Source organism: Athene noctua, chromosome 2 (genome assembly GCF_965140245.1).
Source record: "Athene noctua chromosome 2, bAthNoc1.hap1.1, whole genome shotgun sequence".
NCBI classification, from domain to species: domain Eukaryota; kingdom Metazoa; phylum Chordata; class Aves; order Strigiformes; family Strigidae; genus Athene; species Athene noctua.
This window is the reverse complement of record NC_134038.1, coordinates 162766652-162838740: the sequence shown is the minus strand read 5'-3', so window position 1 is coordinate 162838740 and position 72089 is coordinate 162766652. Positions and strand designations below refer to the sequence as shown.

General features: G+C 40.2%; 2 protein-coding genes across 2 annotated transcripts; one reads left to right on the top strand and one right to left on the bottom strand.

Moving 5' to 3' along the window:
* Positions 1-48048: 48048 nt before the first annotated feature.
* YAE1 (YAE1 maturation factor of ABCE1) lies at positions 48049-55363 on the top strand. The gene is made up of 4 exons (XM_074900919.1): positions 48049-48391; positions 49284-49601; positions 51185-51306; positions 51710-55363. Exons 2-4 carry the CDS (start codon positions 49485-49487, stop codon positions 52137-52139), a joined length of 669 nt encoding a protein of 222 aa, XP_074757020.1. The 5' UTR covers positions 48049-48391; positions 49284-49484; the 3' UTR covers positions 52140-55363.
* A 75-nt stretch (positions 55364-55438) lies between these two features.
* On the bottom strand, positions 55439-68124 carry LOC141957182 (mediator of RNA polymerase II transcription subunit 1-like). Its single transcript, XM_074898187.1, has 15 exons — positions 68053-68124; positions 66895-66979; positions 66500-66554; positions 65857-65989; positions 64757-64785; positions 62376-62447; positions 62206-62280; positions 60956-61026; positions 60076-60141; positions 59511-59619; positions 58667-58791; positions 58191-58303; positions 56341-56536; positions 55908-56003; positions 55439-55464 (listed from the first exon to the last, which is right to left on the bottom strand). Exons 1-15 carry the CDS (start codon positions 68122-68124, stop codon positions 55439-55441), a joined length of 1323 nt encoding a protein of 440 aa, XP_074754288.1.
* Positions 68125-72089: the final 3965 nt, after the last annotated feature.

Sequence of the window (72089 nt, the reverse complement as noted above, 5' to 3'; positions counted from 1 at the left end):
ATGACTTTCTAAGCCATTGATGGTATGGAGGACAAGGAATTATTATCAGTGTACCCTTGAGAATCAGGAAACTCTGATTGTGATATTGGCTCTTTCTGTAGTTGCAGCATCCCTTCTCTTTCAGGAGCACATAGTGCAGTAGCTTGCAGAAACTGGTAAAGCTCCTGAGCATATGCGAGGGAGATTTCATCCACGTGGAAGCGTCATACACCATTAAAGCTCTAGTATAGCCCTAGTCTGGAAGTTTTGTCAGGGGCTCGTGTACAACATGTTACTCTGTGGAGACTCCAAGCACTGTTGCCACCCTTGTCAGGCAAAGAAAGCCAGTAATTTGTGTATGCTGGTACCACATGGCTGGAGTCCTGACACAAGCCTCTAGGCAAATGGTAATACAAATATATTATAGTGGACAGGCAGCTTCTGAAAAAGGCTCTCCCTATAAGGGACAAGAAGCCTGTAGAAATCAGGGTGTCAAGTCCTGTACAATTATTTAAAATAGTATTTTGATGGTTGGGGATGTGATTGATTTTTGCTTTTATTTGTCCCCTTTCCATTATCTTTTTAATCCAAATGAAATCTAATCACAGTCAGTTACTAGAGCTCTGCTGACAGATGGTAACTTGTTAAGCCATGGTTGTGTGATTGTGTTCATCATTTGCCCATACTCTGTGCCAGAGCCAGTAGCCCTCATCTGGTCTCGAAAGCTTTATTAATGTAACTCGATTTGGCTCAGAAATAACTCCAGCCACTTCTTTACTTCTGCTGTGAGACATTATCTTATTTCAGGTTAAGTTAATAACTGACCAACTAAATATAAGACACTCCTTACACCATTTAAGTTTTGTCCTGAAGGCTGGAAGATAAATGAGTTTAGAAACAGTTTTGTTACACTGACACTAAGTAAATCACTACACATTTCTGTGTATATAAAGTTTAAGTACACTTGAAGAAATGTCAAGTTACAGTGGTTCAAAATCATATTGTCCTTCAATCAAGCAACAGGCAGAGTGCATGCTCCTGTAGAGTAAAAGACAACCGCTTAAATCTCCCTTTGCTAGTTAATCTACAGATTAACCTGTTTCATTAAAATGCAAGCCACTATGTGTTACCTTGAAGTCAGACTGACCTAAAATGGTGTCTGTGGTCAGTTGGCACATCTCAGCTGATGGGGATAATCGGTTCAACCACTCACTATTTCAAAGTGGCTTCACATGCTAAGTGCATTAACCATTTCCATATTTTAACCACTTGAAGGTTGAAAGGCATTTCAATTTGAAAATTTCTCATAGCTCTAATAAGCTTGATTCTTTTGCAGTCTGCCTAAAAGCAGTGGAATTCACCTTTTGGAACAGATGCACAAATGGATGTGTCTTTGATGTGTTTAGAGCTACAAAAGTTTGATGTTTTCAATTAAAACAAGTGCTATTTACTTCTATACTTACGGGTAATAGAACGCTTTTGACTTTTACAAAGTGCGTGTTATTAAAGCACTTTGCTAATGTACAAAGGCACTTTCATAAAACAAGGAAGAAAAGAAGCAGTCCTCTTTCAAACTGTCTCTGGAAAATGAGATGAAAGTAAAAAAAAAAGCTTCCGAGAAAAGAGTTCTTTAACAATAAGAGAGCTGTCTTCAACTGTTCCCATGTATGATTTCAGTCATCATCTTTATGCCTAGAAGCACTTTTATAAACATTTGTAACAATTTAAACATATTCTATCACTCAAAAACTTTTCACACAAGGACTCTTCACCCTAACCTTTTTGATGAGGCCAGAAAACACTTATCTTGTGGTTTCCAAGGTATTCCTAAAATAGTACAATGGAAAAATAATATTATATTGTTAGTGTTCTGGAGTAACTATTACTGATTTATTACTTATTATCATTATTGAAACTGTATGTGGACCTCTGTGTATCTGTTTGTTTATTTCCAGCAGATACTTTCTATATTATGCTCTGGAATTGCAGTTTTCAGGAATTTAGGTCCTGATTCAGCCAGGTACACAATGAGTTTAAATCTGTTCTGAAGCCATTTTCCTCTTCTACACTTCTTCTTGTCCTCTCTTGAATTTAGCACTGACAGTGACAGCATTCATCACTCAAAAATTTGCAGTCAGATCTACAACTTGTAACTATCTGGTATGATATGCCTAAAAAGGTCACTATTATGTTAGGTTTGTGGTGGCCAAGCTGAAGGAAGGACTGGCATGTTTTTCTCCAAACCTTTTCCTGTTAGGCCAAGAAAGGCTTTTCTATTTCTTCTGTTCCAAGTAAAGTTGAAAGGTTGTTTTATAGAGGGGAAACAAAATGATTTCCAACAAAATACCTCTCAAATTGTGAGTGTCTCTAAAATGGCAAAGGAAAAAAAGTATTATTCTTCAGGTCATATAGCAATGTTTCCAGTAATGTGGTGTTTCTAATGGAGAAATCATCAGCAGAGATGTTGTTATTTTTCTGCAGAGACCTTCGTGCAAGATGCTTAAAACCTCTTCCATTTCAGTTTCAGAATAAGGCATAAGGATGGGCACCTTACCCACTATCTCTTAAATATATGTATTGCTTCTTGTCTCTAAGGAAGGAGTTTTAACCTGGGGATGATGATCATACTGCTTTTTTTTTTTTTCTTCTGCAGTAGTACTTTCAGAAACAAAAATGCCCCATCTTAGCGTTCTATTACAAACCAGGTTCTGATGGCTTCTTCACATCTTGTCCCATGAATCTTCCTGTCCCTAAATGATTTCTAGCTTTTCTTTCTGTTGTGTTTTATTGTTTCTTAACAATAGATTTTTCGTCTCTTCTCATTGGCATAAGTAGTCAAATAGAACAAACAGCTAGAACAGATGTCTAATACAGAGCATGTAGAGAAGCAGATACAAAGGAGTTTGTCTTGCAGGAGAATGCAAAAGCAATGTATAGCTTTTGGTAGCTGGACTTCTGAGGCCAGAAGAAAAAAAATACCTTTTGGGGAAAGGATATGTTTTTATGCTTCTATGTGTGTAAGCATTTATTTATTTATTTATTGTGGAGTAAAATGTCATCTCATAAAAGCATCAGCCACAACCAGAGATGCTATTACAGGTTTTGTATTATTAGCATCCAAGAGTGCTGGAGGTGAGGAAAAGGTGCAGGAGCAGCAGGGGACTGTTGCCATAAACAGGATTACACACAGTCATGGGTCTTTCAGAGACATCTCCAGCTTACATTACTTCTAAAGTTAGCATTATTTCTCCTTTCCAAATAATCAGAAATAAAACATCAGACAGTAAACACTCCCCCAGTGGCTAACTGTGTTGTTTGGGTCTTTTCTTTCCCCCCACTCCCCACCCCCTACTACTTTGCAGAAAGAAAAGACACTAAAAGTTCCTTCTGTGAGTTGCCAAGGTGCTCCCAGCCCATTGTGCAGAATCATTGTCAGGTTAAATTAGGGAGTACAGACTCCATGAGTGTAAAAAAATCAATACTTGATGGAAGATTGCTCCCCGGAAAATCTGTTTTGATTCCAGGATTAATTCGCGACCAAAGGCTTCTGCAAAATGACATGCCATTAGTCAGAAAATGAACACATTCTACCCTTGAAATTGGATGGAAATATGTCAGGTGATTGACCTATTCATTCTCTTCGCTCTCTGGGCAGAGAGAGTAGGTGTGGTAGCTGTGAATTAGGCCCACGAACCAGGTCCATTTTCCAAGCAGTAAAAAAAAAAAAAGTCCAATGTGAATTGCAAGTATTCTCTAGGCCATTGTTGTAAAGCTATTGCAAATGCATTCCGTCAAGGTAAATGCATTTGTCTGGAAGGCCTGACTCTCTTGTGTTTTCTAAATCTCAGAATAAACCATACTAAAAATCTTAAAATAAAGCAGGGATTTTTTTTTTTTCTTAAAAAAAAAAAAAAAAGGCTTGCAATATTAATGACAATGTAATTTGTTTGCCATACATAAAGTAACATTCTGCCCCCCTTCCATTGCTCACCAGTTTCTTCTACGAAAACTTTCACAAGACAAACCCAGCGCTTGAGTTGCACTGCTGATCTGTGTTTAGGCCTCTCTGAACAGTCCTTGTGGCCATCACAGTGGCCAGCCACGAGCTGCGCAAGCGGCCTCTGGGCTGGCTTCCGAGTGCTGTGCAGCCAGCGTGCTTCCCTGCCTTGCAAGGTGCCAAACTCCAGGACAAAAGGGCATTTTAATCTTTGTGTTTATATATTCTGAGCCTGAACTATGTCTGCTTATACTGTCGAAACATGCTGAATATGTGGAACAGAAAGGTTGTGACATGAGATATTTGTATTTATTTATCTGATGTGGAATTGCCAAGGTGAAGCTAACCTCTTGGTAGATAAACTTTTCCAACAGAGAGAGAAGTTATGGGTGGCAGTGTTAGACCTTGTATCTGGAGAGTGGTGAGGCTCTCTGTCACTCATAGTGACCTGACTGGAGTGCACTGAGATAGGAGAGGTTGCTCCCAAATACGTTAATGAATGCAAAATTGCTATGTAGACTTAGCTCCTTCGGAAAGGAGTCACCACCAGAGTTTTCTTTGTGTAACTTCTCTGAAGAGCGTTGCCAGTGGTTACATCATTAAGATTCAGGTGGTCTGGAGCTTCACCTAAAAAACTCCTGGAAAACCATTTATTGAGAGAAAATGTGTGCACAGATAGAAGAGAAGCAATGAATGAAATCACCAAAAGGTATGTTGGCACTGACTGAATACTCAATAGCAGCCTAATCCATCAAACTATTAAGCACTGACATATCAGGGGATTCATTTTCCAAATATTGGACACTGTAATCCCCCTCCAAAAAAAGTTCTAAAGTATACCTGGAGAATTTTGGACTTGAAATTCTGCAGTTATTCCATTTTTATTGTGATACAGGATTTGTTGGCTTTCTTGTAAAGATCCCACAATACAAATTTTTGTAAAGTCAACATTTACCTTTTATGTCCAGTTCTGGTGATTCTTTCATTCAAAAATTTGAAAGTAATGTATTGTGTAAAGAGTAAGTCACTGAAGGTGATGATCCGTGTGTGATTACCCAGGTTGGACTGTTAGTGTGTTGGTGCATTAGTTCTCCTACTAATGGTCAAGCTAATCTTTTCAACATGGCCATCAATATCTATGGGGGAAAAAAGCTGTTTCCAAGCAGCAGCACAGGAGTGGCTTGTGGTGGTGATACTGGAATGCCCAACTAATCTTTGTTTCTCTAATGATTTCACAGACTAAGTGTCTTCCAAGAAAACCATTTAGAATTACAACACTGATCTTAAAATCAGCAGGAGACATTTCTCTCCCCAGATTACAGTGATCCTCACTGACAACTCACTGCAGCATTTCTATTACAAATGTGTGCCAGACTAATATTGTAACCTTCTGGTCAAGCATAGAGGATCCTGTCAGGCATGTTACACAGAATTAATAGTTATTTCTACTTGGTGGGTACCCTGGAGATGTAAAACCATCAAAACAGCAAAAGAGAGTAATGTCTTATGTTAATATTATAGAGTAAGACCCGTTGTTCCCCCAGAGTCTATATCCCGACCACACTAGCAGAGTCTTATCTTTAATCCAAAAGTCAGCGCAGTCACCTCTTCATTTGAAGAAATAATCCCTTTGAATAGAATTTGTCTCTTCTGCCCTTTTCTCATCTAAAAGCAGGATGTCAAGTTTCCTTGCCTTGGAGAGATGGTGACCCCACAGAGAGGGAGTCATCACACACTAAGATAGGAAGGGTGAACTTTCCTCCAAAGTTCCCTTCCTCTTCCTATTAACTTCAAGAGGGATCTTATAAGATTAATTTAGACTGGATGCCAAAGTGCTAACATTAGATAGAATTAATCCTATTCTTCATGCCCATATCCACACACCTGTGGAAGAAATATAAAAATGAGCATCCCTCAGAAGCACTGAGAGGTTGCCTAATTAAAACCAGTGTGCTGTTCTCAGTGGCAAAACTCTCACTGGTTTCAGTGGAAACAGGAGCAATTCATGACGTGTTTTTAGCGCAGTGGATGCTAAATGTGATGCAGGTTAAAAATGCCTTGGAGGCAATTTGGTCACAGCATTAACCTGCAGCAAAACAGGTTAGATTAGATGTTAGGGAAAAAAACTTTCTTAGGGCAAGGCAGGTGGACAGCTGGGCTTAAGAGTCTACCTAAGCAATCAGGAATGATTTAAATGCATATGATTCTGTTTCCAAACAAGAACATAATTTTTACAATTCCGTAGTAGTTTTGATACTCTGTCTCCTTTGTTTTGGGGGATTCATCTAGAAATTTATCACTGCAGAATATGTGCAGACATAGAAGGTGTGAGAGGTTTCCAAGTTTCAGTGGCACAAGCTGTCAGAAGTTATGAAGGTATAACTTCTGGGCTGCAACTACATTGTGGGTGCACATTTCCAGACATCTTCTTATCACTGATTTTATACTCCAGGCTCTTAATTACTCTGCTTTACTTTTCTCTGAAGCTATTTCTTCTTTCTCACTCATTTTCATCTCCCATTTCTCTCATCTATATTGCCTGAGCTTCTCTCCCATTTTGTATTTTGGACCCTTTAGGTATGTATCTAGGCTCAACTCAAAGGACCACTGCTACAGGCTGACAACAAACTAATCTTCATGAGCTATTAAGTGAATAAAATGTTTCAGGAATGAGGGGCTTTACCCAAACATTTTCAAGTGCTGTTGAAATATTTCTCAGTGGAAAAATCCTAATTTGATACTAATTAGCTGCTTTTTTCTTTTTTTTTTCTTCTTATGAGAAGGCCACAGTGACTAGGTTGTATATGACAAAAAGGGAAAAAAAGACTGGCATATGCAGTTCTGTGTGTGTATGCCTCTCCTGTGGTGATGTGTCAGTAGAGCAGCTCCTCCTATTTTCACTAGTTGTTAGCCAAGCTTCACTCTTAATGGATCTAGGACTCGAGATATGTTGGAAAATTATTTCAAGAGTGTTGATGGAGCTTGTCCTTCAAAGAAAAATAAAATTGCTCCTGAAAGCATGCAAAAATACTTTGAAATGAGAAGTCTAAAATGGCCTTGATTTGATTATTTAATTAATAAAGCAAATTCTGTAAATAAAGGTCTTGATTGTGGAGGTCTCCTACACCTAAAACATTGAAGTACATACTCTAAAGAACTCTGCACTCCCTCATCTTCCTGCACACCCTAAATATTGGTAATGGTTTCTGGCTAATCTTTCAGTCATTCTGTACATGGCCACAGCTATATACTCGTGTGGTCATCGACCCAAATTTTGTGATGTACAAATTCAAAGAAACACTCCAGTGCTTCCACTGTGAACACCTTTTCCTGGTCTCACTGGATCTCTCATCTCTTCCGTAACGCAGGAGTAACCTTCTGCTAGGACAATTCCTGTCCATATCACAAATACAGTCACCACTTACACTCAGCTCGAAATCCAAACTCATCTCCACCAGTCACTATAAGCAGGCCATCCCTCTTCCTCTGCCCATAATCACAGGCTATGTGTCTGCCTCATGCCTGACCGTGAACTTTTGGATGCACATTTCCAAACATCTACATTTGAATGTGACACACAATGATCTGCTGGATGCCTGAAATTTAGGGGGAAAAAAATTTAAACTTTCCTGATGAATATGTCTAAAAAAAAAAAAAAGGTAAAGTAGGAGCGAGCCTGAAGTCTAGGTATCATTTTATTAAAATGCTATTAAAGATGCAGACATTTCTTTCAAAAGACTGAAAATAGACCTTGAAGCCCATGATTAACAGAAGAGCAAAAACCCTGTTAAAGCCAGAATATTGACTGTACAGTACAATCAAGTTTCTTTGTGAAGTTCTAAATGCTTTCTTAGAAAAATCCCTATAAATTAGTGACTCTACAATAAAATCTAAAGTAAGGTGAACTCTTGGCATAGCTTCCAATCACAGTTTGCACATATAGTTCATAACAGTTAATGACATTTTTCTTCTCTTCAATTTCACATAAAAAGATAAAAAGGAAAACTGTGAGAATTTGTCTATAGCATGATGACTGTGGTCAATATCTTGCTATTTGCTCTGTCAATGCCATCAAAATATTGTTTAATAATTTAGAAGCAACCATGTAATTTTCTTCCCCAGTAGTAGCAAATTAGGCACTTACTAAATAATTGACAAAAATACTTAATTCTAGGGATGTCTTGAGGAACATACTATTAGCTGACAGTTTTTAAAACTTTTTGCATTAGTGATTATATTTTTAAATTATTTTCATGCCAGTTCATACCAGTGTAGGAAACTGCACAGCTTGATACTTCAACCTTCTCATTTTCAATAACTAACCACCTTCTCTCACAAAAATAGAGAGGGAATCATGCAGAGGATTCATGAAATAGTAGATATATGGGGGGAAGAATTCACATAGGCAGGGGTATACACTTTTAGACTCCATATCATAATGTATTAAGTTTACATACCTATTTCTGTGCAGCTATTGCAAAAATTAGAATTTCAAGGAGACATGTCAACAATTCAAAAGAACTATGAATACAATTTTACAAGCATCTTGAAAAAGATAGTTTTAAATAACGCAGCAAACTGTACTCTTTAAATCTTTATAAGAAAAGCAGGCCTATAGTTTTATGCAGTTGCCATCTTCAGAGAGAGAAACTGAAATACTGCTATCAATATGCATTAAAAACACCTGTAACCTGGAAATGCAAGTTCCACATTCTCACGAAATCAAAGAAGGAATTCCATAGTGAAGCGATGTCTGATGATGAAGTGACAGTTGCACATGTGAGATTCTTCTTTCAGAAAGGAAAACTGTAATGTTTAGCTGAATTCAGCTGTGTCCCACCCGCAATACTGAGTGATAACTTCCTCCTTTGTTTGAGGATTATTTTGGGTGGCTGTGCATTCTGAGCAAACAGAGACGGGGAAATTGTATGCCATTGTCTGCTTACACCAAAGGTGTTTCTAGGCATTTCAGAGAAAAGGCTTGTATAGGTGAGCTAGGCAGAGTTTCTCAGCAGTTATGTTGGAAGAATGTCTGATATTTTGCCTTCACTTATGTTTGAAAAAACCTCTATGAATAGAACTGGAGTAGATCCTACTAGCGCTTTAATCAAGATGTCTCTGATTTAACTGATGATTTCCAGTAAGTCTACATTTTTTTCTCCAGGGAAAAAGATGTTGCTGAAGTATTTATTATATGGGCTCCAAGAACTGCCAAGGTGAGCAGCTCCAGCGCTGGCATGACCCACAGCAGTAGTGCTTCAGCATGGCACACAGGGGCTTTCCCAAACCAGGGGAACCTCAGGGGAGCCAAGATTGCCACCGGGAGCCTGCAGCTCATGCCACAGCAGCTGATGATGGGACCTGGGCAGGGCCAGCAGCAATAGCGGTCAAGCCCCCCACATATGTAAGAGAAGCCCTTAGAGAGCACAAGTAACCAGGGCATGGCATGGCAATTCGTGCTGCAGTTCACAGGGCAGGGTGTGCAGGAAGGGCACTGAGGCTCTGCCAGCTCGATCAGGGAGCAATGGTACCCGCGGGGCAGAAAGCCACCGCCTCTCTAAGCTAACATGGCGACTTAAGGGACAGGGGTCAATGGCAACAAGTTCCCGCCCCGCGCAGCAGACACCTCGTCTCTGTGACCACTCCACCTCGCCGGCTGCCCCTGCACCATGGGTACCAGGCTCTGCAAGTGGAAACAAGCCATGACAAGGACGATGGTTTCTCTGGCTTGCAGGTGCCACCCAGGTTAAGTTGTCCTGCGTCCTTCACCAAAACTGCTTCCATAAAGAAAAAAAAACGGGTCATTGTCACAGGTGACTCCCTTCTGAAGCAAATAGAACACCCAATATGCGGACCTGACCCACTTTTTAGGGAAGTCTGCTGCCTCCCTGGGGCCCCGGTTAAAGATGTGAAGAGAAAGCTTCCTACCCTGGTACGGCCCTCAGATTATTACCCATTATTGATTTTTCAGGTAGGCAGCAACGATGTCACAACAAGCAGTCCAAGGGCAATCAGGAGAGACTTCAGGGCCTTGGGAAGACTGGTTAAGGGATCAGGAGCACAAGTAGTGTTCTCCTCTATCTTCCAGTTACAGGGGAAAATGAGGGAAGAAACAGGAAGAGTCAGCAGATCAACACCTGGCTCCAAGCCCCGTCACAATTTTGGACTTTTTGATCATGGGTCGGTTTGCACACCACCAGGCCTGCTGGCAACACACGGGGTAATCCTGTCACAAAGCGGGAAAAGGATCTTTGCACAGGCATTAGCAGGGCTCACTGAAAGAGCTTTAACTAGATTTGAAGGGGGAAAGGGATAAAACCAGGCTCGCTAGAGATAAGCCTGGGGCGGCACGCCAATGATTTGGCGACGGGGTGCTAGTGAGGTCCTTTGGTGTGCCATCTCAGTGGAGGTAGGGGATGGACATCCACACAGCAGCAAAGACAGAAAGTTATTGATGTGTTAGAAACCACAGAAGCACATGAGAACGGTCAAGTAGGAATGAGGGCTTCTCCCCCCAAAAAGGTTGCAGGATCAATAGCCCAACTGAAGAGCATCTACAGCACGGGCAACAAACAGGAGCAGCTGGAAGCCATTGTGCAGCAGGAAAACTGTGACATAGACACAGCTGCCATCATGGAAACACGGTGGGATGATTCGCCCCACTGGAGTGCTGCAGTGGGTGGCTATAAACTCTTCGGAAGGGATGGGCACGGAAGGAGAGGCGCTGGGTTAGCCCTGTATGTTAGGGAGTGTTTTGGCTGTCTAGAGCTTAATGATGGTGATGAAGGGGTTGAGTATTTATGGGTGAGAATCAGGGGGAAGGCCAACAAGACAGATACCATGGTGGGAGTCTGATATAGACCACCCAACCAGGATGAAGAGACAGATGAGATATTCTGTAAGCAGCTGGGAGAGGTCTGAGAATGGCTAGCCCTTGTTCTCATGGGCGACTTCAACTTACCAGATGTCTGCTGAAAATACAATACAGCAGAGACGAAACAGTCTAGGAGGTTCCTGGAGTGTGTGGAAGATAACTTCCTGACACCACTGCTGAGGGAGCCAACTACGGGAAGGCGCCCTGCTGGACCTGCCTGTGAACAGAGAAGGAATTGTGGGTGATGTGATGGCTGGAGGCTGTCTTGGGCACAGCGGTCACAAAATGATAGATTTTTTGATTCTTGGAGAAGTAAGGAGTAGGGTCAGCAGAACTGCTACCATGGACTTCCTGAGGGTGGACTTTGGCCTGATTAGGAGACCGACCGACAGAGTCCCTTGGGAGGCAGTCCGGGAAGGCTGGACATTCTTCAAGGAGGAAATCTTAAAGGCACAGGAGCAGGCTGTCCCCATGTGCCAAAAGACAGGCTGGTGGGGAAGAAGACCGGCCCAGCTGAACAGAGAGTTTTGGCCGGAACTCGGGGAAAAAAAGAGAGTTTATGACCCTTGGAAGAAGGGGCAGGCAACTCAGGAGGATTACAAAGATGTTGTGAGGTTATACAGGCAGAAAATCAGATGGGCCAAAGCCCAGCTAGAATTAATCTGGCTACTGCTGTAAAAGACGATAAAAAATATTTCTGAAAATGCATTAGCAACAAAAGGAAGGCTAAGGAGAATCTCCATCTTTTATTGGATGTAGGAAGAATCATAGTGACAAAGGATGAGGAAAAGGCTGAGGTACTTAATGCCTTCTTCACCTCAGGCTTTAATAGTAAGGCCAGTTTTCTCGGGGTACCCGGCCCCCTGAGCTGGAAGACAGGGACAGGGAGCAGAATGAAGCCCCCGTAATCCAAGGGGAAATGGTTAGTGACCTGCTACACCACTTAGACACACACAGGTCTATGGGGATGGATGGGATCCACCTAAGAGTACTGAGGGAGCTGGTGGAAGTGCTCACCAAGCCACATCCAATCATTTATCAGCAGTCCTGGCTAACTGGGGAGGTCCCAGTTGACTGGAAGTTAGTAAATGTGACACCCATCTACAAGAAGGGCTGGAAGGAGGATCTGGGGAACTGCAGGCCTGTCAATCTGATCTCAGTGCCAGGGAAGGTTATGGAGCAGATCGTCTTGAGTGTCATCACATGGCAAGTACAGGGCAACCAGATGATCAGGCCTGGTCAGCATGGGTTCATGAAAGGCAGGTCCTGCTTGACTAACCTGATGTCGACCCACACCTCGATTACTGTCACGTCCCGCTCCGATGAGGGGGGCAAGTGACTCAGATTCGCAAATCCCCAATTGGAGCGGACAACAAGTCTCCAAGTTCAAGCATTTATTAACTACTTACAATGCACTAATTGAACACATGATAATTGGCCAAGTACAGAGCAAGTTGTGGTGAGCAATATAATATGCTTTGCATTTCTTAATAGAAAAAGGAAAAGAGGGAGATAGAGGGAATGGGGGGATACAGATCACCGGTCTGGGTTCCTGCGCTGATCCTGCCGGCAAGGGTTCCAGGAGGCGGCCGTCTTCTTCGCTGGCATTCGTCTTCTTCCCTTCACTGCTTTCTCCAGACGGTCGGGGGGGGGGCAGGGAGAGGGGCAGAGAGAGAGAGAGAGCCCTTTCTTCCCCCCTTTGATTTATACCCATTTTCCTTGGGTCCGTCCCCTAGGTCGACCCACATAGCTACGTATCCCATGTACAGGGAGGGGTAAGGTGTTTCATGGGATGATGTCATTAGCATGATCATGACAGCCCTCGTTAGCATATTGAGGGGTGTCAACTTTAATATGCATTTTGTGGATAATGAAGCAAAGTTCATTCACCGGACACATGGCCCTTGAAATTTGCCCAGGTGCCCCAGGGCAGAGCCGTCCTGTCTCCACAGGGCTCTCTCCCCCAGCTACATCGGGCAGCGTTATCAGCTTGGGCCTCCACAGAATGCACCCTGTGACTCATAGTTTTGTCTTGCGAGTGTTTGAGGCATTTCTTCAATCAGCCTCAACTTTTGCTTTCCCAGGTTGTTTGTCTTAGTTTCTCACAGGCCTGGTTTCTCGTCTCTCACAATTACTGTGTTCAGTTTTGTGCCCCTCACTCCAAAAAGGCCATTGAATGACTCGAGTGTGTCCAGAGCAGGGCAACGGAGCTGGTGCAGGGTCTGGAGCACAGGTCTGCTGGGGAGCGGCTGAGGGAACTGGGGGCTTTAGTCTGGAGAAGAGGAGGCTGAGGGGAGACCTTATCACCCTCTACAACTACCTGAGAGGAGGGTGCAGAGAGCTGGGGATGAGTCTCTTGAACCAAGTAATGAGCAATAGAACAAGAGGTAATGGCCTCAAGTTGTGCCAGGGAAGGTTTAGACCGCATATTAGGAAGTGTTTCTTTGCAGAAGGGGCTGTTGGGCGTTGGAATGGGCTGCCCAGGGCAGGGGTGGAGTCCTCATCCCTGGAGGGGTTTAAGAGTCGGGTTGACCCAGCGCTGAGGGATCTGGTGGAGTTGGGAACTGTCAGTGCTAGGTTAACAGTTGGACTAGATGATCTTCAAGGTCCTTTCCAACCTAGTTGATTCTGTGATTCTGTGATCTCCTTCTATGACAAGGTGGACCTGCTCAGTGGATGAGGGAGAGGCTGTGGATGTTGCTTTCCTGGACTTTAGGAAAGCCTTTGACACCATTTCCCACAGCATCCTCCTGGAGAAACTGGCTGCTCATGACTTGGACAGGGCATGGTGTGTTCCCCAGGTCTCAGTATTTGTGCTGGTTCTGTTTGATATCTTTATCGATGATCTGGATGAGGGGATCAAATGCACCCTCATTAGATTTGCAGATGTCACCAAGTTGGGCAGGAGTGTTGATCTGCTTGAGGGTAGGAAGGCGCCACAGAGGGATCTGCACAGGCTGGATCAATGGGCCAAGGCCAATTGTATGAGCTTCAGCAAGGCTCAGTGATGGGCCCTGCACCGTGGTCACAACAACCCCACACAGCACTACAGGCTGGGGGCAGAGTGGCTGGAGAGCTGCCTGGCAGAAAAGGATCTGGGGGTGTTGATTGAGAGCTGGCTAAATATGAGCCAGCAGTGTGCCCAGGTGGCCAAGAAGGCCAATAACAGCCTGGCTTGTGTCAGAAATAGGGTGGTCAGTGGGACTAGGGAAGTGACTGTCCCCTTGTACTCGGCACTGGTGAGGCTGCACATTGATTACTGTGTTCAGTTTCGGCCCCCTCACTGCAAGAAAGACATTGAGGTGCTGGAGCATAACCAAAGAGCAGTGAAACTGGCGAAGGGTCTAGAGCACTAATTATTTGTCCTAGTGATTATTTCTAAGCAATCTCTGAAAACGACTGGTTATCTACTCTGCAGACACTAACAGGGAATTCAAAGAATTAGTACTTGCTCAGAGGGTGGCAGAGAAAGGAATAGCGCAAGAAGTCAATTCCTTCCTGCTCTCAGTTTCACCAGACTTTTCTTCCAGTGTAACTCAGTTGATTTTAATTCCACGGTAATGAAATTACTTTTCTACCCGTGTCACAGAGCTCAAAGTCCTGCTCCACATACTGTATGAAACCCATGTAACCTATGAGGCTGGCCCTGTTGTTGAAAGCTCAGAGATTTGTATTTCTTCTGTTCATAGCTTTAGCTGTTCTGACCAGCTGTCACAAAAGTGAAGGTGTGTATTAGCTGTTACTTCATTTTTTTAAAATAAAGAAATTCCCTATGCTTAAAAACGTTAGTATCTAAGTGGTACAAATTACAAGCCTTGCCATTCACACCTTAGCGAGGTAATGAAGTGGAACAGGGGTAAGTTGCCATCTGCTGCTGTTTGGCTGTAGACAGTTTTCTGCAACACTAAGTTAACTGGTCAGCAGCACATCTGTTTTTCCTGTGATCTGTGATGCCTGTAATTGCCCACTGCAAAAATATAAAAGCATTATTTTAAGATGAAAATTGAGAATTTGCAGCAAATTGTTGGAGGCAGCGAAAGCCGGCAGGGCGTCTCTGAGATGGTAGTTTCCAGAGCTTTCTACTTCTGGCTGGTATCTTGGAGGATCTGAGTGTCCACGTTTCAATAAAACATTGTGGTCTCTGCCTGGAGAAAGAAAATTTATAGTGATTCTACAGGTTCACAAGGAATAGGACAGAGTCAATATGGCTTATGTTTGTATTTGTCAAACTGGCTAATTGAAGTGCTAACATTTGTCACAGCAGAGTTCAGCTTTAGTAGATCACTAATAGCAGTTCATTATCATAAAACAATTTCAGAAATCAGTCAGAAGTATTACTGATTTATAAATCTACTGATTTAGAATCTAAACAGCCAGAAGTAATTTTTCACCTGCTTTTAAGACTTTTTTTAAGAAAAGCCTCTACCTTATCAATAAGGTATGTTTTCATGCAAAGGTTCAAAAGCTATCCTTGCTGCAGATCTGTCAAAAATCCCGTGGTTATAACAGGGAATCCAATTTGATTTGGGATTGGGTTTGGGGGGTGTTTGCTTTTGCTTCTTTTGCCAGTATGGGTCCTGGGGTATTAAAAAAAAAGGTATAAAAATGAGAGCTTTAAAGTAGTGGATTCACAGGTTTTTATGAGATTCCCCTGGAGGGGAGGTATTACCTTTCATACTTATGGAGTTTTTGTTCTAAAGATAAAAAGTGAGCTTTCTTTTTAAAGACAAAATATATTTCCAAGAATCTCAGGCAATGCCCTGATTTGAGCAGCTAAAGCTGAATCCATCCAGAAAATTCATCCACATTAACAGTACAAGTTTGCCTTTGTCATCTACATATGTTATGCATCCACCTTTAGCAACAAAAAAGCTGGACAAAAGCTGAGAATGAATGATTCCAGTATGACTGTGTTCTTACAGAAAATTTCATACGATTAATAAAATACTTGGTCTTAGCCACTGCAAAAAGTCTCTGTTATATTATACAGTTGTCTGTGACTAACCTACCTCTCTCAGACAAAGATATAGGCAATATTTGTCTTACTCACCGTAACAACTGAGAACCAAGTAAGTTTAAAACCAGAAATAACTATAACCATTCCCTTAGATGTGTTTCTTGTAGGAAAGAAACATGGGTAGCATATAGATTTGACTTTTATGTGTATGCATGAGAATTGCTAAGGGAAGTTAAACTGAAGAGATTAAACCATAGTCATTTTTATGTCTGGTTTAGAGCAGATTTCACAGGATAGGTCCAGCTAAAGTGTAAATTTTGTGTCTCATAACTGGTGGAAATCACAAGTGACAAATCATTGTCAGTCTGGGAAGCAGTGGATCTGCAAGGAGGCCTTGCTCGGGACACTGGGTTGAATAAGGAGACAAAGCTAAATAACAATTGTCTCAGTCAAATAAATCATTTAAGAAGCTAGTAAAACCCTTTAAAAGGCTTTAAATGAAAATGCCAGTGAAAAGACATTTTTTTTAAAAAATAGGTTTCTTTTGGCTTTTTAGAACAATAGCATAACTTTGGAAGGAGGTCATCTAATTCAGCCACCCTGCACACCCCCAAAGCAGGGACGGCTTCAAACTTTAAGAAGTGAATTATAGAGCTAGTTGGTGAAATTTTTAAAAGTACATACATTTTAGGCAATCATTTTTGTCTGCAATTCATTATTACACTGTCTTGTAATGACTCTTTTTGTCTCCATCCTCCTGACTTCAGTAGTAAAAAGAAGAATAAAGTGGAAAAGGAAAATCTAAGGCTGTTCTCATTATGGTAACTGTGAGATGTCACTTTTATGATTCTAGCACATATTTTCTATATCGTAACCATGCCTAGGTTTTTTTTGTTTCCTCTGACTTTCTCTGTCCTGAGGTTTCCTGGATAACTGAGCTAGTGGTGGTTTCAGCTGTTACAATGCATGGGATGTGGGTCCAATTATATTGACTATATTGTCACTCCTGGTTTCCCCCACCACATTCATTCTTTCACCTCCAAAAATGAAAATAAATGAGGTAGAAAAATTAAGTCTCTAACCTTTCAGAAATATTAGCATGCAGCTTGCTAACTGGAGTTATTCCAGAACAGAAGGCTGGACTGGAAGCTCTCAGAAGGTCTTCTTGTGAATAGATTCAGGGAGAGATGAGACCAGTGGCAAAGACTTCAGGGACACCCGTGAGAGAGAAGAGAGGGATGTAGCAGACAGTGAGGAGACCTTACAAATATGGTGGCAATAGCTACAGGAAATCAGGAGAGGCCAGAAAGAAAACAGATTATGAGAGGGTGCGGCGGGCGGAGGAAGCGAGCAGCCGATTCAATGTGAATGATAGAGCAAGCTTCAACTTTATTGAAAGAAATCACACCTTATATAAGCACTATACAATAATCATGCATACTACTCACAAATCTATTGGATACATGTAAAAAGCTACATTATAATATCCCAGCCCCTTGTGGCATTTCAGATATGTCACAACATCTTCCCTCCTCTGGCCTGCCTTTTCTTTCCCAAGGTTTTTTTTACCATCAAGGCCATTGTGTACCTCAGTTTCTCTCTTTGTTAACATAACAGTCCTTTGTTAGCATAACTGTACCCTGGGTTTTTTCCTTTGTTTACCTCAGATGGCTGTGACCAGCTCCTGCAGAGACCCATGGCCTTGCTCTCTGCAAGCCGTTCTCCAACAATAGGGGAGAGATCAGTAGGGCCAAAAGCAGCCAGAAGATTAAAGAGGAAAAAATAGAGAAGTTCTGGGATTTGCTCACGAGGAACACTTGGGTGACTTTTAGCAAGAGCAAACTCCTATCAAGTGTTGGGTTCACAATTAAGAAGACATAGATCTGGGAAGCAGGAAACCTATCAGGAAGTTACATGAGCAGCTAAAGAGGAAGGGTTGTCTGAACAAGGCTTGTAAAAGCATTGTATATACTTAGGAAGGTAAAACCATGCATTTGTGAGATAGTTGATAGCCCAGAGTTGCTAGCTGTCTTATTTTCTAGCTCTAGTCTCTATGGCTCAGTGAAAGAATACCTACCAGGACAGGAATTGGATAGGAAACACTAGTTATGGCAGATGCTAAATGACAAGGCAACAAAAAACTTCTGAGGATCATTTAAAACATGTATGTAGAACATATACTGTATCATATATTTTGCAAATGAGCTTGCATGAATACCACAGCTGAATTTGTGTTTGGCCATGAAAAGGAGAAACAGCACACCTGATTTCCAAGCAGACAATGGTAGTGTTAGAAGCCATACGGAGTACATCATCTCATTACAATATAAATCTTTGCCCCCCACCCACTGATGCGCCTCGTTCCAGTAATCATTTCTAGTGAAATTCCAAGGAGAACAACTAATAGAGTCACAGCAGTACACCTGCATTATAACAGGAGGGGACTGTGATTACCAGAGGAGAATTTAAACAACTCGGGATTAAGTGATGCCCTAGCTGTTCTAGTCCACACAAAGACCTCAATGAACTCAGGCAATTCTGGTTTCAAAATCACCCACTGCCCACAGAATTTTTGCAGTTCTCTGTGTAGAATAATGCACTGCTGGCTCATGAAAAAAAAAAAAAAAAAAAAGGAAAATGACTGGTACTGTCCCAATTAGAGGGTCTCACTGTCAGTTTTGCCATCCACCGATACCCAGTATGACAGGGATATCAACATGACCTCCACTGAACTATCATACTGTGTATCTGGGCAGATTAAGTAGTAATAAGCAACACACTGGTAGCATCAGGTAGGGTTTGTTCTGCCTGTGCTTTGGAGTATTGGAAAATTGCATTCGTTCAATCAATACTTGTTTTTTGCAGAATACATTGATGGGGGAAGTTGCAAGGATCATTTTTATAGATGTAATACGTAGGGGTAGAAGGGTCTATGCTTGCTACTCTCAGTGCCCTGTTACCTATAGTTAAAGTTGGACTACTATCACTGCATATAAATGGATGTTTCCACTACTTCTCATTAATGTAAACACTGTCTATCTCAGCAGGCTACAACTAAAAATTCCCCTTTTCACCTCTCACAAAAGCAGACCTTATTGGAATAGATGATGAGTAGACTAGCGTACCTGACATGAACTTAGATTTTAATAAGGAACATTCTTAGTACAGTTCCCACAAGATGTGGTGAAAAGTTTGTGAAAAACAGAAAAATAAAACTATATTGCAGATATTCTTTTGAACTAAAACACTATTGCTTCTAATGTGAGGTAAAATAGTCATATTTATACTCTTGGCTGATTCTATACTTCAGCTTTATCCTTGTGTTCTTGAGTGTATATTCATAGAAAGACCATGACCTAATGGTGATCAATATGTATAAAATTGATTCATGTCTAATGTAACTCTAGTGCAGTTGATGGCCTAACTCCATTTGTGGTGTAACTACAGTGACATAAGTACAGATATTTCCAGGATCAGTCTCGCCTTGTTTCAATACAAAGCCTGTGGAAATGTAGAAGAGTTATTAGAGGAATTCATCACTTAGCAATGTTTCCTGGCCACACCACAGAAGTTAGCACTTTCAGTTTTTAATTTCTTTAGACAATCAGGAACTTCATGTACCATGTAAATGTTCTAAAACTCAAAGCTGGAGGGCAAAGAGGTTTGTTTTAGGGGCAGTATGCAGAACCGTAAATTTGTTGTAGATAGAGCAGAGTTGTTTGAAAATGCATCAATAATGCAATGTGAGCAAACATGGCAATGAGAAGTAGAATTCAGAACAGTAAGACAATACAAGTATACCTTTATTTTCCTTTTAAATTTGATATTGAAATGAATGTACAGCATAATATGTAAATTCTCATCATGTCTAACAAGATATACAGCTGTGTCATGTAAATTTTCCCACCAAGTTCTTATGAGTAAGGCAGAACTGGATTTCTGATTGCTCATTTGGTAACCATGAAAGGTCTTGACAGATTCCACTTCCTTCTGATGCAGTTTTCTGTCACTACAAAGAAAACTGACAAAGAAAACAAAAGGCAGCTGATCCTTGGCCATGCCTGATAATTTCTCCATACATGTAAGACTTTCCAACTCAACAGCTTTACAGTTTCTACCATGTCAAGAGAAAAGACTTATCAGAATGCTGTCTATACCCTGGCAATTTCTCCCTCCCCAGTAGCCTATCAAGAGCTACTGAAAGACCATGAAGCATTTCTGTACTGAGCTAGGAACAACACATGTATATAGAGGTGCCATAGCTTTCCAAATTCTCCGATCTTTCTGTCAGGCTGTCAGATGAAAGGGGATTTGAAAGCATGCACATTTAAACCCTTTTCAAAACATATTTACTATTATTACTGAACTCTGAGATTTCCTGCCATTCCCACAATTGAACATTGTAATTCCTTAAGCAAAACTGACTGCCTTCAGCAGAGATTTGGACACAAAGACAATCAGAAACTAAAATAATACCAGTGGTTTCTCCAGATCAGCCTCCTCCCAGATGATCAGAGGAAATTATTATGTGGTAAACATAGCAGGCAAGCCACCATGCAAGCAGAGACTATTTGGCAGCTCAGGACTGAACTGTATGTTTATGGATTAAAACGGAGGTTGACAAAAACCATCTTGGAACTGGTCCCTATCCATTTTTCTACCCTTTCTTCCTCTACTGTTTCTGTTTATAAAGTTACATGATAGCCATACACAGCTTAAATTTAGTCTGCCTCCAACACGATGACAACTGAGAGCTCTTCTCTGATGAGCAAACTGGGTTGGGAGTGCACTCACGTGGCTGGTCTGTGCTGAAAGTCATAATTTCCTTTTGCAGGACCTATTTCTGAGCTGCTGGTGACTTCATTTTTCCAACCCCTTATTAGGGCTTTATGTGCATCTTGCAGATTAGAGGCAATTCTCTCTCATTACTGAGCATTTTGAGGAATCTTTGTATCTTCTTATTTATCTGTCATAACTGCATTAGTGATACCTTCAGCTTTATTGTCATCTACATGTATATCTCTTCCAGGTATGTTACTTCCATCATACAGGATTTAAGTTTTCTTTAGTTTAGTTCTGGTTCTCTGCATAGTTGCTCTGTGCCCCCAGCCATGCTCAGCTAGCAGTTTTTCCCAGATCAAAATATCATTCCATTAAACCTTCATGCCTTCCATCCCATCAAAATATTGATGAATTTTCCCATAAAACACCCTGGGAGCTGAATACATGCCTGTTCCACTTGCTGTTTTTGTCGGACTGAAACTTTGAGCTCTGCATGACTCTCTGCCTCAGGTGGCTCATAGTGGTTTGGATTTTCTTGTCTGGAAGTTCAGAGCACCGACCATCCTCCATAGTATTACTGTGGACTGGTTGATTTTCTTTGCTTGGTGAACTCAAAATGTTTCATGAGGGTTTAATTCTGATTTTTTTCTGTAGTAGCCCCCAGAATTTTTTGATTCTGCTCACAGACTCACCTCCTGCTGGGAACACACCTAGCTCTTAAAAATTGCTCTTCAGCCTCAGTTCTGTCACAGACTGTTCTCTGGTTTCACCTTCAGTTTGCATTTTTCACTGTTGGTAGTTGTGTGGTGCCATACTCTTCAAATTCCCTTATAACAGTCCTAGCATTACTTTCCTTTTGTCTGAGTTACATGGAAATTATGAGGCACATATAGCACTTTAAAGACAGCTATTCTAGAAATAGGACAACCTTCTAACTGATTTCCTCCATTGCTGGTATCCTGATACAGATGCTTGCAAGCACTGCGTGACATGCTATTTAAAACTTCCTGTGAGTTTTCAAAATCTCCAGAGAGTTTTGGCTCCAATGGAGCTTTTAGCTGCTCCATTCTTTCACTCCAGCTCTTTTCTTGTTCCATTTTACAGAGACCAGGAGGTGATCAGCAATCATTCAGAGCTTAGCATTCCCACCGGACTTCTGCTTTATTTGATTGTTTTTGCCAGCTGCTTTGTGTGCAGTCAGAGGGAGCAAAGTAGCAAAGATTCTTGCCATATGCCAGGAAGGAACATACAACTGCTGGCATGAAGGACGAGGTGACTAAAGTGACCGGGAGCTCTGAAACGAAGCAAGTAGAGAATGGCAGCTCCCAGTGGGTGATGGAGCTTGCAGGTGATCCACTCCTGGCTCTGACACATGCCCTCAAATCAGTAAAGTATGCAACCCTTGGTGCCTGTTGTTTCATGTACATCAGCTCATTTCTTAGATGAAGAACACATGCTTTGCAGCTCATGTTGTTGTTAATCACAAATGAGCCAGGCATCCAGCTGCTATCATTAGGGCTCTAGGGGGCTCTGATAACTCTGACTGGCCTCACCTGGAGCCTCCCCAACACCCTCTGGTCATTGGCCAAGGAGCCCTGTTTCAGCCTCGCCCAGCACACCCACTTCTTGCGTAGGATGGTTCACAGGAGTGCCTGTCTCTACTCTTGAGTCTGACCTTGTTTCTTGGATGGAGCTGGGGCATGTGTTGGAGGTAGTGAGTCTCTAGCCCTGCCTCCTGGATGGACCTGGGACCCACAATGTAGCCTTGTTTCCAGCCCTGTCTCTGGCCTGACCCTGGACATGGCCTGTTTCCTCACTATGTCAGAGGTCAGATGAACCCTATTTCAAACCTCCAGCTCTGCTCACCCAGCTTGGGCCCTGTGTGTTGGTACCTCATCAGTGAGGGACTGGTCTGTTCTGGGGTCACCTGTCCATCCTAGTTTGGTCCCTGTCATGGTTTAGCTTTGCTCACGCTGCTTCTTAACAGATACAACCTCTTCTTTCTCCACAAAGAAGAGCAACCTTACACCATGGCAGCTCCTGGTAAAAGACAGGCGTAAGTTGTACAGGTAAGTTAATGCAAGGAGTTTGATCTCCTGTTATGTGACCTTTACTTATCCTGGATCTATGCAGGGGCTGTAAAATACAAATTTTCATCTGCCCTTTTTCAACAAAAAGATTTATGCTTGCCATGTTAGACGACCCAGAGTCAGACTGGCTGGTCTGTACTTTCCCACCTTTATATCAGATGGGGAATATGGACAGAACACATAGCAGCTCAAGCACTTCCCAGCTGACATGTGTTGAGCTGAGACAGAACAAGATTAAAACTAGCAGAGGGTATAGCCAAGGGAATCAGGAAAGCAGGAGAAGTTCTGTGACAACTTTCTCAAATGCAAAACTTCAGTCTGACGTCCCCAGGGAAGACTGTCAAATCTCACTCCACAAGCACAGAAAGGAAGGGAAGAAAGCAAGCTGCTGCCCTTAATGTAACAGCATCTGGAGAAGCCATACAACAACTGAGAATAGTTGAGAGGAAAGGCACGTAATATGCAACAGGTTTTTATAAATGTAGTTGGGAATGATGTTGCAGTATACAGACTTCACATATAATAGAGTTCTAAATGAGGCTCCTGCTGGGATGGGTGTTTGCCCAGCAGGGAGAACTCACAAGCAGTTAAACAGCCATGCGAGAAAGGAAGAAAATCACACTTTTCATTTCAAATATTACATCTGAACATTCAGTTACAGAGCTAACAGAAATAACAGCACAGATAGTAGCAATAGAATCCTGCATTTAAACACATAATTTTCTGCTAATAGGGGTCTACAAGTAAGTTTCCTCTGACATGTAATTAAAGGCAGTCAGCCAGATAGGCAGCTATTCCAGTTAAGAAATTTTACGTGAGGTTTACTCCAAAGGCATGTCAATTCATTTCAATGAGTGCCAAAGGAATTCATAAAGATTTTCCAGTTTGTTTCTGATGTAGGAATGTATTTGACTGATTACCTCTAATATTGGACACGGGAAATTTTGTCTCATGACAAAACCTGTTAATAATTCTCTAAAGCATTTGTTGATTCAGACCTTCATCATGAGCAACAAAACTTGTGAGGAAAAGTGATATTGGTAGTTTTTATCTGTGGGCTTTCTGGCTGTGTTTGTTCTCAAATTGAAAAGTATGTGATATTCAAACTTTTGTTTCCTCTCTAAATTAATTCTCATCTGGAAGCAATTTTTAATTCTGAGTTTTTAAAAGACACATTTACATTTCTATGAGTGATTTTGTTTAAAAACAGAATTATAAACAGTTCTGTCCTTGAGCAAAAACAGTGAAAATGTTTCTGTACTTCTATCTGTGTTAAAAAAGCAAAAAAACCCCCACAAAACCAAAAACCAAACAAAACACAAAACTAACAAACAAACAAAAGCCAACAACAAAAAAAAAAAAACTAAAACACCCTGTGAATTACTTTTCCTGATGTCTACAGATATTAAAATAACTGTCATCTATTAATACTGAGTTTGTGTTTTATAGTTCTGCCCCTACAGGGAAATAACTGGAAGATAAAACAGTGTAACTGCTGTACTAACTGAATGCATCAGTTCTGATACTTAAACCCGAGTTTTCATGCCTTTCCTTGCCATTTCCTATGTCAAGTTTGCTATAGGATCTACTGGGTCCTCACACCGGGAAAACTAAACTGACTTTTATTCATTAAAAGTTACTGTGAAATGGCATTAGCATATTGGATGGTTTCTCCCCCTCCTTCTTGTTTTTGTAAAGATTCTCACCCTAATATTTTGGATGTAGATACAACAATTGTGGTATATAAAGCTATTTTCATACATGTTGACATGGCATTAGATCTTTGATAGCAGTTACTGAAATCCGCATTTCTTCTTACTGAGGTTTTTCTACATTGTAGTCCACAGAAGCAATCTGTGCAAAAGGCACAAGTCTCTTAAAATGTAACATGACATTATTCCACCCCATGTGGGCTAGTTTCATTCCATGGGAACTTGGTAAGGAGTTTGACACAGGCTCCTCTGAGGAGCTAGTTAAAACTTTATTTTTTATGTGGTGGCAAAAATTAAAAATCAAACTTTTTTGTTGTTTTGTGAAACTGAGTGAAGTGTAAAAATACATTTTGTATTACACTGGGTGCCTGAAGAGAAAGCAGATAAGCACTGAGCTAATAGTGGTGAAACTGAAAAATTTTTTATGATGGCTTTGTTATTCTCCTATCTGCCATGGATATAAACAGAAAAAGAATGCAAGAGTTGGGGCAGGGGATGTGGAAACAAAAATTCCCATTTATTCTTCATTGGAGTTCAAGACAAGAATCCTCTACTACTTGTCCACTTCTTGAACTTTAAATTTCCTAAGTAGAGTTCAGTGATTTTTTTGGTTTTTTGCAGGCAAAATTCACCTTGAGATTGAGGTTCCTACCAGCTCTAGAATATCTTCCAGATGAAGCTCTAACAGAAGCCCAAAAGCAGGGAACAAAGGGGCCTTCTCTGAATTGGGCTGACCTTGTTTCGATGTTTTTCTCAGATATTAAATAGCCACATAAATTACTGGTAAAAAGAAGCTTAATATTTATTTTTTTTCTGCGTGCAACCATCTTAGTCATGGTATCTGCATAATCTTTAATTATAGACCTCTCTTACACAGATAAGAGGAAAAACTCAGCATGTTCTCCTCACTCTTCAGGGACAATTGTGTTGGGCTGGAGTCAGGAGAGTGCTTAATCCCAAGTCTTATAGCACCACCTGCTGCTCACTGCTGTGGTTTTCCTCCATTTTTTAAAAATCTGTACAGTAACTAGTTAAAAATATATAAATAAACAAAAAAACCTCTGCTTGAGGAGGATGGCAAAAGTCCATACCCAACTTCATACCTGTATGAACAGGAGCCTGCATTATTGAGAGGCTGGAGCACAGAAAGTATTACACTTGCAATAACTCGGGGTTTTATTCCCTTGGCCGGCTGGCCAGCCATGGCTTTGGGAAGCATAAAGCACTGTGTAAAAAGAAATTCTCTCTGAGCTGAAGGAACAGTAGCACCTGCTCAGCTCTCTGCCTCTGTGCTATTGCGAGGTAAATTCAGTCTGGGGTCTTTCTGTCCATAAAGAAGAAGCATTCAGTGGGATAAGTGTGCGCCTACACAAAAATCTTGAGATGGGTTCTACTTGCTGTGGCTGGCTGTCCTGATGACCTCGACAAAAATCTTTATTTGTCTTAATTCCCTCCTCTGTAAAAAGTAAACTGGGCAGTGCCAAATCAATGTTTCACTGGGTTAGGACTTGGAAGATCTGCAGTTCCTTGTTCTGTCATTCACCAGCTGGTTAATTCTGGGCACTATCTTGTTCCCCAGTTTCCCTTCCTGTAAGACATGACCAACAGTTCCTAGTTTGCTAAGAATAATGTAGCTATGTATTAGTCCTTTGCTAACTCTCTGGAAGACATGAGAGTATATGTCAAAAAGACTGAGATGCTCAGGTAGCCAGGTTCTGGAGAAATCTACCTGCTTTTGATAGAAAAATCTATAGAGTTGGACACATTGCAGCTTTGTCACTGCAGAGCCCTCCCTATAAGCAGGATACATGAAAGGCCTCAGACTCTGTTATGCTCAGTGGCAGTCAAGGACAGTAGACCCACAAGATGGGTGAAGAAGATCAGACCTAATGAACGCAGTTATCTGTCTCTACAGAGATTATGTGAAAAATGTTAAATGCAAAAGTTCTTATAATGAATGAATTCATGTATGTACTTCAGTGAATTTTCTGTTTTTAAAAGATAAATGTAGGCTAGACTTAGAGAAATAAATGTTATTTTTCTGCTTATACATGTTTTCTTTGCACCGTGTTACATGAATAGTTCTATTCCATTAGCTTTCATTTCTTCATGGCATATCATCAGTGAGACCTTCCCATTAGTATCCCCTGCTCAGTGTTTTATATAAAGAAATTTTATATTCTCTGCTGCTGGTATGCCACTAACTAGTGGTTAAACTAGAAATTGAAATATTCTTGCTGGATCCTGCAAGTTAGTATCAAAAAGCCTTAATGTTTTCATTAGATTTCACTATTAGGTTTCACTAATGTTTTCATTAGATGTCAGCACTCTATAGTCAATGCCCTTGAACACTAAATATTTTACACAGAACCAAAGTGATTGTGATCCATTTCCTTATGATGTCAGCTGTCTCACTATTAACTGCAGAAGAAGCTGCCTGAAGGGTCTTTAAGTAACAAAGAAACTGTGAGGTCATTGACAACGTACCGTATACTTTCATGCTATGACCACGATGAAGGTCAAGTAAATTGTGGCAGAGTAATATGCTGCATTACCAATTTGAGGAGGTGAGACCAAGACACGGTTGACCTAAGCAACCAAACATCAGGTCTCTGTGGGGTATTAGTATAAAGAAAAGCAAACAATGATGGAATCAAGCATCTTAGTTATCTTGGCAATCTTCTGTATTTCTGAAGCAGTGTTCTGCTTCCCTAAACACTGAGGGAATCAAACAAGACTATTTCTTTAGTCAAAGGGAATTCACCTGAAAATCTTCCTCACATTGTTTTTTCTTAGGGCCAGTTTACCACATCCTACTACTGGGTTGTTTTGTTGGGGTTTTTTCTGACCCTTTAAATACTCACATTAATACTGCAGTCACAACCGCCCAAATACAGTTATGCATATCTTTTCTTGAGTCTCTAAGTCTTGTACAGCACCCTTGCGTTGTCAAAGCTTAGTTCTCTGTCATTGTCCCGAGTCCTCATTTCCTGATTATCGTTAGTGCACTTGCATTATGTTGTTACAACACAGTGTTGTCATTGCTTCAGGTATGTTGAAGAGGCAGGAAAAAAGGAAAACTTTTTTTTTTTTTTTTAATTATCTTATGGCCACTATATTGGGTCTCAGCTCAGACACTATGTATTGTGTCAGTTCTGCTGTAAAATGGACTAGCCCCTTGAGCAATGTGGGTGCATGGCTGATGGCCAGGGGTAGCCTCTTGAGGCCTGTGACCTCAGCAGTGTACACCTGCAGAGTTGGAGGTCCCTCTAGGCTACACAGATGAGCCCCATTTAGATCCTGTGGGGTGGTAGAACTCCTGCCATTTTGGTGACCTGCAACCAGAGGGCAGCCATTGCCTCATTATTAATCCAAGTTTATTTTGGCGAGATTTAACCCTTCATTTCTTGCAGCTTTAGAGGCTCCTGTGTCCATGGCCCTATTACTATTTTGTCAGTCATTAAGATGATCTTTGTTTCCTAAATGACAGTAAAAGATTTTTGATTCTCTCCTTCCATCTGTGCACATAAGAGGACACAAAAGAGGCCTGATTCTCCTCCTCCACAAAATCATTCTCTGCAGAGAATCACTCTTCAGTCATTTCCCCACTCTTAATACAGCACTTGTCTTTATACAGTTCGGCACCTGATCCCCAGCAGTACAGGATGCAATTTCATATTCCACACAGCTCTCTTCTGCTCTGCATGCCCATATGCAGTGCACACACACGGCTCACTGATGTTTTCATATCAGGAGTCTTCTCTCCTTTCAGCAGTAATGAGTCCAACCAAATTCCCAGATACAAATAATACAAGGTATTCCTTTCCCCTTCATGAATTTCACCTAGTGCATTGTTGCTTTGAACTTGAATAAACCAGTAGGAAAAACCGAGCCCTACACCACCATACTTAAAACAGGCGTGTCCTTTTGCACCTAAAGCAACCGAACTTTATTAGGAAGCTGTCAGATATAGACAGACAGATTCAGGAGATTACAGCCGCATAGGTCAGCGGGAGAGAGCAGCAGTAATAAAGAAGACAGATGATCCACAGTACTCCCGATTGTTGCAACTGTGGTGCAAGTGCTTCTACCACATCTGGAGAATGTCTTTGTCCTGGAGGTATTGACTGAATATGGAGTTATACCACCCTAGACAATGCACTATGGGGCATAAGCGGGGACAAATGTGCTCCCTAAAATCTCGCTAACATACAGTGCTTCCGCATCCTTTGTGGTGCAGCAAGAATCTTTTTGCTGCTATAACCCTACATGTAAAAAAAAGTGTTACAGCAAACATTATGCAGTCACTTACTGCTAAGATTGACCTCTTTCATGCTCAGTTAGAACATTTTTGCTATCCCAAGAGTTCTGAGACACACAGTGTAATCAAAGACTATTGCAGGAAACTTCGCCTTTAATAATGATCTTCCTTCCTTTTTTTTTGCTCTAACATGAGAGAAGTGACATTTTTCCTTAATAAGAAGGATTGGAAGGGCTGAACCAAACCAGTCCCCAGCACCATAGCATGCTGCTGCTGCTGTTTCAGTGGAAGCTTTGTCTCATTGACAGTTGCTGTCACTAGCATCAATAATTTAAAGTCACAGACACTGTGAAGTTGTAAATAATTTAAAAAATATAATTCATGTCCATTGTTATTGCTGCAGCTCAGTCAGGATTCAAACTTTTTCATACTTGTATTTATACTAAGGAGCATACACAGTAGCCAGCCTGCAGCAATTCCTTCAAAACAACTGTTATTATTTTTATTGAGTTAACATTTCAATATTATGTTCTTGAGACCTCTGGCATACTGTAGCACATTGGAACAGCAGGTTCTGAAATTCTTTCTGTTAAAAGGTTCCCTAGAAGAATGGGAGCATCATTAAGTCATAGAAAACCCTTAAATAAATAATAATTTGACAAAAAAAAAAACAGATTTCTCGCTGCTTGCCAGAATGTTGTACAAAGATATATGGAGTCAAAGCATGATTGAGATGTCCTGCACCTAAAAACTGTTCCTCTAAGAAACATTACAACAAACCAAAACTAAAAAAAAAAAAAAAAGCAACCCTTATTCTAAAGTTACCTGGGACTTAAAAGAGCTCTACAGGATTTTTTCCCTCTTCCTAGATTAAAAAATAATGCTGGTTGCAAAGAAACCTTGTAAAGTTTTCCATAAGGAAAACTTTCTGACAAGGACCCTTTCCAATAACTTCAGGTATCTTTCCTGATATGAAGCATTCACAAATCAGATGTTAATTAGTTATCTGAGTTTAAAAGCTATGGGTCTAGGTAAGTCTCCCAAGTGACAGGTGCCTCTGAGCCACAGACATTCTAGTATTATTGAGATATATTGAGGGACTACTTCTTCTTTTGTAAAAGGAAACATCAAGAATCAGTGCAGTTGTTGCTTATGAGAATATTCCTGTCACCAATGTAATTACATGTATTCATATATTTGGGTATCCGGGTAAGGTTGCTTTACTGAGTAAGGCTGTTGAACTCAGTTACTGATGGGTTGTTTTTTCTGATGAAGTGCATGGAAGTCTTCTGATATGGGACTCATAGGATTCAGGAAAGGGTTTTCTTGTTTACGTTTTTTGTTTATTGTTTTCCTTTTATAAAAGGAAGAAAAAGTTGTGAATTTTTCTAAACATTGATGCTCTTGCTTTAATAGGCTATCGGGGGGGGGGGGGGGGGGGGGGAAGGGGGGAACCCTGTCTTTGGCAGAAAGTCTTTGTTGCCTCTCTTTTCAGTTGCAACAGTAAGTCTCAGAGCCTGCAAAAGAAAAAGTGGCTTGTGTGCTGACTAACTTTAAAAAAGGTAAACTAAAATAGCTGCATAGGGACAAGAAATCCCTAGATACAGAAGAAAAAAAAAATAGGTTTCTAAAGATTCAGTCTTTATTTTCTATAAACTTTTTCCAAACTCTCTTCGTTTCACTTGTTTTCCCAGCCACCTATGTAGAAAGCTTTCCCTTTTCACCAGTAACATCTCAATCCTAAAGAAGGTTTGCCGTAGAGTCTACCTAGTGGGATCAGATTAGATGATGGGGGATGGTTTTATTCATCTTGATATAATTTATTGGGTTTGTTATTTTTTAAAAAACAATCCATGTTCTTGGATGCTCTTACTGCAATTTAATCCATTGCATGGCCTACTCTAACTAGGCTGTCGTAACTCATGCAAAATTCAGCTATACTTTTAAGTACAGAAACACCCAGTAAGATTCACATCATCCAAACTTTCAGCTTATTTTTTTTTATGCCTTTAGACTTCCCTGAAGTAAATAGAAATCTTCCTAGTTATTTCATTGTATGGGAGGAGGCTTTTTTGTTTGGTTTATGTGAGCAAATGCAGGTTTATCTCTGAGCTAATAGTCTTGACCACTTTTAGAGTCAATGGAGGAAAAATGGATACTTCTAGGTAACAATTAGCTGTGTTAAAAATCCTGCATTTAAATTGTCTGTTTCTACCCAATAGCTATAAGGGAACCCAATTATTCAGTTGTGTAAATATCTATACAGAAGAAACATAAGGTTGTGTGAAGTGAGTCATACTGTGTCCCTGTCATTCTGAAAGACATAGAGATCTTCCAAGGGACGGACCAAAAAATGTGCTTTAGACGCAGCCTTCAAACATAGGCAGAGCACAGTATGATTCCTAGTGTCACTCAGACTTCTAGTTTAGCTGGAGTGAAACTTTGCATAACAAAGTCAAACACATGTCTACAGCAGATGGACAGGCAGAACCCTTTCATTCAGCCAGTACTAGTCTGATTAGTATGAAAAATAAAACTCTCTACAAATCTCAGACTTCTGTATATCAGAATAATAAGACAACTTTGTGGGTACAGCCAGAACTGACCCAAGATCTTCAAAACTTATGCTAGTATGCTTTCCATTGGGAACTGTGGGTAGTGTCCTCATGTCTTGCACTTTTATAATTAAAGAGCTGATTCTGAGCACCTCTTACTTCCTTTGTCTTCAACAGCAATTCAAGCATAGTGCCAGCTGCAAGATACAAAATAATTTTCAGCCACCACTTTCTTACCAGATTACCCACCAACAGGCTGAAATAAGAGACCACAAGGCAATACCTCCCCCCGTCTTCTTCTAATAGCACATAATGTCTGGCAGACATACACTAGTATCTGAGAGTGGGGTGTCTTAGAAAACGGACAAAACTATCCTCATCTAGCACATGTCACTCTGTGTGTTACAGCTGACTAAGAGTTAACAGTCTGGAGTAAATGCAGGGTGAAGTATTTCACTGTGTAATGTGATCAGCAATGAGATTGTTACAGACCATGAACTTCAACGCTTCATTTAGAAGCTTTTTAAATATTTGGATCAGAACGGAAATATCCAGGTATTGAAACTGGATTTGAATATCTACTGGAAACATCCATTAGTGCTTCCAAATGCAGCCTTTAGCTCCTTATAGCTACAGAAATGCTAAATCCTTTATTCCAGGTAGTAAGAGTAAATAATAATGTTGAGCTGAAGGAGCTATACAGCTCCAAGAACAACTGAGTGTGATCTCCAGTTGCATCCTAAAATTCTTGCAAAAGATTGTATCATTATCTGGAAATACATGACTAAATGAATACATAGATCCACATGTCACAGAAATGTCAAGGTCTAGGGTCCTCAATACATATTTGATGGGTCATTCTTATTCAGAATTACTAAAGCCTGGTTTCATGCTGCAATAATTAGAAAATCCTTAGGTTAGATCTTTCTATAAATGAATCTCCACAACAATAAGAATGGAAATCTTCTCCTGAGTTATCTAGTAAACTGGAAGAGGGGTTCATGGTTCTAACCAAGGATTCTATTTTTACTGCCTTGGGTCCTACATCATAAATCAGATATTTTTTTCAATGACACCAAAGAATTCCTCCTCACCTTTGAGAAGAAAAGAAGGCTCAAGACAGAAAGTTACCAATTCTAATTCATCAGATGGCTAAACCATCTTTAAATTGTAGTCCTTCTTGCACTGCACATTTATGCAGAGGATATAGAACTTTCTTTTTCTAGTCCCATTTTTCAGGTAGTTATTAAAGGGAAAGCTTTAAACTGACATTCCCAAAACTGTTCCTAAATGTTCAGTCTTTTACATGTTTTATAAATGTCCAAGGCTCTAACACCTCTATCCTTGAACTGGAATTCCCAGTGAAACTTCCACTGGAGAAAATTATGCTCTTTCTACTAATTGTAGTAGCTGAGTGCTGGCCAAGCAGAATAGTTGTTGTACTCTGTTTACATAGTTGTTTGTATAGTGGTGTTAGATTAAATAACATTTATGTAAGCAGTCCATTAACATGAGATCTTACTATATCTTATTGTAAACGTGAAAGTGGCCTAGCTGTACCCCATGTGACTTTGTATATTTATCTGGGATGTCATGTTAGGAGTTCATTGTTACCTTCCACTGCAGCTGGAGAGAACTTGACAGCTTGGGTAGACCAGTGTTCTCCTGGCAATGCTTGAACATTCCATTGATTATACTGTGTGACAAGGTTTTTAATTTAGGTGTTCAGGAAAGGGCTTGTAGTTAGCCTGGGTAAATCTAAGCTTTGGTATCCTTAACTGCTTAGTAGACAACAAAGCATGAAAATTGGTATTTGATACTACTAGGTTCCTTAGATGTTTCCCTAGTGGTCACTGCAGCTTCATCCTGTGGTCTTACTACATTTACAGCCCACCACTCTACTCCCTCAACGGCAGAGGAACATCTTGCTCTTTCAACCTTTTCCATCACTTCTCTGAGTCTTATCTGAGTTAGAGTGATGTTAAGAAGAAACAAGAATGAGAGGGAGAATGGACAAAGAGTGGGATCAAGACAGGCAAGTTCAGATTTAGAGGCCTCAGGATAAGACATTTGAGAAAAATGTTTTTTAGCTGAGAAAGCTGAGAACTTCACCTTTGGAGGTAGAGAATATGCGATGAAATCCTTTATATATTAGAGTAGTTGCTACACTTCCAAAGCTTCAATAACAGTGCTTACTTACCAAGAGCATTGCTTTTCAAAAAGTTATTTCATGTAAGTAGACTAATATTCATCTATTTCATCCATATTCTGACTATGACACCTACAGGCCAGAGAAGACCTGTGCAAAAGAGTGAAGATTATTTTTAGGGGGAAAAAAAAATTCTTGCCCAATCCATCACAAGGATATTTGTGATACCGCATATATGACTTGTGTTACTGAGCTAACAACAGTACTGAATTCACATGCTTTTTTTTCTTTTAATTGAAAGTGGAGCAAACAACTGCTTTCCTAAATCTCTCCAAGGATATCTTTAACAGCGTAGCTGTAGATTAGTGAGAAAGAACTTTACAAGAGGATTCCTGAAAAGTCTATTCACTCTGAATAGCTGCATTATTCCATATAAGTACGCATAGATATTAAAATATAGTGCTTTTCACCAATGGTTATTGAAAAATTACTGCCTGAAGAGAATTGTGACAGTTTTTATCTTCCTCACATTGAAAGAGGTCAGGAAAAAAGGAGTGCTTGCAACAGGGCAAAGGATGGTATAATTTCTGTTTGTCACTGGGTCCCACGAAAACAATGAATTTAAGTAGCCTTGGGCTGGTGAGACATAGTGCCCAACCCAGCTGTGATTACAGCTTCTGTAGTGACTCTACGAAATGAAAACTTGTTCAGGAGAACTTGAACACATGGGGAGGAAGGAAAGGTATCAATACAGAATCAAGAAATAGAAAAGGCATGGTAAAATTTTTATCTGCTGAAGCCAGATATATCTTTTCAGAAATGTTGCCAGTCTTTTCCTGTGAGCTCCTTAAACATGTCATATTACTGGGGTGTACTTTGATAATACAGTACATGTAAAAGCTAGAATAGAAAAGATCAACTTGAATTAATACCAACCACTATCTGCTTTTCAGCTCTTAATAATGTACAGTATAGACATACAGAATTACAGAATCATCTTGGTTGAAAAAGACCTTGAAGATTCTCCAGTCCAACCATTAACCTCACACTGACCGTTCCCAACTCCACCAGATCCCTCAGCGCTGGGTCAACTCGACTCTTAAACCCCTCCAGGGATGGGGACTGCCCCCCTGCCCTAGGCAGCCCATTCCAAAGCCCAACAACCCCTGCTGCAAAGAAATATACCACAGTCTTAATCAGCCGTCAGAACTGCTGTCCATACTTCAGATACACCAACACTGTTGCTCTTCTTGTGTAATATACAAATATCTGGTGTCTGGTTTCAGGGTTTCCAAATCTTCCAATCTTTGCTTGCTTTGCCCTCCACTTCTTCCTTTCATAGAATGGTTTCTGATTCTTCCTAAGTACCCCTGAGTACTTCCCAATGGGAAGAATCATATCCTGGGTGAGAAAATAGGAAGTTTACTTTAACTCACTCTGTGAAAGAAGTGGAGAGTCCAGCCAAAGCTCTATTTTAGCGAAAGACTTCTAACCATGATTGTCATTAATATTGCCGTTACCAACATTCTTGAATATCTTTCACTACCAACTCCATCTACCATCTCCTATGGTCACTCTGCATTTAATTCAGTTTACCAGAAAACAGTTTTCCTCTCATAGTCTATACCAAGCACTCCTATTCTTCAGTGTTAAAGTTTAATGAAGTACTGTGATGTAACCAGTTCTTATTTGCATTGTCTGGTTTTGGTTCCAAACTCAATTTATTTTAGTTCTCTTTCAGCATCATGTCTCAAGAGTTACTGATTCACAGTTGAAGGAAAATAGTTCAGTTAGCTTCATAAAAGACACAGAAGGATTTCTGAAGTTAGTATTTTTGCCTCCTGGGTTTATCTAAGGCTATTCTTTGTTTTTATTTTCAATATATATATATTTATGGATGTGTATTAGTTATAATTTCATTTGACATTGCATGAAGTGCATATCTAATTATCAGTTGAATTTTGCAAGATTAACAGACGTTTTTCATGCCAGTTTCTACATCTGTACATAGAAGGATTATCAGGGTATCTCATAGCAAGATGTTCTTTTGATGGAAATTTGTCCATCAAAAAAGAAAGAAAGTCTTTCTGGTATCTACTGTGGGAAAAATCTTCCTTGAGGATGTGTGACCTAACTCCTGTTCATAAAGCTTCAGCTGTTAAAGACTGAAAAGACTATTCCATTATCTGAAATGATGAAAGATTTTTTATGGGTTCCAAAATCTTTGTGTGCCTTTCCTATTCCAGGAAGGGATGGGGGGGTGCAAGATCAATATTGCCCAGACAAACAATACCATAGATGTCAGTGTCCCTCCCTGGAAATCAGGGGCCAAGATTTGTTTCTCATACAAGAAGCCAACTTGTAACATCGATCTCTGCAACACTCAACAGTGACGACTGAACCTCAGCTCAGTGGATCTAACCCAAACCAGTCTCCTATTCTGACGAGAAGGGACTCAAAGGGTTAGGCAGATATTGCTTCTTATACTGCTCCTATATTACACTTATAATACAATGTTAGGCACTCTGGGATCTCTGCATAAATGTCTCGAGCAATGAGATTTTAATGGTTTGTTTAGAAGAAATCCTGCTACTAAAAAAGTTCTTTAGAAACTGACCTACTTTAGCTTTTATCCTAACTCTAAATCCTCAAATTCAATACTAGGAACACAGCAAGATACACATCTTGGTTGAAGATGTTATCCCTAGAAGCAAAATCCAGACTACTTCAGGCTTTTATCAAACTATTATTTGTAATCATAATCTGCTTTTTTTACCCTTAGCAATCACTTGTCTCCTGTGATGTTTAATATTGCTCAATTTCTTCTTTCACTTATAGAGCATCTTCATCATACAGACACTCAAATCTGAGATTAAAAAAAAAAATTCCTAAGAAATACTATGACAAATAAAGACCATCTGGTAGGCATAAACATAAATGAGATGCAAACCAAAAACCTCAATAAACACTGAATCACCATCAATCTAGTATACATGCAAAGTCCCAAAACAACAGAATTATTTTGCAGTGAGTAATGTCTTGCCAGTTGGGTACTATGCACAGTCTGATTAATTTTCACAGTCTAATGAGTTCCCCCCACCAAAAAAAAGCCAGTCCAAATTTATTTTGCAGTATCAGTCTTAAATTTCATTCATTCATTTACTCTAAAGTATATCTGTTGTGATTTTTATCTATGGCTCTGTACTGGGAAACATGTTTCATATACATACACAAATTCTCATTATTTTAGCTTCAGAATCTGTAAAGTTCCTTGCTTTCTGCTACAGAGGGGGAAAATGTATACAGCAGGAAGACAGTGACATGGTTAAGGCCAGGCCACTACTTCTGATACAGCAAAGAAGAAGTAACACATCAATTACCCACAAAGATTTGGCTGAAGGTTCTTTTTGTCACAGATATAAAATGTTGGTGAACAACCCACACTTTATATATAAAACTTTGAGGGCTAGTCTGTGCCATGCACTTGGCTGGGGCACATGGGTTGAAATCCTGCCTACCGAGTCAGTGAATTGTTGAATCAACGTCAGCAAAGCCAAAGTTTCACCCAAGGCCCACGCCTCGCTATCACACACTGCTGCCCAAAAACTGGGTATGAGAGCTACTGAAGGGATGACATAGGCTTCTTGAAAATCTGCTAATAGCTAGTTGAAGGGAAAGACATAATATCCTGTTACATCCTGTGTACTCTCAGGAGGAAGATTTAGAAGATAGCAGCTAATCTGCAAAGAAAGGATTTATTCTCACTTCAAGGAACCTTTCTTTTTTCCATTCCTGATAATAATCTCAAATAAATAATGATTTAGCCACTGTTCTCTTAATGCTAATGACTGCAAAGAAGAATTTCAAAATCAAGAGTTTAAACCAAAGAAAGTCCATGGAATTCCCCTTACAAGTGAATACAGAACAAACAAGGGAATGGGTATCATTTCAGGAGCATTTCAGATTACAGATAATTTTAAATTATTTATTGATGTTTAATGAATGAGTGATACATGCTGTTACATTATTTAGTAGCAGAGGGCTGTTTTGAAAGGCTTTAGATTCTGTAGATATTTTTACACAGTACCTCTACTTAAAAAAAAAAAAAAAAAAAAAAGAAGGACTAAATGCTTAGGAAACGTCCACTGAATGGAGTAGAAACTGAGCATCACCTACCTCACTTATTTTGATTGGGTTCAGCTACTTTGAATCTACTGACTCTTAACCAGATACCAACGTGGAATCTAAGGCCACAGTAGAAGTGAGACTGTCCTTCCACTTAGCCAGATGTAATGTGAAGTGTTAGGACCTTTTCTAAGTTCTTAACTACAGAAGCCACAATAAACTTGCTCCACCTTACGAATGTCTCTGTTCTCACCAGAAGTAAGTTCCCGTGCCAGTATGCTATATAGCATCGATGCGACTGTGAAAGCCCACTGGCAGGTGGCCCTAACACTTACCATGCTTTTGACACATTTTGGAAATATGGTGAGCAGTAAGTACAGGATAAATTAATAGTTTCTTAGTAGTTAACCTAGAGTTCATAATGATCTTACGCCACAATAGCATCCCTACCACAGCTGAGCTCTAAGGCTATGTGGTCCCCACAGGTAACAAGTAGTGTCATACAGATGTCAGAGAGAGCTCTGAGGCTGAACAGGAGAGAGCTACCAGAAAGCCAGGTTTTGGGGGATCTTTTTCCCACACAGTCTGCAATATGCTAACAAGAGCATTAGGATCGCTGTGTATTCAGTATTAAAAAACCTATTCTTTAGCACAGTACTCTCTAATATGTTACCACATCCTTCCCCTAACACTTTTCCCCAAGAAATTGCATTAACACAGAGGCTGTGCACCATGTACTGGGCTCCCCTCTATCATCCTTCTTATTATCTACAGGTAATATTTGGGTTTATTTCCCCAAGCAAGGCAAGATTTTACCAAATCTGCCTCCTTGCTCTCTTTATTTTGCAGCATGCCAGTTTTTCTACTCTAATTTCAAACGCCTTTTGGGCCTCATTCTGGTGGAAGGACTGGTAGACACCAGTGACCCTTCACCATTCTGAGCAATGTATTTTTCCTTTTATTATTGCCTCCAAATTCTCACACTGCATGCTACTCATGCACACGCTCCCCAGTCTCTGATTAGAGCTGGTTGGGTCATTCTTACAAATCACGCATTACAGGAATTCTCATCCTTTAGTATTAAAATAAATTATTCATGTTCTTTACAAAATGAGCAGTTTTATTGCTGCTGATTAAATAATATGCCTAAAATACATTGTTTGCAATATTTTTTGCCCATCAATCATTCCATAAATTATTCAGAAATATTTGTAGTACACTGTCTCTGGCAGTGGTTGTTTAGAGTCAGGGAGATAGATAAATATACTCTTAACATATTCTTCCTCAACAGAGACCTGGACTGGGAGATGGAGGAGGTGGTGTGGGTTGCTTGCTGTGGGAAATACCTAAAAGGTTTTTTTTTAAAAAAAATGTAGATAAAAGAAAAATACTAAGATTAGATGCTTGTGATTTTCACTACAGTGTGAGTTCTTTCTGTCCCCTTCCTTTCAGAGAAGGAAGATGCTGCAGTTCAGTAATGAATTTGCTGTACGGACTCCAGACTGAATCTCCAGGAGAGGGAGACAATGAATAGACCAGTAGGAAGGATTGAACGCTGATGTCAATTAAACTGAAACCATGAAATAAATGAGGGGTTTCGGTGGTTGTTCTTCATAGCCACTTCAGTTTGGTATGCAAGGGAATGCTTCTGGTTTATTGCAATAGTAAATTTCGGAGCACAGAGAGAGAGAGAATATTGGCATTTCAATCAGGGCGGCTTCACACACACGTGCGCAGCCCACTCAACTCTGTGTTGAAAGCTTTATGAAAGAAAGCCTGTAGGATATCCAAGAGATTACTTACAAGATTCTAAGGGATGGATTTTTACGAAATCCTTATAACACAGCCTGGTGCCCTTGTTGAAGTGAATTTGAAATATGCCCCTGAGCTTCTCAGAGTCTACAGACAATGCTCATAGGTATCAGGCTATACATGCATACCTACATTTATTACAACAGACAGACATGTGCTTGTTTCAGATACAAAGATAAGGTGTCAATCTTTGAGATTTTAAAAAATCAATGGCGTTTGTAGGGGCTACTATTAATTTTCATTACCCTATCAGTCATTCAGGAAACAAGGGTTGTCTGTGTTGCTTTAGCTTCTGAAAAGAGAAAACAGCCATGACACAGGAATACGGGGGTAGGAGTGACAGACAAAACAGGGTTTTACATTTTCAGGTAATCATAGACTACACTCTCTTATGTCTTAACATATTCTGAGAATTTTCTTGAGAAGCTAATATTGAATGAGGATAAAATGTTTCCTTCAGCACATTATTAAAACATTTATACATTATTTTCTTTCTTGCTACAAAAAAAAAGGACCTATTCCACATGTGGTAAGACGATTCTCAGAGGACCTGTAGATTTTCTTTGGCCAAATTATTAAATCACAGTCTCTAATAAACTGGAAATGCCTTTGCCAAATACTGAGATAAAGAATGTTCCTCAATTAAATATGATAGTTCACAAAAAGAAAAAAAATTAATTAGTTACATTATTCAGAAAAATACTCTAAAATGTGATTATGTTTTTCTATAAAGTTCTGGGAACAGAACTGATAGTTAATTTCAGTTTATACTGTGTTCATAAATAACAGGAATAGACCTTGATACTAATATTTCACAGATGGGTGATACTCTAAAACCTTACAATATGCAATATGATCAGTTTGCAATTGCTACATAATTAAAATTATAACACAGTTCCATTTTGAGATGTATTTTTCACCTCAGTTGAACTATCCAAACAAAGCTGTTGCAGTGAGATAGGTTTCCCAGAGGAACTGATATCTGTGTGGGAGTTAGATGGAATCTGGGTTTAGGAAGAAATAAAATTAAGTAGCCCGTTTCTATAGAGAGCTTTTTGCCATCTCTGTGCACAAATTGTCTCAAATCAGCTTCCCTTACATTTCATCTTCTATAACTTTGAGTGCCTGTCACATTGCCATGGAATTTGATTCCCAGCCTTCGGGTGGTGCTGAATTCATTCTGATTTTGCTATGTAATTGCTGCATTACCTGTAAAATTGTTTAGTCATAATTAGTCAGATGATACATTTGAGTCAGTGGCAAAATACAATATGCAGTTTTGCTGAAGGTGTGACCTCATTTATTTCACAAAATGGAAGGACTGTTTGTAGTTCTTTTTTTCTTGTTCTTTGAAGAAATTTGAAGCTCTTTATTGCTATTTAAAATATGATCCAAGCCTACCTGACATATCTCACCGAGCTACTCTACTCATTGCAGCTTTTGGACGAGCAAAAAAAAGGCATCTTCATACTTGGAATGTATCATATGATTACTCTAAAATCAGGGCCTGATCCTGGGGCCTGAGCTTGTAACATGACCACTGTTGTTTCATTTTTCTTAAAGAGCTAGCAAGTCTTTTGCTGCTGAAAATTTGATGAGGAAGTTCACCTCCTCTGTGATCCCGCATGCTGAGAACTGCCTTACCCTCAGTGCAAACCCACAGAAATCAATAACTACCTGAATAACAATATGCTTCTCAGCATAAGTCAGGGTGACAGACACTGACCACAATAATTCAGTGAAAAAAATGTTCCCAGTGTTACTTGTTTAGATAGATGATGGTTTATTGTTGGGTCAGATGAACTTCGTTTGTTTGTTCCTGAGCAAAATACATGGCAAAGTATAGGCAGGTAACTACGTGTAAATGTATATAGTTAAGTCCTGTGAAATAAATTTGGAGTAACTATGAGTAACCATGCTCAGTCTTTTCCAGACTAGTGAGTAATATTCAAGTCATGCCACATGCAATGGTTCGTCTTGTTTAAATGTCAAATTCCCTGTTCTGTTAGCCACATGGCACCTACAGCTGCTATCGAAGATAGCACCTGCCACTGACACCGATGATAATTGTGAAAGATGAGCATGTCTGTACTTGCAGGTCTGAGAAAGTAACCAGGGAAAGTGGTAAGATCCCATTCAAGGGAAGGCAAGAGAATAAAATTCCTGAGCATTTAGCTACACACCGTCACCTCCAGGTGGCTGAGCATAACTCAGAGCCAGAGCAGTAAGCAAAGCAGTACTTGCTCTTCCGGCGTTGGTTAAGAGGATAGGACTAAGGATGGGAGAAAGAGGAGCTAGGAGCAAGGAAAGTCACTGCCCAACTGCCCTGCCAGGGGTGGTGCAGTAACATTAACACCCCACCTGGTTGCAGCAGCAGTCGTAAGGTAAAAATGGGCAAAAGGGGCATAAACATTTCGCCATGCCCAACAATATGCTGTCCTGGGCAATAGCTTTGTCTCACCTAGCAGGACCCTCCTCAGAGAGCTCTGGTTTAGGGGTGACAATGGCTCTGCAGGAGGCTGTAGCTCCCAGACTACAGCTGGGTCCTGAGAGAGAGGCCCAGTGATGCCAGCTCACTTTCTTCCACAGCCGAAGATATGAATTGCCCAGCAGCCTTCGTGCTAGCACAGCCAAACAACCAATTATATGCTGCAGATATGGCATACAAGCTGTACTGGAATTGTTCACAACCCACATGCAATTCAAAAGCCACCATTTAACCACCCTTGTCATAACCTCAACCTTTCAAAAACTCTGCATTGTCACTGAAACAATTGTTTTCTCATGGTTTCAGGTGCCAAAGAAATCAGTGCACTCCACAAGTTTTATGCCTTCTAGCAGTTCTATTCACTTCAGACAATTGGATCAGCATTGTACAGCTGGTATTCCTGCAGTTTTTCATCATTTGCCTGAGTTTATACAAGGGATAAAACAGAGAGGGCAATTCGTCTCTTAGCTGAAGGAAAAGAGCTGGTATTTCTCTCCCATTGAAGCAATGCAAGTGTGATAAAGTGTGTGATCTGAATAAAGATGCAATTCACTGGGGAAATTCATGAGTAGAATACAGTGTTTTGCTTGCACCAATTACATTTACAGTAATTATTTGCATATTATGATCAATTACTATACAAACAGAAAAGGTAGCTCTGCATCAAAAAATATAACCAATAAGGTAGAAAAACCTTATTGAAGGATATCGGAGTCACAGAGCTACAAGGTCCTGATTTATTGATGATACAAAACCAGTCAGACTCATCACTGATATTACAATTTCAGTAGACAAGTGATTCAGCTACACAACTAAAATGTAGAATTTATTACATTTTCTTGTCCTTACTGACATAACCTTTTTCTGTTCATGTGGAATTTCACACTGTAAAAAGCTCACTGTCAACAGATTGAAGACAATTAGGGATTTTTCTTCCTTGCTTCTCTGTTGTATATTCTAAAAACGATAGTGTAGTCCTATATTACCCTCTGTTCTGTCAGCACTAATCCTGAGCTGAAATGTGTATATATAGCTGATTTTGATCTCAGCCATGCCAGCTTTTTTGAGATGTTAGAATTGTTATTGAAGTTCCAGAATGAAAATATGAACTACATCTGGGGACAACAGATTTCACTCATTTGAGAAGCAAAATAAGGAAAATGACAGACAGAGGGGAACTGCGTTGGTGTTAATAAACTGTACCTGCTGCTCTGTTTAGTGCACAACAGTTCAGAGTACAGTTTTTTCAGACTGCAAGCCCGGCTTCCCTGGGGATGTTCAAAACAAGCCTGGGGAAAGCAGGAGAAAAAAAAATGTTTCCATTGCTTAACCACCTCCACTTATAATTCAGTACAAGCCAAACTTCTGGCAGCCCATGGAATATTCAGGGAAGGTTTACTTTTTTTGCCAGGATCTGAAATGGTAATGACAGTAGGAAAGTAGGAAAAAAATGCCCTGTTGTAACATTTAACTATCAAAGCTCTGTGCTTTGGTAATACGGGGGAAGGAAGAGGTAGAAAACTATCCTCTCCCTTGAAAACTTTTGTGTGAGAAGCAAAGGCAAAATGCTTATTAAGATCCCTGTGGTGCTTTGAAGTGAATGTTAGACATTTACCCTTGATGTATTCATAAATTTCTAGCTCTTTTCCATAGTCTTCCATTTTCTTCTGATATCAAATGAGACATTTTGACCCAAAGTGTTGTGTAATATTATCATATGTTATTAAAGAAGAGAGAAGTGATTTCACAAAAGCAGGGAAGTGATTCCTATGTATTACTTACCTTCATCACAAGAGGGTGATAGGGCTTTACTAGTAAATTGCCTTAATATCCTTAATGAGAGATGTTATAGGAAAACACAGAAATGTATGTTTATTACTGTGCCCTGGTAATAATCATTGATCCTAGAGGTTTGTTTTAACCCTCTTGTTTAATTTAAGGTCATTATAGTCTCCTGTGCTGTGAGCTGCAATATTTAAAACCTCATTAAGCCTATGACCTTGCAGTTAACCTGTTAGCTCACTGTTTCCTTCTCAGTGGCAGGCCTGGAAGCAAAGGATTTAAGCTCTAGAGGTCACTGGTATTATTATTGTAACATTCAGCCAGCAGTACACAACCCCACCATCCCTCACATGAAGGAAAAAGGCACAGAGAGCCAAAATCAGGACAGAGATATAGGCTGCATGTGAGCATGAGTACGGCTGTCTTGTTGTAGGCAGTCGTACCAATGCCCTGTTATTCACCACACTCAAGGAAAACAACTGAGAATCTGACCAGGCAGTAGAGCCACATACCTGGAAAAGATTACCAACCTGACCATGCATTTCAGGACAGACTTACGGTTTACAGCTCTTCAGAAACTTTGTGCAATGTTTGGTGACAATGCATATACCATCTTTATTAAACATTGATGGCTTTCATTCTCCTCCCATTTTAATAGCTTACTATTTCCCATTATGTTTTAGTCTTCTTTATTACAGAGAGCAAGTGAACAGTGATGTAAGTGTTCTTGAAATTCATCCAAATACCATTTAAGAGCTGTGATTTCTTAAAAGGATTATATTACTCCCAAGATTAGAGCCAAGGAAACATGGTTCTGTCAATCCATAATAGAATCACAGAATCATCTAGACTGGAAATGACCCTGAAGATCATCCAGTCCAACCATTAACATAACAATGACAGTTCCCAACTCCACCAGATCCCTCAGGCTATGTCGACCCTCCTCTTAAACCCCTCCATCGATGGGGACTCCACCACCGCCCTGGACAGCCCATTCCAACAACCCCTTCTGCAAAGAAATGCTTCCTAATATCCAGTCTAAACCTTCTCTGGCACAACTTGAGGCCATTCCCTCTTGTCCTATCGCTTGTTCCTTGGTTCAAGAGGCTCATCCCCAGCTCTCTGCACCCTCCTCTCAGGGAGCTGTAGAGGGCGATGAGGTCTCCCCTCAGCCTCCTCTTCTCCAGAATAAACAATCCCAGTTCCCTCAGCTGCCCCTCATAAGACCTGTGCTCCAGACCCTGCACCAGCTCTGTTGCCCTTCTCTGGACACGCTCGAGTCATTCAATGGCCTTTTTGTAGTGGGGGGCCCAAAACTGAACCCAGTCATCGAGGGGCGGCCTCACCAGTGACGAGTACAGGGGTAAGATCCCTTCCCTGTCCCTGCTGGCCACTCTAATTGCTGACACAAGCCAGGATGCCATTGGCCGCCTTGGCCACCTGGGCACACTGCTGGCTCCTGTTCAGCCGGCTGTAACTCAACATCCCCAGGTCCCTCTCTGACTGGCAGCTCTCCAGCCACTCCTCCCCAAGCCTGTAGCGCTGCTGGGGGTAAAGCATTGTATGATTGTAGAATAACTCACAGAGTAAATAGTCCTCTGTGCTGAGCCCTTCACAAGCCTTAGCTCAACTCTGCCAGAGACAGCAGTACACAGCAACAGAAACTGCCCTAGTGAGTATGTGATCACTCTGCCCGACAGAGTAGCCCGTATACAGCACAATTCCTGGCTTTGGTAGTCAACCACCCTTCAAAAAAGGTTGAAATCTTGAGGCATCTTTATGCGTTATGATGAAATACACTGACAAGTTTGGGTTTGAGGCACTGATGACTGAAATATAAGAGCGTTTAATAATGATCTGAATGGGAGCAATGATTTATCTGAAGCATTATGTACAGTAAAAAGGTGTAAAGGAGCAGCCATGCCACTGTGTTCATATATTTTACTTTTGGTGATCACTCGTGGCTGATTGTTAATAATGGCAAACCTCACCGATAAATGAAGCTGACAGAAATCCTTTGTAATGATCTCCCACAACCCCTTGGTAGTCCTAAACTCTGCATGACTGTGTACTGGCCTCTCTGGAACCTCTCACAGTAATTCTGGTGTGTCAAGCATGTTCATGGCTCCGATGTACCTTTGGTATAATAGATACCATAAGCCTAATATTAGCCAGTTTTTAATCTTAGATATCACAGTGACAGACTTTACAATGGGTCACAAATCAGCTACTTTGTTTTTCACACTTTCAGGTAATTTTTCTTTATTCTGCAAAAATGCCAGAACCGCTTTGTGGCCTGTGAAATATTGTTCTTGTGTTTTGATCCTTTGGCAAGTGTCATTACAAAGTGTCACCATAATATGCAGACACTGCTTTATTTAGAACACACACAGGTGTGGAAAACATCCACACCTTGAGGCACTAAACCTCACCCTCAAGCCCTTCCAGCAGCCCTGTCAAGGCCATACAATCAACTTGTCATCAAGTTGCAACTGTAATTCAAAACCTTACAATGCTGCTCTATGTATACAATATGCTTCACCAAATTATCCACCCACAAAGGATGGGAATACAAGCTTTCTTCATTGTTTCTCATGGTTATAAGGACTTACCTTAAACAAACATCCGTGTGGAATGATCAACTTTGGGAAATGTAAGACATTTAAACTGAGATAATGTGAATTTAGGAAAACCACAGTGACCTGTATATCTTTTCCAGAAGAGCAAGAGGCTGAGGGGACAGACTGCAAGATGATAAACAAAGGGTTAAACCAGGTTTAGTAGTGCCATTATGACTGGTCATGAGGGGTCATGAGTTTCTGTTGCTAGAAGGCTTTTCTGTGACTGTGCATTTGTGCATGCAGGCTACATTCAGCATTGTTGCCTGTTTTTAAAGAATGGCAGAGCTAGCTAAAAAAGCCTCTATCAAACAGGAGTTGGAAGTGATAGAACTGGGCTAGGAAATCAGGAGTCATGGGTATGTATATTAACACTAAGGAACAGATATGCACTGTTCTGGCCATCCAGAGGCACCAGTGTCATTTCATCCCCTGACACACCAGTTTCTAGACAGATTTGGGTTACTTGGTCACTCATACCTCAGCATGCAACGAGCAGAAAGCATCCGAGAAGGGCCACAAGCAGGAGGACAGGCTGTGTCTGCAAAATCAAAGGGGCAAGGGGCACGAGAGTGCTGTGGCTGTGTGAGTCACAGCATGTGATCTTTCATCCCTCAGTACCTGCAGTGTGAGGACAGGCTCTGCTGTCATCCGTGGTGGTGTCCCTAGCCCTGCTGTAATGAATCTCTCCAGCCATCCGTGGGACAGGAGCTGGGATACCTGGTGGTCGCAGCAGAATCAGTGTGGTACCATGGCTGGCCTGGTAAATGGGGAATCAGCTTCTCCAGATGAGGAGCAAATGTGGTCCCTCTCAGGGACCCACAGAAGCGCTCAGTACATGAAAGCACTTACTGTAACGGAAGTTGGCAATTTGGAGAAACATACAACTTGAAGGTTGGTGTATAGTATGAGGATCAACCAACTTTAAACTTATGCTCATAAGCCAAATGCTGCGTGGACCAAGGAAAACATATTATTCTGTTGTATTTATGCTGAAACGAAGAAATTAACAGTCAGAATCCAATATAACTGTTAAGCAGGTATTCTTTCTTGGCAGTGCTGGGGTCACTCTGGGGATTCTCCACAAGGGCTCCAAAGAATTAGTAAGGGACATCAGTTTACATCCACACAAATTACACATATTCATTAGATTTCCTGGAAAGGGCTGTCTTATGATAATGAGTTCCCAGAATTCATTTGCATAGAACAAGCATGCATAGTGAAAATGGGATGAGGGTCTTTGGTGGTCAAGGGAAGAAGTAAGTGGTCTTCTTCACGGTGTCCTCTCTTTCCAGAGTATGTGCTGTGAGGTAAAGTCCAGGTGTCTTCTTCCTAAATCAGCGAGATCATCCTCCCTAGATGTTATCTCCGTGTCCTTTTGTTCAAGTTTCCCTTATCTTAGTTTGCCCAGGTGCCCACTGAAGGTTACTATCAGTGAGTTATATAGGAAGCATTTTACTTTTGTCTAGACAAAGAGGCCTAAGGAAAACAGTTGAGGAGTCCTTGGGAAACAAACACAAGCAAAACTTTCATGCATCACAGTTTAGTCTTAATCAGAAATTCATTGGTTTGAGCCCTTTCAATGCCAAAAGGATGTTACTGTTTTTCTGTAACAGAAGCAAGCAATGAAACATTTGACTCCTGCTGGCACCCTTTATATTAAAAAGGATTATTGTAATGCCTAAAACTTCTAGAGGACAGCGTAAGGGCACGCCTGACACACAAGGACCTTGAGGATTCAAAAGACAAGGCAGATTTTTTTTAAATTACACAATTTATAACTGAAAAGAGGATGAAACCTCCGTGCCCTGGTGAACAGGCTCCCCCCCGGCGTTGGCGCTGTGGATGGCCTGGGGCAGGCGCACGCCCCTCGCTCCAGAGAGCCGGGAGAGGAGTTCAAAATACCGGCTCCTTCTCGGGCAGGCAGGAGGACGCGACGGCTCGGCCACCCCGTCCCGCCTCCTTGAGGAGGTTGCGAGGCTGCGCCCGCACTCAAGATGGCCGCCCGCCTCCAGTCTCTGAGGCGGGTTTTGAAGCCACAGGGCTGCTGGTTAAGATGGCGGCTGTTTGCCTGCGGCCCCGGCGGGGTTTGCCCTCGGCCAACATGGCTGACGCTACCCTATTGCTTCCGACAGCAGTGAAGCCGGTTTGCCCTCAGTCAAGATGGCGGCGCCCAGCTAGCGGCGGAGCGTGGCGGCGCGGCGGCTGTGGTGAGGGGCCGGGGCTGGGCTGGTGGCGGGTTCTCAGCGAGTAGCCGAGAGAGGCGAGGGGGCGCTTACCGCCAGGTGGGGGAGAAGGGAGGCTCCCCGCAGCGCGGCCGCTTGTGGGGAGCTCGGAGCCTGGTGGGCTGAGCGGCCGGCCGTGCCGTGGCGGGTCGGGGCCTGGCCGGTGCCGCGGCCTGGCCGGGGGCATGCGGGCTCGGCCGAGGTGCGGGCAGCGTGTGGGGACAGCGGGGGCACCTGTGGCCCGCCGCAGGGAGGGAGCCTGCAGACTGCGAGACTCCCGCCTCTCGTGTCCCAGGAAAAGCAGCGTGGCCGAGCGCGGGGTGGATCTTAGGGCCCTCAGGTCCCCGAGACCCGTGGGTGCTTCCACAAGAAACAGCATTTGTGGGTTGTAAGAATTTCCACCCATGCGATGAATTAGCTGTGAGTGGCCTCTTAAGGTTTTCTTAAGTGAAAAAGATTAAATAACCCAACTATGTTTTCTTCCCTCTGCAGAAGAACTAGCTAATTCTTTATTCAAAATATAAAGGAGTGTTTCTATTCAAGATTGATAAGATCGTTAAATATTTGGCATAACCGAAAAACTGAGAATCAAAGCTGAAAGGCCTTGCCAGTTATTAACTCTGCAGACAATTACCTATGTGTCTAATTTAACACACCGCATGGAGGCTATAGGGGAGTATTCATCAGCTGCTATCAGAATCAAGTCATAAAGTTGGTTCTGCCTGCTGTTCCTATAGTAGCAATATTTAGAAATGCTGATTTGATGTGCATATGCGTGTCGCTGATGTAAGAAGGGAAGAAACTGCTGTCTTAAGTTGTCCTCACAAATCTCAGAAGTTGCTTTATGAGTGATGATCTGACTGTCTTCTCTTGACAGATGCACCCCGATGGTAAACAGCATCAAGTTTCTATGTGGAAACAAATGTACAGGTTGAATAATCAGCTGCCTACATGACTTCTTTTCGGAATGCACATTTTTTGCCTATACTTCTAATCTGACACTTTGCCAGAGGGACTTTTGAGAGTTTCACAGTATATTTTTACCACATAAACAGAGCTCATAATCATCACTGCTATTATGTCCTGGGTACAAGTTGCAGTCAGCCGATCCAGTGAGGATATATTTGATGAAGATGCAGATGAGATGTATCTACTACAGAAAGAATGGAACAGCACCATGAAAAAAAGATTGACGGTATTTCTATAACAATTATTTAATAATATTTTTAACCATTTTAGATTTAGTGATGCATATCTTGATACACATTTGGCTGATTTAAAGGGGAAACACTAGGAGAGGCTGCTTAAAAGTTGTTGTGGCTTAGTGTCTTCTGAATGTCAGGAAAATGTAGCAGGGATCTACAGAAGCTCTATCCTAGTAGTCATCAGAGCAAAGTATTGTTTTACCAAAAGACATCGTCTCCCTCTGTACAACCATGTGCATTTGTAGAAGGCAGTGCTAAATTCTGATGCGAACTGTTTGCTCCGGACTTGTAGGTATACCACTAGTAAATGTAGGGCAGCACAGCTAAACAGTGCTACTAAAGAAATACGAGATGTTTGGCTTTTTAAGTAGAGCTCTTCATCAGTTGGATTTAAGATGTGTGACTCCATGTGGAACCACAATTGGACATTGCGGTCTGGGTAGTTCTTTGGCTTATTTATTCTCCTAGTGAAAAATACATTTTATGAAAGCTGGTTTCCACAGCCCTTGCCTCCCTGGAGATCTACAGGAGACAAGTACATAAACCCAGGTTACTTAAACAGATACATTATCATTCAGAGTGGGGCCAGTAGGGCTCGTCTGCTCACAGGAGAACAGCGTTTGGCTGAAGAACATGAATGGAAGCTGTTGTGTAGGCTGTTGATGAGGAAGGGTGCTACAACAGAGCTGTTGTTGTATTCTCCAAGGAAAAGTTTCCTGCTTCTGAGTCCCTTGAAAAGACTGGTTTTCTTAAGGGACTGTTTAGTGTTCTTACACAAATTCCTCTGGTATTTTATGAGTAGATAGTGCAAAATCATAAAATGTTATTTAGGTTAGAGCTGTGTGTTGGGCAAAATAAAGACACATTCTTGTTCCTGGCTATTTATCTAGCAGGGCCACCAGTTCTCTTATGAGCAAATTAAAGTTTTCTCTCTTAGAACTTGCAATTATTCTGTTATATGGTAATGTGATTAGAATATAAAGAAGTTTAATTTGCATTACAATCGTTAGCTGTTTCTTACAGAAAGGAATCACAATGTTATCTGTATTTATATGTGATTCACTCCATCACCATCTTTTTTCTGGTGTAACTCTTTGAGTGAGATCTGGCAAACAGAGAAGCAAGGCTCAACAATTAGTTTTGTGAAAACAGGTAGATGGATTATAGTCAGGAGAGTACCTCTGCTAAAGGGGAGGTTTTGGAATCTATGTATTTTTACATGTCTGGAATTCTATGTGTGGTATTTTTGAAGAAATTTTTCATAAAGGAGTTGGTCATCATAGAAGTAAGCATGCTTTCCTGTAGATTTGTCTTATTTTTTGATGTTTCTAAAAATACTTTCCTTATTTTCTGACCTTCTGGGGATCCTTTTGGGAAGGTACTGGGACTTACAGATCAGTAAATCATAATGCACTGTAAAAAACATGTTTTGCTTTGGCAGTGGGGGTGCAGCTGGGAGGGATGTTCAAACCTAGAAGCTGATTACTTGTTTAAACTTTTTTTATTGTTATGAAATTGCTGTAGGTCCAATTTTTCATCTTGTGAACAACCTGTTTCACTACTTTTATTATAGGAAGGCTATAGGGATGGAATTGAGGCTGGGAAAGAACTTGCACTCCAGGAAGGCTTTAATCAAGGTTACAGACACGGTGCTGAGCTGATGGTTACATGTGGCCAGTTCAAAGGAACCCTTAAGTAGGTTACAAACTCCTTAAGCTCATGTGCATGTGGGGGTGTGTATGGAGGGAGCATGCATGCAGTTTTTTGTTTAATTTTTTTTAAAAAGTGCATTGTAAAGCTATCCAAAGTGAGCAACCTGAGAATTGTCAGGTCTGGAATACAGGGAACTGCCTACGTGGATGTAGAGTGATCATTCTTAAAAATTCCCCTTCAGTTGCTCTTCCAGAATTATCTGAATCTACATCTTTAAGCTTAATATTCAGTTTTATTGCTTGAATTTCTCAGAAAATGTGAATGAAACATATATACATTTATATAATATAGATATCTTGTCACATTGCTATCTCCCTTCAACAAACGGAGGTCTGTGTGGGTACACGTAATCATGGGGTTTTTTTTGTCGTTCTTCCCTTTTCAGTGCTCTCTTATCCTGGTGTCATTCTAATGGACGTGATTCTGCTTTAAGTAAGATAAATAATCTTCTTGATGTGGTTGGAAAGCATGAAGAAGATGTGCTTAAGTATCTGAACTCTACTGACCAACATCCACATCTCGGACACGTTTTAGATTCTGTTCAGGACATGGACCTTAATGACACAGCTCCGTCTGGGACAGTGTACAGTGAAGTTAAAGCTGGAAAACACGAAGATGTTGACAGCTCTGGTGGAAACATTTGTGGAAATAATGGTGAGATTGGTTCCTTGCAGTCTGAGTGCAGCAAGGCAAAACTCTGCACAGATCCTGAAAGGACAACCCTTGCTTGGGTTAAAAACCAGACTATTTGGCTGGTAGAGCAACTGGGCTTATCACTGGATGTACTCCATCACATCCAGCAACTGGAACATTAATTTTTCAGTCTCAGGGTATTTAAAATTATCTCAGCTGGATCTGATTCTCAGTTTGTGGACTATGTACAGGCATCACTTTGTTTTGGGAAAATCTGATTTTGATACTTCCCAGCAGAGGTAACTTCTGTAAATTTTCACCATGCTTTGGCTCCTGGAAAAAAACCCCTTTTGCTTTCAATCTTAAACATAACTTTCACAGAAAGGGAAAATTACTTTTAAAGCTCTACAAAGGTTTACTAAACATGTTTCTGTTCTGTGTCAGAAGCTATCACTTTCTCTTTTGGCAGCAGTTTGGAAATGGAGCAGGTCCCTTAAATAGCTCCTCTAAATAGGTCCCCTGTAATATCTAAAAATTTAAAGCCCAGTGCTATGGACAATCTGTTCTTGCAGAATAAGGTGCTGCTGCTGCTATGCTAACTCTGTGCAAAATAGAACAGGATTTGCTGCTGACTTCTAGAGTGCTGTGACTCTCTCTAGTCACTATATAAAATACAGGAACTTTTCACCTTTCGTCAAATTCTTCCTCTTTTGTAACCACTATGCAGTGCACTTTCACAGTTAAAAACTCTTTTTTTCCTTCTCATATAGTTCTCTTTATTTCCCTTCTGCTGAAAACGCACCATTCCCTTCAAATGCAGAATTACTGACAATTCCATTGTTTTACTGTTAGACCATCTACTCTTACCTGTCAGACCACACTGAACACGTTTCCAGTCTAATGAATTTCCTTTTGTTATTTATGTATCTATTTTTCCTGTCCCTCTAGCCTGAACTCTTTCTCTCATTCCCATAGCCTTCAAGGAAGCCAGGCTTATTCACCTTCCCTTAGAAACACGTTGTCAGCCACACATGCATATTTCTGACAACTTTATATTTCTCTGCCAACATTCTATATTTGACTTCTTTTCGTGATGCTTGCCTTAACTGTAGCTGAAAACTACTCTGATCACAAAGTCTCTTCTTTGTGAATGCCTCTCTATCTGTGTTTTACACTAATTAAACTGATTTACACTGTTAGGAGTTTACTTGTTTTAAGTTGCTTGTAACTTTCCCTCGTGTCTGAGACAAAGCAGGTCTATACAAAAAACCTGAAATTTTCAACAGCCAACTTTAAAGAAAAAAAAAAAAAAGGTTAAATCACAAAACAGTTTTCTACTTTGGGACCAGAAAAAAGCTACGGTAAAAGTTACTTGATTTTCAGAGACTGAGTTTACAGTGTTCTTACTAAAGACTAGTACCTTGTCATGGAGTTGGTAGACTCATAAGTTTGGCTGCTGTTCAGTACCAGTTCTGCATTAGGGGAAAACAGAACTGCAGTTAAGAATCTCTTCTTGAACCTGTTTCTGAAATAGTGGGCAAATAGGCTGTCTGCATTAATTAACTATGTACAAAATTGTTCAAACAACTTTCTTTTTCTCAGTTTATTTAACATAATGTTGACATGGGTAGACATTAATTTTTTACAAGTGCATGTGTTATGTTATAGCCTGTATCACATATGTTAAACAAATTTTTTCCATACTGTGGTAGAATATGGTGCAGACAAAAATAAAGGTTACTAGAGCACTGTTAGACTTTCCAAATTTGTAAGTTTGAAATGCAAATTCAAGAGTCTTCTTACATATTTAATAGTGTGCAAAGAGGAAACTCCATTCACAAATTACTAAGTAGACAGTGAGCTTGCCAATTTGTCTCCAACTACTGCAAAAGCAGTCTACGCCAGGGGAAATACTTCTTTCTTGTTTGATTATCAAACAACAGATTGTGTGTTTTACTTATCTATCATAACAGCTTCCATACTAGCTGTGGAATTACTTTCCTCCACTCAGCACAAAGTTTGTGCTTACTGTGGGTTACTTTTTTCCACATTATCACCCAGAGTTTCCAGTTCAGCTGTGGAGAGAGATTCTTTTGGGCTACCTATAATACTTGGCTTATCTGTCACCACAAAATCTTGCTGACCAGCCACAGAAGGACTTTCTTCAAGTCTATTAGAATCCATAATTTGCTCACGTGGTGCTTCAGGTTTTTCTCTTGTGTCTGCTTCTGTGTCTTGTGTTTCACTATCAGCTTTCACCTTGGCAGCATTCCTGAAAATAGCTCTCATAACAACAGGGACTGACATGCAGCTGAAGGAGGAAATGAAACATTAGTCAGCTACTACAGACTTCATCCATTCTTCAATACTTATTTTTTTTAAACAGTGTCTGACACCAGAATGATACCTGTAATGAAAAATAGCACTACCTTCTTGCATCTTTTTGCCTTGACCAGCCTAGCAGGCATTACATTGTAACTACAGGATAACTACCTATGTTAAACCAGAAACATGGTGATGCAATGAAATCAGGTGTTGGGTCTTTGAGCTTGGCCGGGCAAAGAAGCTTTGATAGGAGTGGGAGGGTTTGGTCTAAAAAAAAAAAAAAAAGTCACAAGGGTGCTTTTAATGAGAACCCAAACTAATATTATTGAAATATATTAATTCTTGCTGAGTTTTATAATTATAAAACTTTCACGTTTTGAGTAAGACAAATACAGACCATATCTTCTCTAAAACACTGTCTAAAGGAGGTTTTTTTCCACTCTGACAATAGCATTACCTGGTTCTGGGAATAGTATCTAGTATCCTGTGACTTATGACAGGGCTGACTAATTAAACAGGTTCAGGATCCAGCTTGCATTGATCTTGCTGTCATCAAATAGATAATGGTTGTGTACTAGCTTGTGCCAAATTAATTAGTGCTCTCAGTACTTTCTCAAGCGTATGTTCATGTATCACAGCAATTTACCTCTCTTGGAATTTGTCTCAGAAAACAAGCCATATATAATATGCCACACTTTCTGAAAAGCACTGATTGGTATTAGATGTGGAAAAAGTCTTTTCCATGCTATTCTAAGTTAGACTAGTCATGAGACTTGTCATCAGCTAGAGTCTTCAGAAAAGCATGTTTACAAAAGAAAAAAGCATCTTTATAAAAGATAAAACTCTCGTCATTCAAAATTATCTCCCTACCCCACATGCTTTCTACTAGAAAGAAACACTTTCCATCACTATTTATGTTTAAAATTTTCAGAAGAGATACTGAAGACTAAAGTGACTTGTTCTCACTATTATAACTTTTTAGAGAGTGATGTTTTCTGGTTGCTGAGTTTATGGCATTATGAACGCACATGATATTTCCATGAAATGGACATCTGGAGGTTCATTCCAACTGTTATGAAATAAAACAGAATTACTTACCGCTTCATAGCTCTTGCTATAAAGTCATCACTAGAATTTAGAGTTGGATCTTGAGGGTTTAAATGAAGGTGACATTGGACTTCTCTGGAGGATATCACATCAATTATCACTAAGAACAAAATATAAGTATTCCAGAATAAACATAAACACTGAAAACTATCCTAATCATTCTGATGCTCCAAAAGAGGTAAGACTGAAGTCGATGGGAAGGGGCTTGCATCAATGCTCTTGCATAAGACTTGCTTCTTCCTAACTTAAATCATAAATGGTAGAAGTTAACCATTTATTAATTAACTGCAGGCCAAGATGGAATGTGAATATTTGCATTTAATTTCTGTTTTATGCAGAACAGTTTTTAGTAAGCAGTATATACACAAGTGCTACTTAGTGTTTTTCATGGGTTACACGTCACCGAGAATAGCCCTTAGAATGTATTTGTAACCAAGAAGCATCGTGCAAGACCCTGTATAGTACCAAGTCCCTTGTCAGCCCAGTAAAAAGAACAATATCAGTTATTCCACACATACCACAGGCTAAATTCTCTTTCATAGGATGAAGGAAAAAGACAGAAAAGCTGGTGTTCTTGTGTGGTACCACTTCAAAGTAAAGCAGTTCTGAGTCATCTAGAAATAAAATGACTGTTTAGTGATGTCCACCCATTGAACCTGGACTCTTTTTGGCTGAATTACATACCAGAATTCAGAAAAACACTGATAGAGTAGAATCTAATTATTCATTACTTTGGCAACTTAGTTTATGCTTATAGTAGTTTCAGGCCTAGGAGATTTTTATTTTTTTTAATTTTTAGCAGTGTGCTACCAGAATTAAGGATTTTTTATCATTTAAGATACTCCACAAGTAATGACAGCTTTGACAAGGGAGCAGTAAATCTGTTAACACTCAGTTTAGAAGCTAGTTTCTCTCTAGTACTCTGCCATTACTTCCAACCACGCAATTTACCTTCCTTTATACGCTTCTCAGAGACACAGCTGCTAATAAGAGTGTTATATGCCACTTGATGTCGAAGAATCTCTATTACACCAGGCACGCACTTTGGATGGCTAAATGGGATTTTACTGACCAAGGCTCCTGCTACATCTGATTTTTCTGATCCCTTGTTTATGAAGTAACAGTGCTTGGGGCAATCTGGAAGAGACTGAACAACAAATACAGTGATATTTCAAGCACTGAAAACAAAGTAAAGCTTGACGTTATCAGGCAACTGCACAATCTGACAACAAAAATAATTTTAGAAGACACGCTTCTAGCATGTCCATCATGTCTCTCTGTATTTCAGTAGAAATATAATCCTTAGAGGAAGCTAAACGAGACTCGCTCTCCCTCCCAAATTCATCCAAGTAGTCAGGAGTTCAAGTGACACTGATTCTTCCAACTATTCTTAAGAGCCCCATAGAAGAAGAAAGATCTTTCAAAGAACATCATAGTAGTGCTGCTTGACAGTTGTACAAATACAACAGCAGTTTTGCCTGAAATCTCTTTGGGGCATCATATGTTTGTCCTCCCTCCATCACTATTGCTTTCTTTGGAGAAGCATGTTTGGCTAGAATATCTCCCGATGATTCATTTGAAGAGGAGGAGAAGGGGAGATAGTAAGAAAAAATTTACCACCTGTCCATGTTGACAGTGATTCTGTGACAAAATTAGAAGTGCAATACTGCATTATCTGCTTCAGGATGCCAAATGGGAACTGTCACCTTAAGAACAGGGCAGGGCAGTTAATTAGCAGGATCTACATTAAGAAAAGCTGAAGAGCAGAATAAAACAGCTTTTCCTCCTGTGTTCATGGAGCAAAAGGGTTTCTTCTACATTCCTTTCAAAGTTAGAATTCAATTTAGTAATTTATTTCTAGAAATAAAATCTTTAAACTTGGAAGGAAAATAATCTCTCAGCAAGTACTAATACTTTTAGAAAGAAGAGTTACAGAGCCTTTTGTGTGTATCTAATGGAAATTAAAAATTCATCCCATCTGATGGGTTTTAAAGGGAAAAGCTTTGCTATACTTATTTTAGCATCATGTAAATTTACTACTACCTTCTGTACCATCACCTCAGTGTCCAAGAACTGTGTAGGCAATGGGCTCTGCTAACGCTGCTGGTAGAAGAGAAAGAAGTGCCCTCTTGTTGCCATGAATTGCAAAATTAATGCTTCCTAGCAGAAAAAGTAGATCTTTGAAGTTGTCTGGCAGAAAACAGCCACCATTTTCTATTCTAAAACTTCTAATGCATCATAGATTAAATCTTTTTTAATACAACAGTGATTAAAAAGGAAGCCATCCACGGTTAAACAACCATGCCTCTAGATAGTAATTGATACCACTGTTGTAACATTTTACACTTTTCTTCCTGCCAGTCCATTTAAAAGGAATCAGTATTCTCAGTGTTATCTAATCAAGAAATCTTTGTTAAAAGAGCGTGATATGCAGCATGACATGCAGCATGATAAAGACCTTCAAAACTCTAGGTAAGTACCTTCTTGAGATGTGCTTCTCACACTAGCCCAATGTTTCCTTCTTTCTAAGGCATTAATGATAAAGTTCTAAGTAATTTTTAGAAGAGTAAATATTTGGGTTACACACAGGCAAATTAGTATGATTTCAGCAGCCATGCACACAGTGTTTTACTTTCTTGAAAGGGTCTAATATTGTTTCATAAATATGGAACTATTATCTAAAGAACATTTAAATACTGTTGGGATTCTGGGAAGTCTGCATTGCTTGCTTATGGGGAAATATAAATCATTATATGTCTTGCACAAGGGCAGAGTGTGTATCAAATGCACACTATACTCACCACAAAGAAACAGGATTGATGTGTAGGCAAGTCTTCACTGCATTTTTCTTTAAGGGTAGACTGAACAATCAGCTCATATAGAGGAGCTAGTTTCAAGCCAGTAATCTGAATTCCTGAAACCAAGTGATTTTTATTTTTTTTATTAGCATTTAGGTTATCACTGTATGTGACAGCTAATATTAAAAACCAAAACCAATGTTTTGAAAAGACAGAAACATTAATGTCATTTCTTATTCACTCTTTTGCTAATGGGAATTTTGGTAGTTTAAACAGCTTTACCTGTAACTGTCATATCTTTCTTAGAACTTTTGTGTTTTGCATTGGTTGCTAAAATGTTACAGTTGGGCTAATAGAACAAAACACATTCTGCCCTGAAAACTAGTTTTTCCTCTTACGACATTAACACAGGGAAATAAAAGCAAATAAGCAATGCATAGCCACAGAAGTACTTAGTCTTAAAAACAATTATAACATGCCTGTGAGCCTCTGTATCTCTTCAATACTGGATGAGAACATAGGAATAGGCTGGTGAAACTTCAACACAAAAAAAGCTGGTAAATCCATGCCGAGTTTATCAGTCAGTGGCAAAAAAGCAGGGTTGCTGGGGAAAGAAAAAAAAAAAAGTCAGAATGAAAGCTTGTTACAGAAATTGACATAACAAGGACTCTTAGTGCAAGGCCACTATCAAGCCTGTAGCAGTTTACTTCATTCCATACTTTCTCTGTCTTGAGAAATGTTTTGCTTTATAAATGCAACTATAGCCTTTAACATGTTAATGCAAAGTCTGGCAGAAAGGAAAAGTGAGCCACCAGAAACTGAGGAGCACTGCACAAGGATGTCTGATATAAGTCATTCTATAGCAATTTATGGAGAATGACTTCAGACTTTCCCTCCAGCCGAGCACTGGAGTAGAGAGAGATGAGGTGTCAGTATCCATGGTGGAATGAAAAACTATTTTGTATAGTTAAGGTGTAATAGCCCTCAATATATGCTTTATTTATTTTGAAACTATGCAGGAGTTGCTTGCTGAATACCTAGAAAGTTAAGTAATACTGTTCCAGTGACTCTTTCTGGCTTCAAATCTATGAATAAATTCATAGGTCAATGCAATTGACACAGTTAAATATGAAGACAGTAACTTTAAAGTCCATTTGGGAAAACTCTAAAACCCACAGGTTATAGAGTGTTTAGCTGTGGAGCATAATGCCATCAATAAAGCAGAGCTTCCTGTTTTAGCAGAGGCTAAATGTAAGTTATGCTGAGGTTAGTGGCAATGACTGGTAAATCCATTTCTGCATTGAGGAGTGTCCAGAGTCTCACCCGTCCTCTCCAGCTGGAGAATCTACAAGCAGTGGAGAAAGAGGAAGTTTGTGGAGTGTATCTGTGTTTTCAACAGTTACAACTGTTTTTGTTCCACATACCTGGGAACCTGAGGGAGAAAGAGAAGTGCATTGTTTCCTCGTCTCAGTGTAGATTAATCCTACGCATACAAAACACACAATGGTAAGGTCTTTTAAAGGTCAGGTCCAACTGACAGCCACAATGGCTTGGGCAGCAAGAAGCAACACACCACACTCAAAACACTGAAGTTGGTCCATGGTGACAGCAGCAATAGCTGCTTTTGGGACACGCCATCAAACAGATCAAGCAGCCACCAGTCTCTTTCATGCCAGCTAGGCAGTTACTTTGTTTGATATCACTCTCTTTTCAGTTTGGGTCAACAGCCAAGAAATGGGCAAGTACTTTCCTGATGTACTTTATAATTGTGCTAAACTAGAATTTTAAATCTTATTTCTGAGTTTCATTAATGAACTTTTATTTAATGGAACAGATAGTGCTAAAAAGTTATCTATCACATTAGTTATTTCTCCTTTTCTAGCTTTACCAGGATTTAGTTCTCCTTCCAAAACTTGATAGGGAGAAATGTAAAATTCAATGTTCATAGGAGTTGCTGAGGAATAAAAAAGAAGCGGTTACTACACATGTCAATAGATGAAATATGTTAGGCATCTTGACACAAAGGGGAAAAAAACAACAGTAGTGTAGATGGGCAGAAAGGGATTCCTCACATGATTATATCTCCAATTACAGTATATGTTCAAATCAGAGCACTTTCTTGGTCAGCATTTAACAGTTAAACCCTCAGTCTATAGTCATCAGACATCTTTGAAAAGATTAGATTAAGTTTCTCTCTCTTGCAAAATAACCTGTTGTTCTGCCTTAAAAATGCTGGCTGAACTGCTAACTTTCAGCTTTTTTAGTCTGAAATTGAAGGGAAAGTTGTAATACTGCATAAGGGCCACTCACATCAAGCTGTGCAACAGGATAGCAGCATCATGTATTAGGAGTACTTTTATGAACTAGAACACATGAATGGTTAAAGCTCACTTCTGACAGTGTAGATAAACCAGAAAACTTATCAACTGACTCTATTTGCTTTTTAGGCAACATGAGTATTATCTCAGCCACTACTGCTGTCATCTCACGGTTACTCCCAAACTGTGGTTTCCCACATAACCTCAGAATATTGCTGGCTTTGCTTTTAGGCTGCTGCCAGTGTTGCAGTAGCTGCTAAACCACCCAGCCTCTTGGTATTTTCTCCTTCTGTGTGTCTGTACACTGAGAATACAGGCACATTAAGTTCCTACAGCATGTTTTATTTATAATAGAGGATCTTAACTGTAAACAAAGGTCAACTCAGTAGGGTTTTTTATTACAATTCTTTGAATCCATGAAGAAAGAAAGGAAAAAAAAAAAAAAATCACCTCCAGTTCTTGGCACCAGGTGTCCTACTTTTCCATGAAGTACTTCAGTAATTCTGTTTACATCCTGTGTTCTAGTTCAAAACACATCTTGATTAGTGTTTCCTGAGTTGCAGTGCTAGCTAGGCTAATGTAAAGGATAATTTGCACCTTAAATCAAAGGGAGACGATGCTTTCTTGGAAGCAGATTGTGTCTGCATTGGTTATGACCCCTTCCAAAACACCATCATTCCACTCAAGCATTACTCCTAGGGCTTGGGCTTCCAGTTTCAACCCTGTATCTGAGTTGTTTCATGTTGCAATTTGACAAGCTATTTAGCAGAAATGAAGGGGGAAAAAAATACTGGAATGGCAGGTAGAGCAAAGAGTGAGGAAATAACCTGGATAAACTAACTCAAACAGAACCGATCTCCAACCTCAGATGTGATCGTACACCTGAATACGTACAGCCATACAATTACATAGCTGTGTATTACAACTCTGCAGTACATTAACTTATATCATAGATGGGACAAATAATCTATTTCACTAATAAATAATATTCATTGAGATATCAGTGATTAGCAAGGATATAATATATCCTGAAGTTAGCATGCCTCATAAGGGAACACTGTACAAAAATAAGCCAAGAGGGTATTTCAAGTTACAGAAGGCCATGCTTGTTGAGAGTACTTAATAAGCAAGATATCAGAAAAGGTGCTTCAAAAATCCAGAAGGAAAGCACTTGGATTTTCTGAAAAGAATTAAAATCATTGTACAATACCAGAGAGTTTAGGAAAATCTGTCCCCATCTATTATAATCCTCCTTTTTGAAAGAAAGAATGAGAAAAGGAAGGACAGGAGGAAAGCTAAGATCCAGTACTCCTGATCTAAAACCTCGGGAACAAATGAGACCTGAACAGCAGCACCCCAAAAAGTATATTTTACTTCTGGCACAGGGAGATCTAAACACGACTGCTGACTTTCAGATGCACTGTTTGCTTCTTGTGGGTGGTCACATGCGCATACAGCCAAGCTCTGCAACCAACCAGTTTCCCAGCAAGTCTCTTAGATAAAGCACAGGAGTTCAGTAGATAGTCTTGTTTGGCATGTCTGGGGTTGGCAAACTGCAGAGAGGCTTCAAGCTCTCCAGTGGGAGAAAACTCATTAGCCTTCCTCATCCTGCTCTATAATTAGATCAGTGAACTTGTTTTTTAGTGAAATGAAGGGGTGGGGGTGGAGGGAAAGGGAAAAAGAGGTAGACCTCAAGTTACCTGTCTAGAAGATACATTGAATACAGATCTTTCTCAAGGGCCTGCAAAGCAAAGAATCCCTTAGCTTTCATTTCGCTGGGAGAGAGAGAAGACAAATTATTACTTTTGTTAGTAAACAAAAAGCTAGGCTATGGATTTTAAAAGTTTTTCAAGTGAAAATTAGTTGCAACCTGTTTCCTGGAATTTGATACAAATTTGACAGGTCTTCTAGAATCTTTCCAAAGGCTTCATAGTTCTTCATCCTACCAAAAAGAAACAATTGCTGTCACACTACTAAATGAAATGAGATGGATAATAAGTCTTTTATAACTAACTTGCTAGAAGAAACACCATTTCAGATTGACATAGGCCCCCTCCTTATCAGATCTGGCAAGCAGCAGTACTGCTTTTAAATTTTCTTAGAAGATACCAGGAAATGTGAATCCTTGGCTCTGTTGCAAAAAGCAATGTACTTATAGCTGACACTTGTTAAATATGCACTACTGAAATCAATAAATGTACATGATACACAACTTTGACAGCTCATCAGCTGCAAAGCACTTTTCCTGATGTTCCAATAAAGCTAGTCATGTAGTAACACTTCCCTAATACAATGCACCTGTACATTGTTCTTTTCATCAAAATACCAAGGATTGTATTAATATTGCACTTCACAGCACCCTGCAAGAGAGACAGATCTTCAATACAGTTGATGGATACATCAGTCAAAAAAAGAACAGGGGACAAGTAGCTTGCATAAGTTTGTGAAGAAATGGTTCAGACTGCTCAAAACCCAGAATTCTTGCAGATTCTGACTTGCCGTGATAGCATGAAGCTCTGCATGGACTAACCCACCAGGTAGTTGCTCACCTGCTTAAGTGGACTTTAAGTGGGTTTTACAAGCCTTACTAACCTTTCTAGTGCTGCAGTCACAGAGAGCGCTGTACTCGGGAAAACATACCTTCCCCTTCTGTGCACGTGGGCTGCAATGCGGATCAGCAGAGACAAATAAACCTGCCTGGACTTTCACACCGGGGCAAATGCTTTCCAGATAAAAACCTAAGCAAGTCACTCGGCTCTTCCATGACTCTTTCCAACTGGACTAGTGGGGAGCAGGGAAAAGGGAAGGAAGCAGGCATGCAGCTACAGGCACAGACACAGCACCAGCCTATGCATTAGCTGGCTGGTTCGTCATCATTTTATAGTGGCGACCTACAGGAAACATTGTACATATAACAAACTGCCTTATGACCAAACAAAATACTACAAATACTACGCCAAGAGGTGTAGAAGGGATACTTGCACTTCATGCCAAATCCTAACAAAAATGGGACGGCAGACAGGTAGTACCCACAGTGCCAATGGTAACTATACGCCATCACTTGGAGCCAAACTGATGTCAGTTAACAACACTGGGAGTCAAAAACCTAGGAAAATGCAAGTTAAAACTTTAAGACATAGCTGTTTACACCCATAAAGCTAATATAACTTTATTTTTGAGGAAGGAGAGGGCTGGAAAAACTGATGATGCATTATGGGTCCAGATAGAAGAGAGATGAAATATGCAAGGTCAATGATTATTTTTTCTCTCTTTACCTTCCCTTTCAACTCTTCTGCCAAAGTATCTAAATAAGAATCCAATTTCCTAAATATACTCATTATTATTAAAACCTGGAACCTTGACCATATTGGCTGGAGAACTTCTAACGGGACTTTTAAGGTAGTGCCCCGACCTGGAACAGCAAATATGCAGGCAGAAAAAAATGTGATAATAAAAAAACCCCATATATATATATATATATATATATATATATATATATACAGTAACCTACTTCTACATGAGAAAATTAAAGTAATATCTCCTTCTACACATCTGCAAAAAACAGGCCATGTGATATCACCTTGTTTTCAATGTTGGGACAGAAGCCTAAAGGACATGTCGTTAAGATATTTGCATAAGGACAATACAAAGACTATTTAGTATTTGATGGAAGGAGAAGGGGAAAAATAATATCTGGTTTGGATCTGTAAATCTGCCAGTTCTGAATTGTCATCATCAGTCCATTTCCAAAATTATGGGTCCAAGTAGTTCTATAATTCTTGCAATCAACACAAATGCCAGTATGAAAGGCTGTGTTCAACTGCCAGCTAGAGCCAATATATTGGGGATTACTCTTCCCCCTTGCTCCATTGAAGCAGATGCAATTGAGCTGTTTTCAACTGAATGACTTGAGAAATAGGCAATGCCTGGAGCATCTTTTCAAAATTATATTTGCTACAGTTTTAGCCTTGAATTTACAAATTGGAAGCAGGTAATAACAGTTACAACCACCACCACTCTCCATTATGGAGCACTGAACCAACTTCCCACGTAAAATAAAATCAAAGAAGGTGTCAGTTCTTCTTTGTTTTCTGGATTCATATTATTGTTTCTTGATTCTTGCTTTTTTCTTTTTTTCTTTAGTTCTTACACTGAAACCATTCTAGCCTTGACTCTCCACAACATTCAGAGAAATACAAGACTCAGCAATTCCTTCCCCTTCAACAAGAGACTCTAGACATGATTCTTTACCTTAGATGCTGTGCCAAGTCATCACAAACCTACAGGAAAAAGAGGGAGGAGTTTCAATTTTCTTACAATCCTTTGTGAGACATCTCTTAAAACCATTTTATTGGTAACGATAAGATTGTTCCCCATTACTTTTAATTAGCTGAATGGTTAGCTGAAAAAAAAAAAACAAAAACCAACCAACAAAAACTGGACTAACATTATAATAGTTAAAACATAATAGAAGAACAAAGGCTGTATGGAAGAGAATAGAATTAACAAAAATAGTTTGATAAATTATTTCCAGGGGGGAAAAAAAAAAGTATCTTTGCCAGTTTTTCTTTTATTGGCAGTTACTGTACTAAAATTCTCTGGATATGCATTTCCATCCCACTAATATTTTCCAGCACTCACTGATCAACAGCTCTGTGCTGGTTAAACAGAACACCTTAAAATTCCTGGGCTGACTGCAACTGAAAAAGAGGGACTAAATTAACTCTGAATTAATGGAACAGTTTGGATACTGACTGATAAAAATTAGAGTTTATGCTCCCCGCCCCCCTGCAACAGCTTGTTATATCTTTGATCTGGGGATTGTCTGTAATACTGAACAACTGCAGAACATGGTATGTGAACTGCAGAGTGATATTTTGCCAATATTTTATGAGAAATTTTGAGAAGAAAAACATCCCCATTAGTAGGAATGCACATACTCTTAAGGAAAGCAGAAGGAAAAACAGAATCTCTGATACCAGCTCCAAGACATCCATTGGAAATATATATTGCACTCGTCCTTGGTAGGAAAATATTTTAAGACCCTGTTATTTACTGTAAGTTAATAACATTGAAGTACAAGAATACAAATATTTATGCAGGGTACTACAAAATTCTTGGCAGTTGGGCACATCAGCTGGATTTTACCTTAATATTTATCACTACAGTACTTAACATCTATAACAAAGATGTAAGTTTAGGTGAGAGATTCAGATGCCTGAAGAAGTAGCTAGTGTCATGAACAGGCTGGCAGGTGTGACAAGATCAAAAGGAAGCCACAGACTTTCTGACACGGCAGCTGGGGTCCAGGTGAGAGACTACAGGGAGGTGAGAGAGAAAATTAACTTTACCTCAGGGGCTTCTCCAAGGTGAGCCACCTTTACATCTATCACTTTTCCATCCTTCTCCAGCTGAACTTCTATATAAAACATGCTTGATGTTATGTAGCAGGCAGTCCCACTGGGGCTAATGTGAGTATTAAGCCTGAGGAGAGGGGAAACAGAAAAGAAAAAAAAAAAAAAAAAAAACAGAAAAGGCTTGTACATCTAAAAATTCTGTCACATGAAGAAAGGAAATGAGTATAGTTTACTTGGTTGTGGGAAGAGATGCCAGAGATGCTTCAAAAATAACTCTTCCTTGGCTTAGCTTCTGACAACTACCCAACCAGGCAATATATTTGTGCTCTGCTCTTTGCATTATCATGTTGGTTTGCTGAAAACTATTTACCTCAGTCTGTAGCTTTGGGACCTTGGCATGCATGACTTCTCTTCACCCAACAACCTCCTTCACAAAAGGCTAATCAAAATAGACAGTTATGCCCCTTCCAAGTAATATACTCCATTAGAACACCAAGCTAAGAAAAATATTGTTGACAAGCTGTGAGAGACGAAACCTCCCCTGACAGTGGATTGGGACACAAGCCATCCAGATGATAATCCCCACTGGACTTTGGGCCATGCTTGCTCATTTGTATTTATTCATAAACAAACTTACCCTTTTTGTTTGGATAAAGATTCCAATCTGTTCATCACAGAAAACAAAGACTTAGCTGCAAAAAACAAAAGTGTTATTTAATTAGGCTGCAATCCTGCTTTAAAGGGTATGATTTAGGTAATGAGAAAATAGTATTTCTTGCATGACTTCTTATTAATGACAACTATTACCCTATGATTAATGAGTGCTGTGCTGGGTAGAGCTTATTCTCAGACTTTGAGAATAGCTATAGCCTGAAGGCTTAGCCCGAAGATGAGTCACAAGTCTCTTGTGTCATATCCACCTCTGTGTTTGCACATTTGACCCCTTTGTGCAGAACATCACCAGTAGAGAAGGATGGGTCATTTCCACAAAATATTAAAAAACACAGTTTGAGTTATCTGACAGCTTGTTACCATATAACGTCCTCTGTAGCTTCTCCATGCAAGAGAGCAACGGGCCATCTGGATCATTACTGACAGGCTGTGGAAGTGGCTTATCCTGGCATATTTGTGAAAACAAAGAGACAGAGAAAGACTCCTTAAACTACTGTCCAAAGAAAAATATCACTGCATTTGAGACACAGAACACCAATGCCCAGTACAACAAAACACTACTTATTACTTTTTGTTAAACACAGAGGTGACCTATAATTGTAGCTATCTCTAAAGTGTAAATACTGAATGGATTCATGAAGACCCTGTTGTGCAGTAATTATATACCTGAGGCCTTTGGAGCAGGGAGTGGCTTTCCATTCTCTTTTTTTTTTTTTTTTTAGCTTAACACAAGGTATGTCAGATAGTTTCACCATGATACTAGAAATTAACTAAGAAAATTCGTAGGTTTTTAGGAGGAATCTGACTGAGTGAGAAGGAGAGATCGTTAAGCACCACAGGTGTACTTGGTTAGACTTAGGTGCAAGTTCAGGCTGAACATATTAAGTAGCAAGCAAACTTTCACAGCTTCTCTTCTAGCTCTTGTCTGAGCATTTCTCATGCTTCATGCTTCAATTCACAAAGAACATTCACTGCTGAAAAGTTTTCACCACGTTCAAGCTCAGGACATTGTTTTCAGAGTTAGGCTTTAGTTAAGCGTTAATAAAAAGAAGCATGGAAACAAATGGGACTTTTTATACCAAACTCACAGCAGTTGTGCTAATCTGCTTTTTACAAAGATGATCCTTAAATATAATTAGCTACTGGAAGGGTGGGAAGTGTGGAATGACTTAAGGTGTATCACAGCAGGAGAGAGTCCAGATAGCAGGTTTTAGGCCAGTTGGTCTTTTCTCACAGTCCTATTGGCAAGAAATTGTCTTTACATACTATGAATATGCTAAGGATAGTGAATGGAAAATAACCTGAAGTGTTAAACAGTCAGCACTAACTTCTAAAGAGTGAAAATAATGCAAGAAACAACCACTAAAGTGTTAAAACAAAGCAGGGGGACTTTTGGGGGGTTTTTTGGTATTGATTTTGGTTTGGGGTTTTTTTTTTTTAGTCAAACAGTTTTGGAACTATCTTGGCAACCTGCTCTTACACCACATATCCTTCTCTCAACTAATCTGCAATTCTTACCATGCAGAAATGGACAAGATTCAGAGTTTCAGTCCATGGTTTTTGCTGATATTTTAAACGCAACCGTTCCATTAAAGCCTTTGTAGAAATAGCTGTCACAGCACCTGAAAAACATATCAAAATGTTTTAAATATAATGGCATGTATTTACCTTGGAACCAGAAAAGTTGGAGGAGGAAAAATATAAAAGCTTGCTAAGTTCATAGGTGTTAGGCTTCAAAAGAGGAGGCAGAAAAAATGGTTTTAGTTGAATTTTGCATACAAGTATCTAATTTTTCTAAGACTTCTGACAGAAAAAGAGCAGGGGGAGATTTTGTATAGGCAAGTATTCTCAATATTAAAAACAGAGATGCAGCCCAGTCTTTAGCTTGTTGAACAACTAGGCTTTCTTTACCTATGCACAATCTCATATGTGTATTCTTAGTAAATACCAAGGCCTTGCCATGGGTTTCAGGCATCCTGGGTTCTACACCCACCTAGAGCTCATTAGAGCTAATTTAGGGTAGAGTTAAATCTTTTACGATGAGGGTGGTGAAACACTGGAACAGGTTGTCTGGAGAGGTGGTAGATGCCCTGTCCCTGGGAACATTCAAGGCCAGGTTGGACTGGGCTCTGAGCAACCTGGTCTAGTTGAAGCTGCCCCTGCTCATTGCAGGGGGGGTTGGACTGAATGGCCTTTAACCTCAATGCGGAGTTACAACTTTTTTTTTTTTTCTCCTCACTGGGATGGCAAGGAAGGAGAATGGGGCCAGGAGAAGGAACATTTCAGCCCATCACTAGTCTCCTTGTGAATATTCTTTCTGGCCTTACACAGAATCCAGAGGTTCAAAGAAAATTTTTTGCTGAGATGTGGTGCATCCAGAAGCACTAATTCCATCAGGAATAAACATTGCATGAACTTCCTAATACATCAGCCTGAGACAGGCAGGAGGACTCCAAACTGATTAATAAAGGAAATTGAGTCCTTGCAACATGCCACCCATTCTGCTCTGCCCCTTAGCACCAGAAGAAATATTGCAGAGTGCTTCTTTGACCTGAAGGACACAACAGCCATGCAGAATTGTCCCCTTTGAGCTAGCAGTGCTGCAAGGGGGGAGGGAGCCAGACTAGGAGAGGGACCTCTATACCCTTTGCATACACCAAGCAGGGCTAGTGAGTGAGGATGGCAGCATCTCCTTCCTGCTGGGAGGATGAGAGAGCAGAAACCCCAGCCCCCTAGAAACCAAGCCACCTCAACCAGCTGGAGAAGGGGGAAGCAGTGGACCCCAAACAGCTCTTGCAAGCACCCCTACCAGGGAACATGCTCCCACTAATGTTCCCACTGACCTTCATACCTACGGGAGGGCTGTAGCCCACCCTGTACCTCCATCTCCATCCACATCACAAGAAACCAGGGCTCCTACTTGTAGCACCTTCACAACAGCACCCACAAGTGCTGTGCAAGGCAGAAGGCTTGCTCCCTCACAAAACTGGTCCCCAGGGGTTAGAGTTTGAACTTGAGAAGCTGGATAAGCACAGCAACATCACCTCTCAAGTCTGCTAATTTTTAGGCGTGAAGCACCCTGTCAGTCATGCTCTTCCACATCTAAGTCCTAAGGAGAAGGCATGATATCTGTCCCCATCTTTTCAGAAGGTGTAGCACTCTCAGGAAAGGACTGAATTGAACTGATGGAGAAAGGTGGGGGTGGGTATGATAACAACAATCACTCAGCAAACCAGGGAAGCACTTCATAAGGGAGCTTTTAGTCTAGCTCAGGGGCAGAAGGGGGAAAGAAAAGAGACTATAGCTGTCTGTAATGTTTGCATTGCATTTGTGCATCCTTTTGTGGCCACCTCATGTTACTAGTCTTCTTGTACATAGGAATTGGTGCACAATGGCAGTGTGAGGTTCAAGGTTTAATCCTGCACCTTGAAACTTGGTCACAGAGGAATGCCAGGTCTACAGCAAGAAGAGCATATCTCCTACATAAACCCTGCGTGGTAGTGTTTCAAGATGTCTTACAGCATACTTTCTGTTTTCAGCTGTCGTCAGTCATGCTGCAGTGCCTGAAATAGTCTAACACATAAAGGAGTTGATCTTAGGCTTGTATAAAGGTACCTGAGTAGAAAGTCAACAGTCTGATGGCCTCACTAAGATTACAGGGGAAACTACGTATGGACCTGGGAATCCCAGGAGAAGTATGAGGTATGTGCCAAAAGGCGATATTTGTCTCCAAATAGACAGGTGTCAAGCATATTACTTAGGGAAAGTCAATGAAACTGCAAGAATTAAATATGTTTGCATTTCAGCCTTTACATAGCAGGTGAAAGGGATCAGGTAAACTGATGATGTAATTCCACACTTGTGGTAGATCACACTTACCTAAAATTATTAGCTTGGCTTATGCTGTTAATTAATTTATTTTTAAAACTGACATTAGAAGTGACAATAAGTATAACCATGAGCTTTAACTGTGTCTTGGTGCATCCATTTAAAAACATTTTCAGCACTTCTTGAGAAGCATTTTAGCTTAGGTTTGCTTGAACAGGGTATTGACATGTTTTCTGCTGGGCAAGAGCATGTACTATGGCCTATGTAAAATAAGTAGGTTGTCTCAGTACAGATCATGTGGATGGGTGTGTGCACATCTGACATACCACTGACAGCCTGGTAGTGTTTAATATTTTTGTGGTAAATTTTGTAAATGTTTGCCCTGATCCAGAGCTCATTGGAGGCTCTGTGATCTTGATACTCACTCCAGTGGTTTGATCATGTCCTGAATAAGCAGAAAAGTAAATTATTTGCTGACCCTTTTGAAGAGAATACTTCCAAAATAATGGAAGGAAACATGCCACTGCTTACCTTGTCTGCACAATGGCTGTTCTGCAGAAAAACACCTTGAAGTTTAAGTAGTTGTAGTCCAGCATGGCTGATAAGCCTAAAATGCACTTTAATTTTTAAATGCAGAATAACCTTTCCCATTGTGCTCAAATGTATGTATTTAGGTAGATGAATCTGTATCATTTTTCCAGGCTAGGGATAGTGCCAGATTTTCATAACAAGACAAATATTCCAAGACAAGTTGTAGCCTTGACACCTACATAAAACTGTGACATTGGCTAAGATCATACATGAGAAACAGCAGTTTAAGCAGAAAGCTTCTTGGATCAAGGTGTTGTTCCAGTATTCAGAACTGTCATATTAAATTACCACACTCAAGAGGAGAGTTATGTGTTGAATAATTAAAAATGTTCTAATTATAAAACCTCGGGCATATTAGATTGTTACTGTAACATTTTGGCTTACAAGACACACAAATGTTTAACTGGGTCAATTCATTTAAAAAAAAAAAAAAAAAAAAAAAGCAACTGGCCAAGGATTATCATCACTATAAAATATAACAGGAATTACTGAATGAATCCTGCATGCCCTCTTACTCTAGATTACTCCAACTGTGTGTGTTCAGCAAAACCTGCTGCTGAAAGAAACTTTCATGTACACAATTACAAAACAAGTTGTCCCCAGAAACAATCTTCTCTTACTCTCAAATAATTGAAGGTTACCTTATCCCCTTTTAAAGGGTTAAAACTGGTATGCTTCTTCAGGGATCTTTTGAGAAATTCATTATTATTACTGCTTTGTTTATATTTGTCATGATTTTCTGCATCTTGCTAAAATCTAATCCTGACTCTGTAATATGCTTCACAATGCACGGCCTAGCAACACCGTGATTCATATAAAAATAACATTTTGTAATTTCATAGTTCTTCCATTTCTGATGCTTTTTCCATTTCATTGAATGGTACTTTGCTTTTCTGAGAAAGGATCAATGTATTTTCCATTCATATGCTTGCATGAATTAAAATGAACTATTTGTTCCAGTGAAGATACTCTAGACTTAATACAGAACAAGGGAAAACTGCATACTGTTGATACATTTCAATGATAGCAGTTTGGAAGATTCCAGGAATTCCATATTCAGTGCAACACTGGTGTATCTTTTTGTTTCTGATTTCTTTTGGGGGACTGGAAGTTGCTTTTTTCTATTACTTTTACAT

Bases quoted from the DNA above. Each gene is read 5' to 3' on its own strand.
- YAE1 (XM_074900919.1), top strand. From the start codon at position 49,485: ATGTCCTGGGTACAAGTTGCAGTCAGCCGATCCAGTGAGGATATATTT. The intron at 49,602-51,184 runs GTATTTCTATAA...CTTTTATTATAG, and splicing joins CCATGAAAAAAAGATTGACG to GAAGGCTATAGGGATGGAAT. The intron at 51,307-51,709 runs GTAGGTTACAAA...TTCCCTTTTCAG, and splicing joins CAGTTCAAAGGAACCCTTAA to TGCTCTCTTATCCTGGTGTC.
- LOC141957182 (XM_074898187.1), bottom strand. From the start codon at position 68,124: ATGGAACGGTTGCGTTTAAAATATCAGCAAAAACCATGGACTGAAACT. The intron at 64,786-65,856 runs GTAAAGTTAATT...TTTTTCCTGTAG, and splicing joins ACCTTGGAGAAGCCCCTGAG to GTTTGTGATGACTTGGCACA. The intron at 60,142-60,955 runs GTGATTTTTTTT...TTTATTCCTCAG, and splicing joins CCTGGTGCCAAGAACTGGAG to CAACTCCTATGAACATTGAA.